Here is a 72,089-nt window from a genome sequence, read left to right on the forward strand (position 1 = left end):
TGAAAATGTGCGATTTCAATGCATTTTCGGCCTTAAAGCGGCCGTCGTTTGGCTATCGTTAATGAGATCATGAAACAAATGCACATACATATTTGTGACATGATGTACCTTGTGTGTGTGAAGTTTGAACTCGATCAATCCAGGCATGTCTCAGATACGGATCCAGAACTGAATTCTTTAAAACAAAATGGCCGCCAGTCGGCCATTTCAAACCCGATCCCCCCAAAAAAATGACGTGCATCAAGTTCCTATTATGTTTAATGTATGTACCAAGTTTGAACAAAATCCGTCCATGCATAACTGAGATCCGGGTCCGGAATGGTGAAAATGTGCGATTTTGATGCATTTTCGGCCTTAAAATGGCCGCTATTCGGCTATCGTTAATCGGATCATGAAAAAAATGCATGTGCATATGTCCCATATAATGTGTGATGTATGAGTGAAGTTTGAACTTAATCGGTCCATGCATGTCCGAGATACAGGTGATCACGGACGGACGGACGGACGGACGGACGCACACAGGGCAAACCATAAGTCCCCATTTTCGGACTACGTCCGAACGGGGACTAAAAAAATACAGAATGCAACTGACAAATAATTGTGTATCTGTAATGTTATAATAAAATATTTTCGAATCATTTGGGAATTCTGGAGATATCAAGATAAAAGATTTGTTCACACGCTTACACATACAAACAGCATGTGGGTGGACACTCATACTTTTTACAGAAACATGTCAGGAAGATCAAGACTTAATAAAGTCTTAAATTTAGATTATATCGGTAGTACTTATATATGTCTAGTTAACTTGAATTTGTTCCTGAGAATCAGAGATAACTAATGTATTAATATTTTATTTCCACCATAATTTATCACATGAATAAAGAGGGTGGGCAAGGGGGGTAGCTGGTACAGTTTTACGGGAAATAAAAAGGGCTTTTTACAAATTACAAGGAAAAAAAAGAAGTTTTTACAGTGATAATTTAATTTTGCAGTGAATTGTGTCATCTAGTCGTTTCGAAAATGTAATTTCCCTGGATTATTCTTTACAACTTTTTTATTTGGATGTAAATTCTTGTACGTACCGAGAAAAATGACACATTTTTACAGTGTCCGAAAAAAATATTAGATTGATTATGTTGTACGTCTAGCATGTGATTACAGAATTACGAAATTTAATTTTTCAATATACGTTGTACGAACAAAAAAATATTGCAATTACGTTGAACGAAAATAACCCTTGCCCCCCCCCTTAATAATGCTATAAAGGTGAAACACATTATTTTAGCAAATATCCTAATTTAGTTACGATATTTCTAATGTGTCAATATGGTTGTACTACATATGGGTGTAGGTACCAGTACATCAAGGACAGGGTAAAGTTAGCTAAATTTCTTTCAAATAATTTTACAGTAGTTTATAAAAATTACACATTGATAACAGGATAATGTAGAACACATGACAAGTCCATCAGTTGAAATCTAATTAGTGAATATTAAAAAATGTGTTTTCTTGAGCCACATATGGATTAGTAAATAATAACGCACTACTGTAATCGCTCAATTCAGATAGGAAGTACATCACCAATAGTGGTGTACCGGTACTGTATTTGCTCTATTAGAATAACATTTCCAATAGTGACACATGTAGTGTATTTAATCAGAGGTACATTACTTGGGGTTTGCAACTCGCATAGTACTGTATGGTGACATCATGTCAAGATCCCATTCAAGTCTCTTCTCGTAGATAGCGAGACTGAGGCTACGACCTTCTGACATGACGCATATCAATGTTCAAGGTTTGTAATGAAAAAAATAAACTTTTCTTGTCACTATCATAGTGAAAAATGTAATACATCGAAAATGTACAGAAAATATACTAGTAGTTCTCGTAATCCGTCATATCGTGGGCAGCTATTTTGATCCACCTGGACATCCCAGTATCCTAGTTACCTCGGGCATGCGCATTCGCATTTTTTCTGAGTTGGAACGTTTATGCGAGAGCGAGATTGTGACGGGATCTTGGTATCATGTCACCGTAGTTACAAACCCCAAGTAATGTACCTCTGATTTAATCTACTAGATGCACATCTCCATTTTGTGCAAGTTCATGAATTTGGCAGATAAAATAAAAGTTCTATTGTTATTTTACATGCTCACTTGGATTTAATTTGGCTAATTTTACTTATCAGCCAAAATTTTAAATCAGTACTGTATTTGCTCTATTAGAAGCACATCCCTTATAGGAGTACATGTGAACGAAATTATTGGTTCTTTTGTGCTGAAATATCAATAAAATAAATTTATTTTTGATTTTCATAGTAACAAATCAACCAGGATGTGTGACCTTTGAAGGTCAATTTTCAATTTCAAATGATTATCAATGATCATTAACATAAGAAATTGTCATTCTATTCATAATATGGTGTTCATTTGAAGTAATGCTGGCAATAAGCAAATAGCAAAGTGGTACATAAACCAAAACAGGTAATTGTCAACTTTGTAGTTTTCATCTCTGGGTTTACTTTTTGTGCATTGATGGTTGGCTGAGCTCATCACATACCGTATTTGCTCTATCAGAAGCGCATCACCGATGAAAGCATATATTAATAAAAATTAACATTTATTTTACACTGAATCAATAAAATATTACTTGTAATTACCATAGAAATACCACAGCAGAGCAAAGACTGTTTATTTGCATATTTTGTCAGCTTAGAAACTACTTCAAACAGTTCACCTACAGAGGGCGGTATATTAGTTAGCTAATTAGTTTGCGGGCATTTGTCTGAATGAAATTTTGTGAAAGCCACAGAGTCTAGAAGAGCAAAATTATAACGATCACTGTTCTAAAACTTCACAATCTACTTGCAACAATTTGCAAATCAAGGTCAAGGTGTTCTGTGGAGAACTACTTAATAGAACAAACTGATTACACACAGATAGTGCTAAGACCTTCTCAATGAATTTAGTTTTGAACCAGAACTTCCCGCTCCATCACCAACAGCATTACATGCCAGCCCAATAGGGAGCGCCATACCAGCTTCTATTGCTTTCTTCATTCTTAATGCTTGCTCATGATATTTCACTGCACTTGGGAAGTCTTTGTTTTTCTCGCAAACATTGGCCAAGTTTGTTAACAGTTTAGCCAAGTCTTCATTATTGTATGCTGCATAATTGGAATACATTTCCTTCCACATATTTAGAGCTTCATAGAGGTACAACTGTGACTTCCCATAGTTTTCCAATTTGAACCACGCCTCACCGAGATATCCAAGGGTGATGGCCACATTTTCATTTGCATTTTTTTTCCCATAGAGGTCTCTTTCCAATTGTAATCGTTGATCGAGCATTGATATTGCTTCATGGTATTGTTCAATTTCCAGAAGATAATGACTTTCTTCCCTGGCAGCTGTAATGTCACCTGAATAAATCAAGAGAGAGGAACTGATTAGAATATCAATAATATGCATCTTATTCATGTGATTCCCTTGAACACCATAATGTTTGCAACCTTTTGCACACTTTCATGTATTTTTCTATAATTTTTTGTTAATTATGAACCAGATAAACATAATATTACAAACTACATCCATGATTGAAACTTTCTTGTGTTCTTGCTAGTTATTTTTGTGTATAGACTTGGATCTGATCCCGGCTAATCATGCACTGCTGGATTTGTATGATTATAAGTAATCTTAAAAAAAATTAATATACCGGTAGTCAAACCTGTGATAGTGACCATCTTTAAAATTATCACCAGCCACAGTGACCTTTTTTGAGGGGGCATTTACATGTACAGATAACCTGTATATAAGGACCACCTGTCTAAAGTGACATGTGGCTGCCATTTGGCAACAGTTCAGTCAAATAAATCTGTGTAAAAAGTCAAAATGACTAGGTAGGGAGATTTTATCTCCACATCCCATGGAAGTGAACATGAACTAAAAATACCATTTTGCACACAAATTTGACAAAATAAATAAAACAATGTCACTGTATTTAACACTAGCATGATTTGAAAACGGAAAGAAAACTACATAATGGTCTACTACAGATATCTAATAAGTGATTTTTCATTCAGTGCGAGATTTCACGTTATGCAAGAAAGACGCGATTCGAACATCTGGTTTGAGTGAAATTTACACAATATGTAGAAAAAAATACATAACAAAATTGAATTTAGTTGAATCTGGAAAAACAAGCTGTTTGAGTTTATGTAACCCCCAAAGTTTTAGGATGAAGTCAACGACAACAACAACATTCACTTTCCTCTCATATACCTTGACCGTCATCTACAATGATATGGACAAAATAAAAACAAATAAAAACAGCTAATCATAGTGTCTCAAATTTTTTTTTGACAATTTGGTCCTAAATCTAGAAATGAATTAATTAATATTTATGTCAAGTTATTTAATATGATACAAATTCATGATACTGATGTAAGCATGTCTATTTCTTGTGAATGCGTTTAATAAAAGATTAATATGCAGGTTGTAAATTTGTGTGTCAATGTGTGCATTTCTATGATACAAGGACATGTGGTAAAAACATTACGCCCTAAATGCATATTGTTGCACTAATTAATGTGACCTCTGAAAGGCATCACAATTAATTACGATCAAACAAATAATTCTGTTTTGAAGGTTTTCAAACCCCTATCAAGACTTAGAACAATACATATTAATGACCATGCATGCAAAAAGCTGTATCTATATAATGACCAATAAGGAAGCAGACAAGAGAAAAATGTCACACATAAGCTAATCACTTGTTATCCTAAAAAAAAAACACACTTTAATTCCATAATCTGATGATTTCTGGTTTGTTTAGATATTTATTTCATATTATATTTATTTAGCTATTTATTTACTCTAAGCTCAGAGTACAAATGGATGAGGTTTTATGGTTATTTTCTTAAATATTTATAAATGACACTTCAAAACTATTCGACAAACTCAGGGTTACTAAAAAAGTAACCATGACTACCAGATAGCGACAAGTAAATTGGTGCATTGAACAGATGAACATACTTTTGGGGCTAATCTGCACTGGCTCGGAAGGTTGTAAATGATTAGCTAGTTTGAATTTCTAATTTGCATAACATTACTGAGAATGAACGTGCATTCAACGCCACAAGTCTTTTGTTTTTTTAGCCAATCAGAATTCATCTTCCGAGCCAGTGCAGATCAGCAGTACTTTTGAAATGACCTCATGATTCACTCAGCAATCATCCTCATGCATAGAGAGGGCACTATAAATAATCACCCAAACAGGGAATCATAATCACATGTCATTGGAATTTTAATCTTCATTTATAAACATTTACAATAAATATCTATGAGAGTAGTTAATAATTTATTTAATCGGTATGTAATTATATTTCACATATAATAATGTACATTGAAAATAGTGTAATTAATTTTAGGGTTATACCATTTAAACATGGGGAGAAATCGGGAACACATTATATATGAATGTATAGTAGTATTTAATAGTATGGAGCTAAATTTGTAGACAACAACATATTCTAAAATAAATGAATTTAAAAGGTTTGTTTGTATAATCTATAGTAGCAGTAACCCACAGCAAAGTAATTACCTTCCAGAGCAGTCCTTTTTATCTTCTCTGCGTCGCCGCTTTCATCATCTTTATGTCCTTCCTGTGACCTCTCACCCGCCGTGTATCGAGTGTCTTTTGTTTGTACACACCCCATCTCATATCATCGACATCTATTTAAAAAACAAAACAAAGGACAGGTCAAACAATGACACAAAATGACGAAATATGGTTCGATAATCGTGTCTTAAATTGCACCTACCAGAATCAGCACAGATTCATGAACTATTTGTAGTGTTTACATCTTGTATAGCACAAAAGATATAGTCGACACATTCGTAAATTCGTAAGAACAACACGCACACCTCAAACCAGGGCTCAAACATCAACAAACGAGGTCATACTAGTAAAAAATGTTCTTCCTGGGTCAGCGCGCATGTCTATTTTATTCTCCTACAATGGCGTCGCCCATTGCAGTTGTTCGTGTTTGGAGTGTTTTCAACTTGTCTGCCTACTTTTAGCGAAAATGACCGCGTTGGCTGTTGTGTTGGGAGGAGGAATTAGTGGTTTATCGTCTGCATATTACCTGGCGAGATCACAGGCTCTCAGGTTTGGGAAGGTACTTTGCGAAAAATTCAAGAGGGGTGTGTCTTATTTTTAGCACCGTCCCTCAACACATGGATGTACTAAGATGTACATGTACATCCATGCTCAACACAATGATGATGTGATGACGAGGTTCTAGCCAATTTGTGTACCGCAGAATGTCTACATGATACACCCTGGTATTCCCACAGACGCTGGATATTCCCGAAGTAAATAAAATAACCCGGGTTCATAATACTAAGTGTAGTACAATTTCCAGAATATAACCAGCTATATCCCCAGTGTGGCTCTTTTCCTTGATAGATTAACTTCCAGATCAGGAGATGTTCTCCTTGTCAATATTGGAAATTGTTAAAATGTTCAACAACAACAAAAATGGTGCTTGAAGGATTAATGCAATAATAACTGTGATTTTTAATATTTTCACGGTTAAATACAATGTATAACCAATTAAAGATGACAAAATGTCACCAAAATATTGTTTTATACACAATTGCATGGATTATACACAATGATACATCACATGATTAGTGATGTGAAAACTAACGGTCATGGACTTGCCATCATTTAAAACGGTCATAGAAAATTATGACCCACACTATTATGGGAAGTAACACATAAAATCATCAGTAAGAGGTTGTCAGAGAGAGGTATATGACATGATTTTGCCTAGGGTTCTTGTCATCTTGTTCACTTGACAAAACTGGATAGATGCCGCCCTCTTACATGTGATTTAATGTACAACGTTAATATATAGCATATATACTATGCTTTCAGTGTTTATATTTTGCTGATCACCATTACAAATTTTATATCAATTACACAGGAAATGTTTTTGTTAAAAAATAAAAATCAGAGAAAAAAGATTAATAGTTACAGCTACTGTCATTTTAATGCAATCACTGTCAAGACAATCAAGATGTTCACATCCCAATTATATTTTGATAAAAGATTGTTTCAATGAGTCATGTAGAAACTTGCACTGAGTTTAATAAGTGCACTGTATGTTCCAACATGTTCCCTCAAGAAATCAATTGATGATATTCCTGGCAGTGGAAATGTAAGGTTTACACTATAATTGTTTATGGAAATGAATTCTCATTAAGTTGATATTCTCTATCTCAATCACACGTATCCATCTCTGCTTACAAGACAACAGAATCACTGTGCGATTACTTATTCTGACAGGTGGTTGTTGTTGAAAGTAGTCATCGCACTGGTGGTTGGGTAAATACAACCGTTTCTGAAGATGGAGCTATATTTGAACATGGTCCACGCAGCTTGAGGACAGCAGGAGCTGTCGGAAAGAATACTTTAGAACTAGTAAGTATTAAGAATGTTACTTTAACCATGATTATGGTGGGAAACAAATTGCATTTTAACAGTAATTTTTTTTTTTTAGTGAATTACAGTGCTAATCCATAAGCTGAGTAACTAGTACAAGGAATCATAGTGATTTTTCAGTACTTGTTAATGGTAAAAAAAAAAACGTGTTTGAAATTTGTGTTTGTTCAACTTACAATTTTAGAAAAATGTGTGGTACAATACTGCTTACAGTGAAATGCAGTGGTTTATTTAAAATGTGGATGAAGGCTAATTAACATTTTACTTATTAGCTGCCTACTTTTCTAAATATGTGTAAAAGAATACAATTGATCTGCCTACTTAACTTGCTTGATTGAGAATCCATGATAACATTGTAAAGCATACACTACTTATTTGCTTCATGCATGATAATCATATGAGAGTATGGTATTTGCTTTTCCATTCTGTTTTTACATATCTCATTCCACCAATCAGGAAGAGTGTTTAGTTTGATATCACTAAATGAATGAGCTCTCAGAATCAGTGTGCCCTCTGATTTTATAGGCATCTTAAGTCAATGGAATCAAGTTCAGTCAGCTTTTTGAATGCTGGAGTGGTTGGTCTTTGTGATTGTATAGGTGACTTGAGTCACAAACACAAATGTTGTGGCCTCTGATTTGTTTTTACATTTATTTTGTTAATAAAATGTCAATTCATTCTATCAAATTATATAAATATATATAATACATGTAGTAAGATGTTTTTCAAGATCACTATATCTATGCAAGTGTCTCGGTCCGATGCTAGGAGGCAACGTATGTTACGTCCTAACGCCAGGAAATGACAAGAATCAACAAACAAACAAACAAAATCACTTTCAAAATATAAATTTATTTGTTCTGTGCATACAATGGTATCACTGGATTGTACAGTATGCCCAGCATCCACAAGTATTTACTGTAAACAAAAATTATCTCACATGTGAAAATTACTTGCAATGCAGGGTTTTATCTAGAAAAAAACTGCAAGAGGGAGCACTGTAATTCAGCGGCGCCACCAAGTGGGGAGATAGGGTTCTCCCTACCAGGGTGTGGAGGTTTTGATAATTCTAAGTTAAAATGGAGCATTGTATAGCTTCCTTGGGGCCAAAATTACTATCGGACAAGTCACAGTTGAAGACTGTGTCCATATGTGATCTCTGGTCAATCAGAATTTCATGATTGCCAGAGGATCTGCTTCCCAGGGTAAGGGGGCGCATGGCCATAGCATGAGGGCGCTGCGCCCCTGTTCCCTTATTTAAAAAAATGCCTGCAAAGAAATTCTATCAAAAATACATTCACTATGGGTCAAATACAGTACTTTCCTCATATATCAAGTAATCATAAATATAAATACTCCAACTGCATGTGACTAGACTATAAATATAAATACAAATACAGTGAATACACACATTAATCTATAGAATCTGGAATGTGCTCATAATACTACCAGAATTCCCATCATATTCAATTAGTTACAAAATGAGGCCCAGCATTCAGAAAACTTGTATATAATCAGGATAGCAAATATAGTCGCAGAATCAAATTTAAAAATCTTTTTTAAACTTTCATAGGTTGCTGAACTGGGGTTGGCCGACCAAGTTGTTCCAGTACTTAGCCACCATGCAGCAGCAAATAAGAGGTTTATCTATGCTAGGAATCAGATGCACCAATTACCATCTGGTTTGAAGTCTGTTCTATTCACTCAAGCACCTTTCACTAAATCGTTTATATCATACATAATGAAAGAGCCATTTGTAAAAACAGAAATTGAAGAAGACGAGAGTGTTCATGATTTTATTAGAAAACGACTAGGGAATGAGGTAAACAAGTTATTTAAGAATGAATCAAACATGTGGGTTTGGAATTTGGTGAGTGAATAGATTTGGGATAAGGTAAGCAAGTGGGGGGATGAGGTGAGTGAGAGGGTTGGGAATTAGGTGAATGGGTTGGAAATTAGGTGAATGAGAGGGTTGGGAATTAGGTGAATGTTTGGGTTCGGAATTAGGTGAGTGTGTGGGTTGGAAATGAGGTATGCAAGTTGGTTGGGAAGAAAGGAGTGAGTCGGTTGGGAATTAGGTGAGTGAGAGGGTTGCAAGTTAGGTGAATGGGTTGGTAATGAGGTGAATGGGTGGGTTGGTAATTAAGTGAGTGTGGGTTGGAAATTAGGTATGCAAGTTGGTTGGGAAGAAGGGAGTGAGTCGGTTGGGAATTAGGTGAGTGAGAGGGTTGCAAGTTAGGTGAATGGGTTGGTAATGAGGTGAATGAGTGGGTTGGTAATTAGGTGAATGAGAGGGTTGGGGGTTAGGTGAATGAGAGGGTTGGGGGTTAGGTGAGTGAGTGAGTGAGAGGGTTTTGAATTAGGTGAATGGATTGGGCATTATGTGAATGAGAGGGTTGTGAATTAGGTGAGTGAGTGGGTTGGGAATTAGGTGAATGAGAGGGTTGGGTGTTAGGTGAGTGAGTGAGTGAGAGGGTTTTGAATTAGGTGAATGGATTGGGCATTAGGTGAATGAGAGGGTTGTGAATTAGGTGAGTGAGTGGGTTGGGAATTAGGTGAATGAGAGGGTTGGGGGTTAGGTGAGTGAGTGAGTGAGTGAGAGGGTTGTGAATTAGGTGAGTGAGAGGGTTTGGGAATTAGGTGAATGAGAGGGTTGTGAATTAGGTGGATGGGTTGGTAATAAGGTGAATGGGTGAGTTGGGGATTAGGTGAGTGTGTGGTTTGGAAATGAGGTATGCAAGTTGGTTGTGAAGAAGGTGAGTGAGTTGGTTGGGAATTAGGTGAATGAGAGGGTTGGAAGTTAGGTGAATGGGTTGGTATTTTGGTGAATGGATGGGTTGGGGATTAGGTGAGTGTGTGGTTTGGAAATGAGGTATGCAAGTTGGTTGGGAATTAGGTGAATGGGTTGGGAATTAGGTGAATGATAGGGTTGCAAGTTAGGCGAATGGGTTGGTAATTTGGTGAAATTAGGTATGCAAGGTAATTTGGTGGAAATGAGGTATGCAAGGTGGTTGGGAAGAAGGTGAGTGAGTCAGTTGGCAATTAGGTAAGCAAGTGACTTGAGAATTAGTTAAGCAGACACCCTAGCAAATTGTACCTATGTTTGAAAAAATCACTATTTACAGTAAAAATTGTTAACCTCTGTTTGATATATGTTGCCCATATACCCAAATTTCATGATATTTGAAGGTCAAATACTTGGGTCAGTCTATCATCTGGAAGTAACAAGGTAAACTTCATACATAATGATCTTAATTGTCTCCGAAAAATGTTTTGATGAAATATCATTACAACTCCTTTGATTAAACAAAATTACCAGCAACATTATTATAATGGGTTTTTGAATTTTACAGAAAAAGTAATCCTAAATACATGTCATGCATTATTTGTTTTTACCTCAAAAACAAATACCTTTTTATATGTTTTTATTCTTAAACATGTGTACCAGCTGTTCCTCCGAGTTGCCCTCCCCTCCCCTCCCCTCCCCCAGGGTAAGTAAGTGAGTGTCACAATTGCCTACTTAGTGCATGTAGGTTAGAGATTCTAGCTGTTGACAGTTAAAGCGAGAGGGTCGTCACCTGCGTATGCGCAGGAATTGAGTCCCAAGAGATGATAACAACACACGCTAAAAGTGCAAAAGTTCATGGGTAGTCGCTTGTTTGTAAACAATGACATGCTATGGCCATCTGATGCATGCGCAGGTGACGACTCCCCTGTTTTAAACAATCAAATTTGGATGAAATACCTGGTAATGGGAAATAAAACATTGTCTTAATTTCAGATAGCTGATTATGTGATGGATCCTCTATGTATTGGTATTTTTGCTGGTGATGCTCGAAAGTTGAGTGCTAAATCTTGTTTTCCCGCAATATTTGATCCAGCAAGGCAACGTGGCTCATTAATTAAAGGACTCTTCCTACAAGGAAAAGGTAATTAACATCTAATTACAAGTTTTGAATTTGCCGCATTCTTGTTTCAGACTAAAACTCCACTTCATAAATTAAACTCCCTAAATTGATTCATTGAATATCTTCATGAATTGAAAGTGATGATATTATTTTCAAAACTCACTCCGTGACAATAATAGATTGTTGAAATGTTGTTTTATTCAGAAGCCAAGTCTGAGAGCAACTGTGCATTAGTGAAGCAAGCCAAGAAAGAGAGATGGCCAGTATGGACATTGCAGGGAGGACTGCAGACACTGACAGACAAACTAACTGACACTCTCATGACACAGCATGGTGTTGAGATTATCAAACAAAACCAGTGTAAACAATTAGAGTTTACAGATAATAATACAATTAAGGTAATATACTATAGTTGCGCTCATGCACAGCTCTTTAGCATGGGCTTAAGAGGTAAAAAATGTTAGTCCAAAATGTTAGAAAATATGCATGAATGGGCTTTGAAACTCTTGGCATGGCATTGATACGCAGATCACTGCAAACCAACCGATCTGACACATACCATGCGTGGAACTATTGGAAAAGTGGTTGGAACTATTTTCTTATTGTGTCAACACAATGCTTAGCGCAGACTAACAAAGTGTGTGTGAATGCTTAGCACAGGCTAACAAAGTGTGTGTGAATGCTTAGCACAGGCTAACAAAGTGTGTGTGAATGCTTAGCACAGGCTAACAAAGTGTGTGTGAATGCTTAGCACAGGCTAACAAAGTGTGTGTGAATGCTTAGCACAGGCTAACAAAGTGTGTGTGAATGCTTAGCACAGGCTAACAAAGTGTGTGTGAATGCTTAGCACAGGCTAACAAAGTGTGTGTGAATGCTTAGCACAGGCTAACAAAGTGTGTGTGAATGCTTAGCACAGGCTAACAAAGTGTGTGTGAATGCTTAGCACAGGCTAACAAAGTGTGTGTGAATGCTTAGCACAGGCTATGTGCCCAAACGCTATTGTATTTCATTTTCATTTGGAAGATCTATTATTATAATCATATTAAGTATTCATTTTGGTATGCCATTTGTGACATGACAATCAATGCAATCACATCTAGGGACATTGTTCTTGAAAAAAAAAATGAACTGACCATCGTATTCTGTACTACTTCCTATTATTCTGCCACTCTTTGGTATTGATTTTTTAACTGTAGAGGTAATATGTATTCCTTGCTAGTTACTGTATTTGGTAATCATAGTTGAAATATTTGTATATTTCTAACAAGTTTTGGCATACCTTATCTATGCTAGCAGTTATTTCCTCCTGTGTGTGAATGTAATCTGAACTAGCCAGCCAGTATACATAATTTACTTAAATCTTAACCCGTACTTAGTACATTCTGAACATGATTTATGAGTTTATTATTGGAAATAAAAAGTATGTATGAAAGCAGTACGGGGAATGTAGCAGTGTAGCAGAGGTTGATATCAACTTGTTATGCCTGAGTGCATTTTTTGTGTTTTTTTCGCGATTATTAACTATACATCAAATTATACATCCTGCAGTACACCTTCACATGGCTGAGACTGCCCAATTATAAATACTGTTTCCACCAATCAAAATGAAGCATTCAACATTACTGTGTTATTTCTTCTACACAGGTTACAACCAAAGACAACTGCTACACAGCAGACCATGTCATCAGTGCAGTACCTGCTACAGGTAAGTATACATACCCTGAATTATTTTGTAAAGGTCTTTGATATGTGTCCATGCAAGTAGAATATTTGACTGGTATTTTCATTTCATTTGATTCCTGTTTTTGGTTTTTCCTACAGTTTTATCGGGATTACTTCCTTCTAACCATAATATTTTATCAAAGCTTTTACAAGAAATTCAACAAGTGTCAGTTGCTGTCATAAATCTGGAATTTGAAGGCAATGTATTACCAACAGATGTAAATATAATAATAAATCTCATTCAAATCAGTAAATCAATAAATATTTCATTTCACATATAACTTCAGTACCATATAACACAATGGACCAATCAGAACTCACCTTTTATACTCATACTATTGTTGTGTATTCTAATTTCTGATTTGTTGTTTGCCTGCAGCTATGTGGTCTGATGGCATGTAGTCAATCTGTACAAGAATACTATTCCATTAATTCTGTAATATCTCATTTTCATATGTTTTCATTTTACCAAAATTCATTGATCTGATTTTTTGATAACTTTGGACCAAATAAACATAATTTTATATTGGTTTTAATGACAATGTTAAAAAAATTTTTAACAAATATTTATATGGATTTCATTTTGTGAAAGATAAAAAAAGTGGACTTTAACATCCATTACAGTGAACTATAAGCTGTACGTTTGATTACAGTGAAATTAAAGCTGTTCATTTCAAACATATTTATAATTGAAAAATACCGCTTTCATCGTCTATCATTCAAATATAGAGATTGGCTCAATATTATTTACGCCCATAATGCACAGCCAAGCTTTCATGTGACATAGCTCTATATACATGTAGCTACTATATTGCTACTACATATTCAAAATGAGGCACTTGGTGATTGGATAATATCAAACTGAATCATTAATATTACTATAAAATCTATATTTGAAACCGTGGTTTCTATTAAAATGGTATAATGCAACGGAGTGGATGCGGCTTCTATTAGAGCATCTACACATATGAGAAAAGGTGAAATTAGGGTCACAATTGTTAAAAAATAATGGTTCCGACTTCTATTAGGGATGCGGCTTCTAATGCAGATTTTACGGTAATAAGAACGAATAATGATGTCTCATTACCATTCCTGGATTGGTTAATTTAAATTCTAACTTTCATTTTTATTTATAAAATATTATATTTATAAAAAGTTTTAATGACCTCACCTTTCTGTGAACTGCTTTTAAAATCTGCATTTTTGACAATAAATTATTGTTTTTGAAAAATTTTGGGTTTGGTCTATGAGCAAAAATATTTACATTAAAATCAGTGTTAATACATCGCCTACTGAAAACCTCTATGGACATACAAACTTATAGGAAACAAGGGCATTGACAGGTGATGTTGTTAAAATATGTTTTTAACTTTCAAAATGTATCAGGTTTCTAAAATTAGTTATATTAATATAGAATACTGTGAAATACTTTATTTTAGCTGGAATTAATTTTCTCTGAAAAGACATTTTGGGTGATTTTTTTCACGTTAAATGTGAAATGTAGGAAAAAAGGTATATTTGCTGGATTTTATTTTCACTGAATCATTCCTTCAGCAAAAATTAATTCCAAGCGAAAATAAAGTATTTTACAGTACATGTACTTTATTTTTGCTTGGAATTGATTTTCGCTATTTTCGCGAATATACCTTTTTACCTATATTTTACATTCAACTTGTCAAAAATCATTGAAAATATTTTACATACAAAACACCCAAAAAGTCTATTGAGCGAAAATTAAGTCCAGCTAAAATAAAGTATTTACAGTACTGCAATTACCATAAAATCTCTATTAAAAGCTGCATCCCTAATATAAGTCAAACCCATTCTTTTTGAACAATTGAGAACCAAACATTCACCACGTCTCATATATGTAGATGCTCTAATAGAAGCCGCATCCCCTTTGTTGCATTGTATCATTTCAATAGAAACCGCAGGTTCTAATACAGAGTTTACAGTACACAAAGAGTAATTTGCATAGTATTCTGCTTTTACTTGATTTCAGGGTTTTGGTTATCTAATTCCGTCTTGGGAGAAGAGCAAACTACTTGGTGTTATATATGATTCGTGTACATTCCCACAACACAATAGACCTGGTAGTCCAACGACACGACTCACAGTAAGTCTCATTGTTGAGATCCCTCTATGGCAGCAATAAGAAATGTTCGCCGCACACTTTGTTTGTTCAATGTTTGCTCAATATTAACGAGATTTTGTTATCTGCACCAGAATGTTCGACAACATAGTCACTTTAATTCAAAAATGAAATATGTTTTTTTTTTTTTCAAATTTGGTCAGACATAGCAGATAAGGACTATCATTACACAGCATCATCAGTAGGTTATTCAACCAATCAAAAGATATGACACACATCAGAGAAAGTAAATGCTCTTCTGTGAAAGTAAATTCAAACTACTGTAAAAGGATTAATTATTCACTGGGTTTTAATTTTGCTTATTTCGCTAAGTGGAAAATGCGCTAAATTAAAAGCCAGTATATAAATTTAGCATAGAACACATTATCTAAATGATAAAACAGTGAATTTAAAATCCACTGAATATGCATGAAATGGTGAATCAGCAAAATTTAAACCCAGTGAAAATTAGTCATTTTACAGTAATTCAAATAATTCTGCCATTTCAAATAATATTAATGCTTATGTTGCAGTGCATGATGGGAGGTCATTGGTTCGAAGACAACTTTGGTGACCCTGCAATTGCTGATCCCGAACATCTCCTGGCGGTCGCCATGGAAAGCTTAAAAAAACAAATCAATATTGAGGCTAAGCCTACACGGTCCATTGTTAACATACACAAAGATGCTATACCACAGTACCGTGTTGGACACTTCAAAATAGTTGGTAAGAAGAAGAACCCTGTGTGCAAATGAAGTAGAAGGGTAGACAAAATGTGTATTATGTTTTAATGAACAATATTTGAGTTTAGTCTAGAAAAATGAACACTTTATTCATTCAACTTGAGGAGTTTTTGTTGATTTTGTTAAAACCCAGTGAAAACTAGTCATTTTACCTTAGATGGTAAACCCCCTATACTAAGAATCTTCCTGTAAACAGAAAGTTCATGCTATTCTTTGGTTTCACTCATTGTAATTAGTATGCTGTGATTTTTTCACATGTTTTGAGTATAGGAACCGAACACATACCCTTAATAACTATGAATGTTACATGCCTAGCATATGAGCAGAAAGTATTGTTTTTTGGTGTCTGATCATGGGAATCAAAGATTTTCTTGTTGCTGGCCAGATATGCTAGTTGTGTACCATATATTGAGTCAGTATCTCCTCTGAAAGCTTGTAATCGGTAGTTTAGTCAATAAGCATTCTGTTATGTTGTTTTTGTTCTTTTTGCAGACAAAATAAACAAATATCTTGATCATCATAACATGCCATTAGATGTCATAGGATCATCTTTCTGTGGAGTCAGTGTCAATGATTGTATCTACAATGGCAGGAGAACTGCTGAGAAGCTATTGACGTAATGTTTTTACCATCATTGTTAAGTTTCACCACCTTGCACAAACTAATGTGAAAATCATTCTGTTGTTTACATCTGCAGTGATTAACATTTTTATTCAAATTATATACTGGTAAATTTATAAATTTTGTTTTAACTTTTTCATTGCCATTACTTAATCAATAAACTGTAGTATTTTGAGTACATTATAATATAGTTGTAATTATTGATATTAGTTTTTCAAATTAGAATTTCATTTTCTGTAACTTACCCGGTATGTAGGAAGAGATTCGTCTGTTGTCATAAATCTTGTCATTCTTGTAAGTGTTTTACACTAATATGAATATTTTTCTCAGACTGGGTCATATTATTAATTTAATTCACCATTAAGTGGGTGGTAGCGCTACATTTAAGTATTCAATACTAGTAGACAAAAAAAATCTTACAGAGTTAGTCTTTTTATTAATGGTGTGGAACTAATAAGATAACAGTGGTCTTTTTTTGAAAATTTTTTTTTTAATTTAAAATACCTCAAGATAATACTTTCTAGATAATATGAGATTATTACGAGGATACCTCAAAGTATGCATGAAAGCAGTACAGCGAGAGTATTGAATGACACACAGCAGAAGTCGATGCGACAGCGTACTGTCTCAGTGCATACTTTGAGGTATCCTCGTAATAACCTTATTATTATACATCTTTCCCTTCCAAGGATACATCATGAAATCTAAAAAGTTTAGAACAGAATCAGCGAACTTCTTTGTGTGGAGTCTGGTCAAACCCTGGTGGCAGCTATTTTTGTTTTTATCATTAAAGGATGCTTGCGTGCATAATCTTTCCCTATTTGGTAGGATGAAAATACCCCGTAAAACACTGCAAACTTATGGCGTTACAGTGACAGATGTATAATAATATGTTATAGGTGCTATGCATGTTGACTTCACAGGATGTCACTATTGTCTAATAATTTCGCAATACAGACAAATTGATAATTGTCAAATTTTTGAAATATTGAGGGGACTTGAATGCAATGTGTTTTTTCATGTTAATGGGATAACCATGGTACAGGGATATATAGTTTTAATTTTCTACTCAATTAAAGAATAAATATGTATTTATATCATCATGTTAGTTTTTGCATGAAAAAATGCAAAATTATTAATGAATCCCACCGGTATCTGATGTGGTGAGCAATTGTGATGTATTTCATTAAGTTGTGCAAATGTGAGGTTTTGTTTTAACTCCGCTGTCATCTTGATTGTCCATTGGTGTCTGTGTCAACTTTTGACTATTTTAACTTCTTCTTGAAAACTACAAGTCTGAATGCTTTGATACTTGGTATATATACCTTGGGTAGACCTCTCTTGGATTCATTCATTTCATGATGATATCATTAATTCTGTGATTTAGGTGAATATTTTTTTGTAAAAAAAAATGATTTTTTTGACTACTTGTTGAAAACAGCAAATTCGATTGTTTTGATGTTATACATAAAAGTACTTCAGGTGGACCTTTCTCTTCACTTCTCTATTTGAAATGTGCAGAGGAGCAATCTCAGTCGAGATGTTGCTTGTTGTACACACCTTTTATGTATTTTGTGAAAACATTTAAGTGTGCAAATGGGTCATCCAGGGTTATCAACCTGTTTATGACATATTGACCAAGAAGTGGTACCCATTTGACGACAGATTATATATTATGTACTTTTGATTAGCTGAATCAATGTCTGCTGCAGTTGCTCATTAATTTTATATAACCTAATAGTCGAGGAGATTGTCACCATGGTCACCATTCTGATAATATGATTAATAATATTTGACTAGTCAGGTGTTTGCCATACTTTGCCACCAATGGTCAATGAGGCACAATCTTGTAAACACTTCGACTTGACTATTAAAAACGTAGTGAGATGTGCGTTATAGGAAAGGCCCGTTCTCGTGTATTGAGACCCCCTTCCAAAATTGGAGTGTGTTTACCTGTATTCAAGCAATTTAGTTACAACATAAAAAGGCTTTTTGAATCTTATTTATTGTATGCTGCAGAACATCTGAACCACAAATTCAGATGATATCTCACTCAACTCTATACGGACTGCGTTTAAAGCGCTACGGTCGTCACGCAACGCAGCGTTTTCAAATTTAGTGTAAACAATGTATTTACACGCGTTGTATATGTCACTTTGGGTCTCATATCGAACACGGCGGTGCGACGACTAGCAGACTGCTTTAAGCAAGCTGCCCAAATAAACACGACAGTTTGTATGTAGAGATTCATTTAATAAGAGCATTCCTTCATCGCCAATGTACCCTATGATTTGTTTAAGTGTACATTCAGTCACATAGTGTAGCCACTCTGATTGCCGTGTAAGATTCATAAGATAAGATAATTTCTTGCATGAACGAGCTGAGAACTGTTACTCTCCGGCCATCAATCTTTGTATTAACAAACCGTTAATGGAATACGTCAAAAACGTCGCTTCCACGTAATTAACCGTCTGTATATATGAAAGAGTGATAGTCTGTTCGAAAGATTACTTCCATAATTCCCCCAGACACAAGTCAGAGATCACACAAAACTTCAATGGAAATGTTGATAATTGGAGAAAGCCGCCCTTTTCATTAATTGCTTTGTATCACCGCATCTCAAAAAGTAATGGTTTGTCTAATGTCGTTCACCTCCCGTATACCAGCAGGTAGCAACAAATACTAAATGACACACAGCTTTGGCATTGTCTGTATTTCTAGTTGAACGGTATGCTGGTAAACCAAATATTGTTTTCAATGAAAACAAATTCCCTTCTTAAATGCTTTACTCTGCAGTACGTCTTTCTAAACGGTATTCGCTCCAGGACCTATACTGTTAAGCCATATTTCCTAGCAACACTTGGAGATAGGATATCCGGGTACGTTGGATGTTATCAGTGACGTCACTAAATGATCCATTTTATTTAAATTTCATCCGTTTCTACTTACCTACTAGCGATATATATGTTAATAAATTAATAAATATGTCCAATGTTGATTGGCTACGAAAACAAACTGTGTTAACGGGGCTGTAAAGGTTGTTTGATCGCAAACACCCTCCATATCCTAGATTTATGACTCGATAATTGTAAAAATCACTTTATTGTAAAAATAGTTTCAAATAACCGACATTATCTGGAGTCAGTAAAGTTTCCTGCAAATATTAGAAAACTCATTGTTACCAATATTTTGATATTTATTATTCAGAATATTGTGTAATAATGTGTGGCTAATGGTTTTGTGAAATATGATTGCGGTCAGTGACTCATAAAGCTACCGACCGCGACAAGGACAGTACTGTGGTTGCATGTGGTTGGATAAATGTACTTGTCATATAATAGTTCCTGTACAGGGGTAATGATATCCCATCGTTTACCTACATAGTTGAACCCCAGCAGACTTCTTTGACTCGCAATCGTTAATTCCTAATCACGTTTTTCGTCTTTACAGTAAATAACGGATTCAAAGTTGTTGTTTTTTAAATTATCCGAACGCATGCGCGGTGGCACGTCCCAAATTCACCATTAGTCTGATGTGAGTTGCGGCGGTAAGTGTAGCAGTGCAGTCTCGTACACGACGATCTTCATTCGACAGGTGAGTACCTAGTATGCGTTGACAGGCGTACTGTCCATGCTCACGTTCACAATATAATTTCATGTTCGAGTACTGATTCACTATCGGTACAGCCATTATCAAAATGCCAATTCGCGTGTGATGTGCCGAATAATTCTCATTTCAAGAAATCGCGTATAATTTGCAGACAGCAGAAACTGCTTATTTATTTATTATATTTCTTTATGAATCAGCTTGTATGGTGTCTAATTAAGATTATTTCGACATTGCTATCATTTAGGGGACGTGGATGCGCACTTGTCAAAGTTTATTTCAATTACTGTGCAAACATTGCACTGTGTTATTTTCAGGTGAAATGACAAGATGAATACATATGATGTCATACCGTATAGGCATCACGCGTATCAGCGGCGTATATTCATGAATTCTATAGGTGCACGTGTTAGTTGGCTAAAAATACATTACCAATATTTCCGGTTTTTGATTTAGACGCAAACACGTTCATATTTTAGGCTTATGCATGATTCGACAATCAATAAGTCAAAGATCACCAATTTGAAATTGTAAAACATGTTTAATCAAATTACCTGCATTTCAAGGAGTAAATATTAATAATAATATTAGCTGAATATATTTGAATACTCATTCATGCTCATATTTAGGCATTTATTCTCTCAAACACGGTGAAATATTTCACGGACAAAGTTTGATTTTCATACACTACGAAAGGGCGTACTGTATATGGCACTTCAACTCAATTAGCTGATGACTTGCGCTGTAGAGATACCAGGTTCGACCCTTAGTTTTTACGGTCAGCTGAGGTAACGCCTCGTTGCCCCTTCTATACAAAATAATACTTCAAAGTCGTGTGAACCAAATGTGCGTACGTGATGACATTATGGTAATATTTGTACAATATATGATACTGTCCGTAAATACAGTCAGTCGATGGAAGTTAATTGCGAACTATGGCCGACAAATGTGGTGATCGACGTAGAGTAAAGCTACTTTGCGGATGCCCAATTTAAGTACAGTAAAATACTGTAGTTTCGCTAGAGGAATGATTCAATAAAATCTAGCGAATATACTTTTTTTCTTATACTTTACATTCCATACAAAATACCCAAAAAGACTTTTCAGCGAAAATTAATTCCAGCTAAAATAAAGATGTATTTGTCTATGGTGCTGGTACAGGGACAATTATATCCCATCGTTTACTTACAGAGTTGAACACCAACAGGCCAGTTTTTCTGCAATTCTTGAATTTATTCGACCTGAAATCGTGAATTGTTATATAAAAATAATCTTTGGTCTCAGAAAGTAACAGGTTGTTTTTTATTGTCAACACGCATGCGCGTTATGACTTTGCTTATTGACGATTCTGAGTTGTCCATGGCGTAACAGTGTAGGTTTATGCATGCTCTTCGTCATACAGGTAGATATCACTGATACGAGATTTGATATGTATGTTGCCATTCAAAATACAGTGTCATGGTCGAGTACCGAAACAATCAAAATTCATGATGAATTCCCAGACGAATAAGCCAAGCAAACCAGTAGTGCACTAAACAAATGCTTTCCGACTTAAATGAATTAATGTCTACTTATTTCATCTATTTAAGAATAGGTTTGTATATGATCAAATTAGAATTTCGACGCTAGAACAGATATGACATAGTAGTGAAATGACTGGGTTCATTGTCCGTTGTATCCTCTCTTTCCTCCCTGTCGAAAACTAGTACGTATTTGTAACATGTGATACTATGGCTTGGGGTATGTAATTGTAATATCCGTGATTCTTAATGGATTTTTCTCAGTATGCATTCGACATCTGTGTGAAAGGTCGCGTGCCTGTCACGAAACACCATTCGCACAACTTTAAGAATTGCATTCATGTACTATCATTCATACCCCCACTGGCAGGACGTGGTTGTATTTTCACGAATATCATTTCAACTCAGAATAGCTCCGTAGTAAGTTCATCGATCGTAGTCGGTCTTGTAGTTCACTATACATATTATGGGAACTCACCAAGGATATGAAGGTATTGTCTTTTTTTATAACTATAAAACTTTTTTAAAGGTTGTTTGTTGTTGTTGTGTTTTTTTCAATCTTTGTGCCAGGCGACATTTCCGGACATTGAAGTTACTGCCACTCCTGACTTTGTGTGTACTAGGTGCTAATTGCAACAGAACGTACAACCAGTCCCCAAAACCTAATATTTTCAAGTTTATGAAATTCTAAGTTCGATAAAAAAAGAACTTTGATATGATGTTTGGTATCATTTCCACAAATCCGGGTGAAATGTTAAATCCAAGGAATTCAATCAATGAACACTATACACTATATGTTATTTATAATGTAATCGTAACCAGGAACTATTTGGTTTGAATTCTTATATATTACATCAGATTTTTCAGTTGCAAATTACGTTATGTTCAAATTTTCATTGCACGAAACTTAAAATTTGCAAATACAAATACAACACCAGTCATGTGTTACCATAAACAGGGGAATATTGTATTAATACTAGTACTGAAGATGTCATCTATGGCAATTTGATTAAAGTAACCGCCGACTGACCTCTCCTAACATGCATTGTGTAAGTTGGCTTCTTTCGCGATGCTCGTAGGTGTGTTTTATAATATTTAACAGTGTTTAAAAATGTACAAATGCTGGTCCAAAAATACCCTGAATATATATAGTCCATAAATAATCTAAATTAAAAAAAAAAAAAAACTTTACCACAAACATGGTGACGGCAAAGAGTAAAAGCGGACATGAAACCAAACTAATTCCGATTCCTGTAATCTGATTTTCATTCAGAGTTCGCTTCACGCAGGGATATCAGTTTCTGTTTTAGCTTCAAATTGTCGTTTTTGAGGTTACGTAGAGTTCGACCAATTTATTTTTTCTTGATTGTAGGACAGACAATTCAATATAATATAACCGACTATCTGTAATAATTCTGAAAAAAAACTTGCTATCTACACAAAGCAATTGAGACTACACCATGTATAGCAATGGCTACATCGAATCATAACACCTTCCTCAGAGTTGTACTTGTTTTTCAAGATTCATTTTTCTTCATATTCTGTTTTATTTCGTTTTCTGCAACTTCCAAGAGGACAACTACTTGTTGAGTGTTCGACAGGGTTGAGCGGTCGAATATAACTGTTTGTATTAGACGAGAACACGGTTTTGTAAAAGTATTTTACAAGTGCGCTGATCACGTTTATAACAAGCTACTTTAACGATGGTGCTTTATATCGACTCTTTTAGCACGATTGTTTAAAACCGTTCCAATATGGTGGCACACACTCGTAATGGACTCCAGACATGAGTTTGGAAAATATTAACTCTATGTCGGCGACATACACCTACGTACTTGTTGTATGCAGTGTGTTCACTTTGTCCAGTACTTTAGTTTGATTTGTTTCACGGCATGTACTCTCAATTTTGGTGAACTTCATACACATCGATATAATTTCCTGTAGTCATGGTAATTTCCAGTGCGGTAATTTGAATTGATTAGTCAGATTGATGATGAGACTGATGGCGGCAACGACGAACAACACAGAATTTGTTTTAGAAAATGCTACATAATACAATAATTTGAACACCGTATTTTTTCTTGATCAGCGAAAACACCAGTGTTAACTCTAAGGGTATGTGAGGTATAATAACTTGCTAGAGTAATTGAATTGTACAAACCGTGAATAAGTAAAGCTCACAAGTCTAGCCCTGGTGTCACGTGAAACGCCCTCTTATGTATATATATTAGTTAATAGTTTTCTCGTCTATACTGTCGGTTCAATCCAATATATTTAATTACAGTGTTGTATTTCGTTTCCTGTGTCAGTATGATGGACAAAATTTACCAACTCCTCTTATAGTTAGCGGAAACAAATATTTCAAGAAGGCTTGTGTGACCTGTAAAATATCTATTCTTAGCTCAATATTGTAACTAAATCTACTGCACTGATATTTTGTCCAAGTAAAGGCGATGACAAAATATGTACGTTTGACTAAATGAAATGTATGCAGATATTAAACTTTATAGGAAAATTAAGCATAGTATCATTTATTTGAAAGAAATCAACAATAAGCTGGTCGTCGAACATGTGTGTAATATCGACAGTTTTATTGTATTCAAATCTAGTCTTTTTTTCGGAATAATGCTGAAACTTTAAATTTCAAACACATATTTTGACATGTTTGCTTCTCTGGGCGTTTGAACGCTAATCACTCGGTGGTAATCTTCATGGACTGGATACGGCTATTGAGGCCCGAGGTCACGTGCCCTCGCCCGAACTTGCGAGGGCGAGTAAGCCGTACGACCGAGTATCCAGTGAATAAAGGTTTTATCATACACCTTATAAGTGTAATTACAATTGTACGCGTCGTAACCTCAAACACACGGCGTAATTTAGAATGGCGAGTTTTGTTTTGTTTGATGAAAGCTGGACCGGGCGTGATACGGTAAATTATTGCCCCGGTGTGAGGGCGCACTTCCCATAGCTTTACGAGGCCGGGCAATATGAGGCATATGATAAAACAACTTTCTTAACATGTATACGGTTTGTCCAACTCGGCGACAAAAAGTCTAGCTTTTATGATTGTCGATTTTATTTGATTTAATTGACAATTTCACATTATTTCGGTACATTGGCTGTACATTTATCAACAAGTTTTGTTGAAATTTATATAAACAATTCTAGTATCGAAGTACTGTGGCAACGACAAGAAGCAATCCTAATGAACATTATTTAGCGTAAGATTCTAAATCAAATCTTGTGTCATTGGTGTAAGAGTGTTGCAATAAAATGATTACTTCTAATTGTACAACTTGAATCAATATAATTTTTAGAAATGTACGCCTTCTTGTTCTGTATACTGCCCTCAACGGTGACTTTGTGTTCAGCTAATAAGGCGCCCTCGCAGCCAACATGAAAGAACGAATCTAGTAAAAAATTTGTTTTTTTTTTACAATTTCAGAATATTTATTTTGTTACTGATTTGAAGATGGCGTCACCGATATCAGTTGTCAAAGGATCTAGCTCCGCCAATTGTCATAATCCACTTGGTGAATGCAACAACAATACGGACAAATGTCAAAGTACTTTTCAATTGGTCGAATCGTTCGGGCGCTCCAGACTGAGTAACCCACATGGAGTTACACTGTCTTACAACGGAGATATCGTCGTAGCTGACAGAGGCAACCATAGCGTGCAGTTTTTCACTTGGTCCTGCTATTACATGACATGCGTTCATATGGTAGACGGGGGACCTACCGACATCTGTGCTATGAGGTACCAGCGTTTTTGCGTCACCGATGCAAATAACGGAGTCGTCCGTATTATCACCCAGGACGGTCGGCTAGTGAGAAAAATTGGAGAAGGCATACTAATCAGACCGATCGGAATCGCCACTCTTTCTGATAATATCTTTGTCGTTGATTCGGATAACCACTGCGTGCTGAATTTCTCTAAACTGGGAAGAGTGATTAAGAAGATTGGTAGCTATGGCAACGGTGATGCACAGTTTTGTCATCCATCGTTTATCGCCGTCAACGGAAAAGGAGAGTTGATTGTTTCGGATAGCGGGAACAGCAGAGTTATCGTCGTCTCGCAGAATGGGGAATGCATCTTTAGTATCGATGGGAAATCCGGCGAAGATGTACAGTTTCGAAATCCGCGCGGGGTTGCAGTTGATTTCCATGACAACATATACGTCGCCAGTGATCATCGAGTTCTAATGTTCTCTCCTAGAGGGCGCTTCCTGTGCCTTGTCGTCGATGATGCGTCTCTCGAGGCTCCAACGGGTTTGGAAGTTACGAAGAGAAATCCATGTGAAATAGTTGTGTCTGATTCGTCAAACAATTGTATACGTGTCTATACGGGATACTGCCAGAAAGACCAATATTGAGGAGGTCGTGAGGCGAAGCTATGCTTTGTTTGATTGCCACACGTGACCACATTCCAAGAACACATACCCACACACAACAAACACAGTGCATATTCAAATCATGCAGAACAATTGGAATGATCCGGTTACTAGTAGACGATAAGTCAAGCTCTCTTGCGAACACGAGTTCAAAAGCGGGGGAGGCGTCACCTGCGCATACGTCAGATGGCCATAGCGTGTAATTGTTTACAAACAAGCGTCTACCCATGAGCCTTTGCGTTTTTAGCGTGTGTTGTATCGTCGCTTGGGACTCAATTCCCGCGCGCGCGCAGATCACGACTCTCCCGCTTAAATTTTATCACCCCTACCACGATAGCCATGTGTACACCGAGTAGCACTTAGTGCCTGTGCTAGTATATGAGAAATCCAGTACGCTTGGATACGTACGGTCTAATATGGGTTGACTGTGACTGTGAATTAATTCAAAGTTGTATTGTCGGCATACTTAGTTGAAAGCCTTTTAAATTTTCGATTTATATTGATTTCTTATTTTCACTTCAATAAACCCTATCATATCATTGCTGTTTCAAATTCTGCCTCGGGTGAGCCCTAAAACAATTAACCTAAGTATGAAATACATAATATGTTCTATAGTGAAATATTAGTTATATAAATTAAATGGGAAGAAACTTAATTGCCACTCAAGAGACAACTCATAGGACTATTGCCGTCTCAGACTAATCTAAATGCAAAATGCTTCACATCGAATATTGATTTTTTGTTAGATTTATAGTCAATCTTCGGTTGTCGAACAAAGTATTCCCTGTGCTATCTGGTGACTTGGTAACACCCTAAGATATTGAAACTTAATCACAACTGATCAATGGAACTACTCGGTAATGTTCAGCTTTTGGTAAAAAAAATGCTCATTACTGACATATTTGTTATATAATGCATATTAATTCGCATGCCAAAGATTCAAACAAAAATACCGACAATGCAATTTTGACAAATTTATTTTGCGTTCTACGTTGCACAGACACAAATATGTGAATTAAAAATGACGAACGAACTCCACATGAACTACGCACATTGTGTTCTAATGTAACATATTCTACTATAATTAGAAATATTTCCATTTATAATTAGTTAAATCTAAATCGTTTGTTGATAAGCTAGTTGGAAATTGTATCAATTTACTGGGGTCACTCAGAATGTAGTTGGAAAGGGGTGTATTTCTAACCGTTTATTAAATATAAAACAAGAATATCAAATCCTTAGATTTGAAATTTTAGCAAACACAATCTAGTTTTAAAATATCAGAATGGCGCATTTAGAGTGGGTTCTCAGCTTTGCCCAACTCAGCTCTAATATTGTCAGTCCCTGTGCCAATGTATTTTGGCTTTCATCTACTTTGATGATATTGTTCACTACTTGTTATAAAAAATAAGATAACAAAATCGTCCATTTATTTTTAAATGTAACGTAATCCAAGTAATTATCTTTCTGTGTGAATATTTCCTGCTTTTCAAGTTTTTACATTTCGTCTTTGAGAATGTAATTGTAGTTCTAGACATCTATCCTATATATGTACCTACATAAAATGATACAGAAACAGGAAACATAATAGTGGGATACAGTAAGAATCGATATATTCGGTTCTAACTCTTTGATATTCTATTTGTTTGAAAATACAATGATTAATCACTACTTCTGGGTATCAATTGTAATTCGCCACTTCAAAGTGACATCAATCCTTTTTCGATAATATAATATACTACTGTAAATAGTACTGTAAAAGGATTAATTATTCACTGTGTTTTAATTTTGCTTATTTCGCTGACTGGAAATGCGGTAAATTAAAACCCAATGAATATGTAAAATTTAGCATAGAACACATTATCTAAATGATAAAACCGTGAATTTAAAACCCACTGAATATGCAAATTAGTGAAATTTAAACCCAGTGAATATTAGTCATTTTACAATAATTTGCACAATTACGAACAATCACTTTCTATCTATTGTAACTATGAAGTTATTATCAGGTAAAATAAAAGCCATGCTAAGTGTCATGAATAATACTAGTCCAATGTTAATAGATATTTCATGAATATTGTCATTAAAGACATGGGTTAATTATCAGAAAATGATGCGTCTTTTTTTACACTTGTAACGTATTGTATCGTATATGTAAATTACTTCCGTATTATTTACTCGCAATGTTATATTTCGTTTCAATGCGATAGGATAATGGGTACTGACTTGTCATGAGATTGGGGTAGCAGTCACACGTAAAAAAGGTGGGTTGTATTCGAGGTGTAGTGTGGTGTGGTGGGGTGAGGTGTTGTGCAGTGCGGTGTGGTGGGGTGGGGTGGGGTGTGGTGTGTTGTGGTTTAGTGTTGTGTAGTGTAGTGTAGTGTAGTGTAGTGTAGTGTAGTGTAGTGTAGCGTAGCGTGGCGTAGCGTAGTTTGTCATGAGATTGGGGTAGCAGTCACACGTAACAAAGGTGGGATGTATTCGAGGTGTAGTGTGGTGTGTTGTGGTGGGGTGGGTATTGTGCAGTGTGGTGTGGTGGGGTGGGGCGTGGTGTGCTGTGGTGTAGTGTAGTGTAGTGTAGCGTGGCGTGGCGTGGCGTAGTGTAGTGTAGTGTAGTGTAATGTAGTGTACTGCAGCGTTGTGTAGTGTAGCGTAGCGTAGTGTAGGGTAGTGTAACGTAGTGTAGTGTAGTGCAGTTTAATGCAGTGCAGTGAAAAAATCAAAGAATTGCATGCGTTGCCTAATACACCTTGACATTTTAAGGTATAATGTTCCAGCAAGATGCTGCCACATATATTACTGTCGAGAAGCAGGTTTCTGGTGCGAAACCGTGTTTGTGGACGATGCGCTTTAATGTTCTAGTATAGATGGCGCTATAAAGCATTAAAAGTCGTCATAATCTCTCATCAAGTCTGGTTGATATGCACGTACATATGGCAGTGTATAGTGCGCATGTCTCACCAAAGGTTAGCATATATCATACGCCCTGACAACATATCACGTGACACTGTCTGTAAATATGTCGCTGATTAGACTCGAGACAAAGAACTTCTATCAATAGTTCATCGTGGTGTGTGTCTCCCATCAACCCGGCTAACGACACTCCTCAAGTTAGCGTTTCAGATTGTTTTCAACAAAAAGAAACCGGCTGTTCGAATGATAATCAGTGAAACTCGCTAATTTTAAGGACGTGCTTCTGCAGATAGTCGTCTACATCACGTAGAAGGTAATACGATACTCAAATACTTTGTGATTGAATATTACATAGTTCAGAGAGCGGCGACAGTGTTGTATATTATATCATGAAATACATGGTTGAATTGATGGAAAGAACGGACATTAATGGCGAGACAAATGAGACAGAAACGTGTATGAATGTGTATTATATCGACACGATTAAACGCTAACAACGAGGCATATATGTATTACGTTATAGCTCATGCGAAAAATTACATTTTCAAACGTTCTCGCCGGATGGCCAAGGAATAAAATGCTAAAACCTAGCCGAAGCGGTGTAGTGTTATACAAAGCAAAACATTGAAGCTAAAAAATAAACAACTTTATATGACGATTGAATTTATAGGCGTCTCCTTTCCCGCACCCAACTCTTAAAAAACGGTGACATAAATATATGTGTTTATTTTCGATGTGACGTGTTGGAACCGCCATGTTTTTTGATACATTTGAAGCACCTTGCAAACTAACCTATCAGCTGATGTCAGGGTAAAGTCCGTTTAACTAGACCAAACAAGGACACATTGCTGATAGAACCCAGACATGATATTATAAGTTTCACACTACAATTATAATTTGTATTAAGACGCGGTGTCACGTGGACATGTAACCCTCTATGTTTTGAATACAGCTTTTTGCAAGAGATGGCATGCATGTACTTTCAACTATTTTATTTCACATGATATTAGAATGAATAAGCTTAGATATGTCCAACTGGTTTTGAAATGCGAATCACAAATGATGAACAATGTACTGCAACATGAACTATGTGCATTGTGTTCTAATTTCACTGCATAGTATTCTTAGACTATTATTATCTGTAGACATAGTTTGATTTAGTTAATCACTTCCACTGGAATTTGTAGCAAGGTAGAAACCACTCAGAATGTAATTCTATCTAGTTTGAAATACATATTTGTAAGGGCTTATTTCAAAATATTTTACTTAATTTGACAGAAACAGAATAAACAAACCTTAGATATATCATGGAGCTCTTTTTTTTACCTCCATGGATATATTAATGGCATTTAGCGAAATGAAGTTGAAATGGCGGACTGATACATTTAAAAGTGAGTGAGTCGTCAGCTTGGTCAACTTTTGTAACATTGCCAATACCCATGTAGTTGAATCATTTTTAGGGCTTTGAATTTTATTGTTTTTAATTTTTAAATAGTTTGGATACTTGATTAATTAGCTCAATATTCAAATTACCCCTGTTTTTCAACAATTTAGATGGCAATTTAGGTGTAGTATGAGACCTGTAGATGACTGTAATAAATATGTAACCAAGTGTAACTATATGTAACTATAAGTAACCAGATGTAACTATATATAACGAGTTGTATTTACACGTAACTAAATGTAACTACAGTATATATAACGAATTGTGACTATATGTAACCATTTGTAACTGTACATCATGTGTGTTGACTATATTTAACCAGATGTAACCATATATAACATGATATAACTACATGCAACCAGTTGTAACTATATAAAGCCAATTATAACTATATGTCAGCAATTGTAATTACACGTAATCATAGCCAGTTGTAACAAACTGAAGCTTAAAGTGTAATTAAGACATTGCACGTTTACTATTGATGTTTTATAGCATTTGTCTACGATCATCGAATGATTGGTGATTGGCTATTTTCATTCGATGGGCGATAATAATCGTTCTACTCTACACTGAGAAGAAGGACACACTGGTTCCGCCCAACCTTAATACTGCATGTATTTGTTTGCGTGTTGATCTACACAGTATATACACAGTTTCTGGGTTGTATATTCGACCAATAACGGTGAAGCATATTTTCCCATCGTTTTCTTGGATATGTAGGAAGAAAAGTCTGCAAAACCTGATACAGAGTCAGTTTGGAGTTTTATCCGAAACATCTTCCCGTGTGCATTGACGTTAATATCAACGAGTGAGACACAGTAATTTAGAAATAAATCTGGCGAAGGTGGTAAGACAGCTGTCGAATCAGAATAACAATGCAGAGAGAAAATAATTATATGAAGGGTGAGGCGCTTGGGTAAACGTTGGAACACAATCTTGAAACGAATTTCAATAAAAACACTGGGTTTGGGTCAATGTAAAAATCAGTCTCTTTTGTCTTCGTGAGTATAGGAATTGTCTTCAATTTGAACACTGTATACTCCATTTGGTTTCAACCCCTTTATTTATATACTGTATAACACCCTCTATTTCGATTAAGCATGCCAATGTCGTTGAAAATAACAACTTCGACTGCTCTTGTCCGTCAATAAGGGTTGAGTGGTTGAGTATTTGTTATAGACAGATAATCAGATAAATTATAATAATATTAATTTGTTATCGGCGTATATTGACGTCACAAAATCATTTCGTCAATAGAGGGCGCGATATATCTGATTCAGTGAATGAATGTTGTGACAGTAAGGGGAAGGACTCTCGTACCACGCACTCTCGCGATATCACGAATCGTATACACTTCATGATTTATATTTATATTTCTGCATCCAAATAAATCATAATGGTTATAGTTTTGGTCTAGGGGTCGGGAAAGTAGTTTGTGAAGTTGATGACTTGGTGCAAAGAGACAACTCTGTAATATAGAATTGTAGAATGGTGGCCTGTGGGGGGAAAAAACTACTTTTTGGCCGAATACTTGATTTTTTTAAAATTTTAACAACCATGGAATGAATATGAGACATGTTTTAGGAGTCGGCTGGATTCAACAATGTTACCGCGGCAATTCAGAACGAAAACTGTATTCCATAGCGCATAAAAGTTAATGGATTCAAAAATTACGGTTTTTCATTAATAGCCATCAATTGCATTTATTTCGACATGCAATCATTTAGAATATAATACATATTTTCGCCTGAGGTCGATATCAAGAATTTTCACCCCAAGTGGCTGTTATTGGCCGCAGCAAAAAGCTGAGATCCGAGTCAATAACAGTCACTTTAAGATGATAATTTGTTATATAGACCGAAGCCAAAGACAGTGACTGTTTTATCAGCCAGTAAGAACATCTCCACAGTAAAACAACTGAAACTATGAGCTAAAATGATTTTTTTTTCGAGGTAAAATCGTAATTAGGTGTCAGTAGATAACTGCAATCGAAAGTGCCCCACATGAATCGTAAATATTTGTCGTCTGCAACAATCTTAGTGCCCGGATGTTATGACATCATAGGCAAAATGACAAGAATTACCCTGAGAGAGCCAATATCAATATTTAACAAACGAATATGTGACGTTGTTTTGACCAATAACATTTGCTGTTCCTGCGCTACTTATAAGAAAGATGCCTGAGATATGGGGCAGATAAATCCCAGCTAGAGCCTGAGAATGAGGGCTGTATAAGTAGTGTTAGTAATATCAAAGGGGAAGGACCCTCGTACCCCGCACTCTTGCGATATCACGACTCGCATATACTATGATTTATATTTATATTTCTGCATCCAAATAAATCATAATGGTTATGGTTTTGGTTTAGGGTCGGGAAAGTAGACTTGGTGCAAAGCGGCGGTCTTGGTGATGATTCATTCTGGATTAATATATGTTCCGAATCAAAGCTAAGCGATGTAGAACTAGGCGCAAAACACGGCTAGCAAATGAAAATCGAGAACAACATCAAATGAAAAATCGAAAAAAAAAACAAGATTTAAAATCAGTTGACAATTTTCACATGTTACGTAACAATGTGGGTGTGCTGGGAAGGGTGCATTGAGGTAAGTTTCACGTGATCTACATAGGGTAGATTTAATTAAAATATTAACTTTTTTATGTATTTTAATTCTACATTAATACACTATTAACTCCGGATGTAAACATAGGTACCAGTACTCGATATACCAATAACATCAATGTCCTTAACGGGAAGGGATGATCAGAAGGGCTGGAACGAGTCTGCATGACTCATCTGTAAAACAGTAGATAGCAATCCGATTAAAATAAGATCCTAGTTTGGGCTTTATTTTTTTGCTCATTTTGTAAATATTATTTTAATTATTTATGTTTAACATACACTTTCTTTATTTATTCTATTTCGATTATTATTTATTTGCTGGTATTTTATTTTCATAATGCACCGTTCCTGAAATCCAAGTTTAGAAAATGAAAGAACGGAGATTCAATCAGACGTGGGTGACAAAAGTTCACATTAACGCTCAAAGACTTCAAATCAAACAGCAAATGTCTCAGAATTGAAGCGAAATCAACCACACCAAAAAAGTTGACTCGGCCAATAGAGTACTCGCTGTAACTCTCTTATACCGGTTTCGCAATAAAAACACAGCAACAAGTGTGAAGCTTGGTTGGTCATGTACTTCCAGGGAACATATTTTTGCAAAATAATAAATGGGTTACGAATAATATTTGACCTCGCGCATTAATACATTTTATATTTATGGCCGGCATTTAACCTATAAATACCTCTGCTCGTGTCCAAACTCAGAATTGCCTACCGAGCCTGTGTAAAGAAATCATGTATGAATGGGTGAGTGTTTCTCTCAAAAATCTATGTGCGTGGAGCGGGAGCCGGGTATACAAAACAAAGCCCGTTGACCATTCTGACCTGGAGCCTGCATATATATAGATGTTATTCAGATTGATTCGGGTCAGTAGTCTGTATGTTATGTAATACAAAGGGTTGGGATTGTATCGCTTGTGACACGTGCATATTGCGTAATCGGATGCGAGTCGCGTGGTTAGGTGACAAGATAAATATGGTCAATTGGAATCCTTCAATTTCGACATCATTTCTGTGGACAATTTAATTAATAGAGTGATGTGTCCATTGCACTGTATTTGGTTAAACATTAAACAGTTGTAATCTGAACTACCCATACAACATGCATTACTCAAATATTTGTTTTAATATATGGCGTATTTTCGTTGTTATGTTTCATACTTTAAATTTTGATATGGTCATTGTATGATCCCCCATTTGTCTTGTTTTGACAATTTCAATGTGTTGTGTTGTTGTAAGTGATCTTAGTGGGTGTACCTATGGTTACTAGTCGTGCTGTAGTCGTTCACTGAATCGTAGACTCAATATTTCAAGGTAAAGATGTCGGAAACTCTAGAAGATGTTATGATAACTTCACGAATTCACTGGAAGGTCTAATCCAATTGTGTATGTACTTATGTGGATTTGTTTTTCGTGCCCGAATGTTTCCACAGTGACCCGCTCCTACATAAATATGCCTCGTCGCTAGTCATCGAAACGATGTTAGCAAGATAAATACGTAACGTCTTACCGAGTCAGGGCGTAGTCTAATTATTCAGAATTTCAATTGACCGTGACGTCGATCCTTCTCGGTCATGTTGTGACTATCACACATATTTGAACAATTACAATAAAATATCATATAGCAGAACAGAAAAACTCCATAAATATGTCAAAATTAGTCTGAGTTGTCCAGGTGCAATAGCTACCATGCATGCAATAATATGCATTTCGTGTGCAAAGGAACTGCTGTACTTATAAAACCCGTTCATGACAAAACAGCAGGTCTATGCATAATAACTTTACATTTTTCACGTAGACTTCGGGGTTTTCTATTGCATAAAATCCGAGAAAAGCCTGGTAATACTTATGATGTGTTTTGAATGGTATATTTAACATTATGTTTTACAGGAACGGTCTGTGTAACTAAGACATGTGGCACGAGTAACGTTAATCTAGATATAAATTATAAATTATTTCACAATTACTTAATAATACAAATAATATTATTGGGACGTGATATCCTTGAACTTAATGAATCAAATTTAGCTGCAAAAACTATGTGGCCCAACTGTCAAATAGAAATTAAAATAACGATAGTCTTTTAAATCTACATAGATTTTATATACATAGTTTCTATGCAATGTGCTGTCTATAAAACACAGTATTGTTGGCATAGTAAGGGTCTGTACCGGTATATAAGACACCCATACACACACATACACACATATATATAGTGGCATAAAAGACATTTAACACACTTGGACAAGCATATAACCTTGACGATTGTAAGGGTTATGGTACAAGTGCCTACCGTTAATTCAAGTGACTTCACTTTGTTACAATTGTGCATGTCTTGGTATTAGGTTTAGGGTTATGGTTTAGTACACCTACATATTCCCTTATGTTAACATCAAATTCTAATTAAATTACATCAAATTTAAGTCAGTTTAATTCAACTAAATTTAAATTAATTTAACTAGATACAGTCTACTTGACCTGTAATAAAACCGCAGTGGCAATTCAATCGAGTTTAAATTACATTTCTATCTGAAGTTGCAATTTATTTTAGTGTAATAAACTTCAATTATATTGAATTTAATGTAATTTAAATGAATTATAGCTTCACTGTTCATGTACGAACTGTGTGTAATTGTATGTGGTGGAGTATGTTAAATGTTTGTGAAAACTGCATGGCCATAGTGGAAACTTTTATCCTGCCTGACATAAATACCCTACCAAATCAAATAAAATGAAAAATATATCGCAATAGTGTTTGTATTCATACTAATATATTTTTTTATTTGTTTGATTACGATTACGTCAAGTTCAATACCCCCTGGCAACCAATTTTAACATCTGTAATATCAACATCATCACCATGACCGTTACATATACTCTATAACTGGTGATTTTACGGCGTTTTGTTCACGTTAGAAATGCAATATTTGAGAATACTAATACGAGTAATTCATGCTGTCTGATGTTTTGCATAACATCAATAGCACAGTTAGTAATAAATAACCAAGAATGAATTTGTTTGCCTGACCTTCGACCCCAAAGTCATCGACCGCACCTGGTCGTTTTAATATACTGCCTGCTTGAATACGACGCCATCCAAACACAATATTTCAAGGACCTATTCACCACCTATCCAGCCAATTTCCACTACAAATTGTTAGGTTGAGGAAAAATTCAAAGGAAAAGCTCGATACTGTAAAGGGGGTAATTATTCACTGAGTTTTAATTTAGCTTATTTCGCTGACTGGAAAGAGCGCTAAATTAAAACCCAGTAAATATGTAAAATTTAGCATAGAACACATTATCTAAATGACGAAACCGTGAATTTAAAACCCACTGAATATGCCTGAAATGGTAAATCAGTGAAATTTAAACCCAGTGAAAATTAGTCATTTTACAGTATTTATGACAATTAATAAAAAAAAAAACGCACGGTGTTAATTTTAGAAAATAAATTGCAGAAACAACATTGTATTGCTGTAGCATATTCTTCCTTTGACATACAGAAACCAATTTGGAAAATTATTAAGTGCTTTAGTTTTTTCTTTCAGATCATGGGAACTACGATGTCTGGTAAAGTTAACCACAAGGATCTGGACGACAGATTCCTACAATGTCCGATATGCCTTGAACGATTCGTCAAACCAAAAATACTGCCTTGTTTTCACTCGTTCTGTGAGTCCTGCCTCGCTTCCGATGCCGCACGTCGGAAAAAGCCGAAGTGTCCATTATGTCGGAAATTCTTCATGATACCGCGAGGGGGCGTGCAAGTTTTAGCTGATAACCACCTGTTGAACAACATACTGGACTTAGTGAAACGCTCTGAAAACAAGTACAGCGGGAAGATGTGTGAAAGTTGCTGCAAGTACCCGATCGCTTCCTACTGTGTCGAATGCGGCCAGGCTTTCTGTGTGGCATGCACGCGCAGTCATGGGAAGATACGTGTTACTCGGAATCACAAACTTATGTCCATGGACGAATACGAAATCATGGTCAGCTCAGAATCGCCTTTTCTGAAACCAATTATCTGCCCCAGCCACGAAGGCAACCAACTTAAGCTTTACTGTCAGACTTGTCAGATACCGATATGTCTAGAATGTTCAGTGTACGAGCATTCCAAACCAGACCACGTACACGTGGAACTGGAAGAGGCGGCGATCGTGACAAAATCGAAAGTTGACGGTTTGAAAACATCACTGCACCAGGAAATAGGCAAGATTGACAAAACCGTGACAATACTGGCAGAAATGATCAAAGAACTTGACGAAGCTAGTGAAAATGCAGAACAGCAGATTGGGGATCAGTTTAATAACATACGCACCCAGTTAGAAGAACAAGAGAGAAATTTGCACGAAGAGCTAGAAAAAGAATTCGAGAGCAGAACTGAAACGTTGAAAAGGAAAATAGAAAAATTAAAGTCACTAAAAATTAACTACGATAGCTGTAAGAAATATGCCGAAGACTTGTTAAAGCAGAGTAACGAAGTTGGATTACTTTGTTTAGAGAAGCAGCTAGATGAACGGGTAAAACAGTTTCCGGATTATGATATCGAAACAATACCTGTGCCAATCTGTCTGAGATTCGAAAAAAGCAAAAGTTTTGAGAAGAAGCTAGTAAAAGATAAAGTTGGGAAACTAGTTACTGTTGACAGTATTAAGAAAAAAGAGAAGTCGATTATGAAAAAACCCACATTTGAAAAAGTAGCTACAATCGGTAGCAAAGGAGACGAGGATGGACAGTTCAATTATCCAGACGGGGTGGCGCTGTCTCCTACAGGACTACTGGTCGTTGCCGATACAGGAAATGGACGAATACAGATTATGCAGCTCGATGGCAGATACATTAAGAAATTTGATATTCCGGAAATGGAAGAAGAAATTGTTCCCATGGCGATTGAAGTTTTGAGCAAAGATGAATTGATGGTCTCCGACTTTGCAAACAAGACGGTCATAGTGTGTGATACTAATGGACGTGTGAAAATGGTTCTTTGGGATGAAGATCATTTGCAACGACCATGTGGGATTTTACACTCTGAAAAAAAGGGAATGTTTTATGTATCAGACGTCAGTTTGAATATCATCCAAACTTTCTCTCGATACGGAACTTTTCGTGGCACCATGGCAACAGAGGGAGACAAAGATGGCGAAGTAAGTCGTCCGTGTTTTCTAGCGCGGAACAGCAAAGGCCATATTATCGCTGCGGATAACCAGAATCATCGAATACAGATCTACGACAGCGACGGGAAATTTCTTCGAAAGTTCGGGAATCATGGGGAAAGTGATGGCGAGTTCTTCCACCCGAGGGGAGTTGCTGTCGACAAGCATGACAATATATATGTGACAAGTGACGATCGTGTTCAGATGTTCACATCAGAGGGAGCGTTCTTGTGTCGAGTTGACACGCATGACAAAGGAGACGAGCTGAATGTACCAAGAGGGGTTGCCGTGACGACCAGTGAACCATATCGTGTATTCGTTTCTGATAGTCAAAACCACCGTGTCGTTGTATATCAAATGAAAGCCTAGATAACAACATGGGATATACGCATGCGCACATCCTATTGAGATGATGTAATCATGGGAGGATTTGTGTACCTGAATCTGGCAAGCGGCCACAAATGCAACATTGAGATCGCACTTTTCCCATACATTGGCTCAAGTGATATACACGTACTTAAGACGAGGGTGTAACGCAGTATTTTACACGAATGCAACGTGTAAATATACGACAATGTCGTTTTGAGAATTATGTTTTCTATTTCATTATGACTTTGGTGGGGAAAACAACAGAAAGACTGCTTCTGAATATTGTCATAAGAAAAAACACACACCTAACATGCCTCTTTAACATAATTATTTATCAGTTTGCCAGTGCTCTAAACAAACAGGGGGATGGAAGCCGTTTTTTAGATATAGATAGCTTTGGCTATTTTGTAAAAAAGTTATTCGATTCTGCATGTACACATTGTTGTGTATTATGTGTATCGCAAATAGCTGAAGCATCAAACGATATTATTTGATGCATGCACGAAATAATAATCTACACAAATGCGCATGTGCTGTAAAATGATAATACGTACCAGTAATTTGAATGACATGCGCAGTTGTGTAATAAATTACTTCATAAAACTACAATTAATTTGTGACAACGATATGTAGACAGATGTGTGTAGATTGTGAAGCAATTTCTTAATAAAACAAACGAACATCAGTCAGCCTAATAACAGTCTATAACGGAAACAAATAGTATTGAATTGTGTCGTACGTCCTTGAAAATCTCGTTCGTAAATATTATCTCGCGGCCTTGCTGATAATATCGGTTTATATCCCAGCAAGTAGATAGACGTGATTTCCTATTTATAGTATGAAGGTCATACACATTAAGATATTTGTTAGAGGGCGCTGTAATTTAACCCTTCTGTTGTTCGGCGTATATATATTAATACTGGCGAAGAATTGTTAGCATTGTTCGCACATGTTTATAGTATTTAATATCATTTGATTGTGTCAGCTGCTAGTTCTATATCGATATTAGTCTTGTAATAACTATAGAAGAGACTTGAACTTTCACATCATATTTCAATACAAATATTGATTTGACCTTAGATCTGTCAGGGACAAACTATTAATCATTTAGTTGGTGTTGTGACACGTGATTCAAACATTTTAAGAGATAAACTGTTATTTAAATACGCTCTTAATTCCACAGACAGATGGAATTTAATAGTGACGCAATGACGGATAACATAGTGTCTTTGCTGAGTTTGGACCTCCTCTGCAGATATGTAGACAATTATATTTGATGCTATCAAGAATAGAAAAACTGATGAGCAATGTAGTGCATATGTGATAGTGTTTTAACAGATATTTGCTGTTTTTACTTAGTAATTTATGATCTTATTTTGGATATTTCGAGGTGCTAATTTATGATGTGCGATTTATTTTCTCTTTAATTTCCATCGTTAAAAATAAAACAAAATATGTATGTATGTGTCTGTTTAATTTATGTGTTAATCGTTTACTCTACTTCGACAATTTTTGGACAGTGGGCGCATACCAATTATACTATTCACGCACCACCAACGGCAACTTTTTGTAATCATGATTACATGTCGTTTGGTGGCGCTGTTTTCAGAATAATCTGCTAACTATCATGTAGGTCATCCATTGGAAATACCATTTCCCGTTCACTGCGAGGTCTCGCGTTATGCGTGAAAACAGGCGTAAAAACGAGACAAAGTTGGGTGTTCCACGATCAATAATGACACATTTGAAGAAGGTAAATTTTGAAAAAAGTAAAGGTATCTCAACACCAAATTCCCATCTGAAAGATCCCGTTATTCGGTATTTTGACATTGAGATATAAAAAAAATCAATTTGAGTTCAAAATCAAATCATTCGTTTTTGCGACAAAACTCGATCCGTGCCTTTCCCACAATACGCGAGATCTTGCAGTGAAATGTTAGTTGTAAAACTGTAAGTGTGGAATACACAAAATAGACATGACGTAAACATTAGGTCACGACGTTCATGTCTGCTCACATACTTCCTTGCGTACCCGTGTACAGACCTTGACTGACAGAGATGGTTGGCTCAAATATTTTATGAAAATAGAAAACCAACAAACTGATATTGGAATTGAATCTTTAAAATTTACAGTGGTTATAATACACCATTTTTGAAACACAAGTAATTATATTTGTTCAAATCACAGAATTGCTAGAATAATATCGAAAATTGAAGTTCGGTGAAATATTCCACATTCGAGCTTCATTAAAAACGTTTCGATACATATGGATCTTCTTCAGATTCGCACACTGATCCTCGCACTCTCCGTGCTGCTATAAAGTTGGTATTGTTTACTTTTTGACAATTTTACACAATATTATAAACATAAAATAATTAAACGCACATATTCATAACCAAATATAATATATACCAAACGTGTACATATACTGTAAAACATGTCTTTTTTGCGAGCATGTCTTTTTCGCGAATTTAGTCAGAGAACTGATTCGCTAATTCAAGATGACTAAATGACTTTATTATCAATTCAAAATGGCCGCCAAACAAAGAAATCAACAATGACAAGAGAGATTCGCTAAATCAACATTTCGCTATTACGTCATTTTACCACAATTTGCTAAAATTGCATGCCGCTTTTTCAACATGTTTTATATATACGTGTAAAAACGTTGTTTCGTTTGTATGTTTCATATCTTTCACGGCGACGGTACTTCTAGACATCTGCTGATCATATTATCCGGTGATTTTTCGTATGACTGTATTAAATCATGTAATATTAATCTAATTCAGACTTTACAGAAAAACGAAATTAGTAGGCAATATCTGTGACGTTATATAAAATATGTCTGATACAAATACAAAGTTGACTAGTATAGAAGTAAAACATGTTATTGCGCCAGTGCTGGTCGGCACACGCAATTAATTTATACATAATTGACATTAGCAAAACCAAGTTCGATGTTTGTAGCATGCTCACCAGCGACGCTCCCCCATCTTATGACTGGTGAATGGTCGTTCTCGTGAACAAAATATAGTTTAAATCCGTGTGCGTCCAAGAGTTCTGTCAACATTCTGTACACGCGCAACACTGTCTCTGGGTCTGCGTCGAATCGATGGGGTATCGCCCATATGTGGAATTCAAAAACGACGCTTTTAAACTGTTTTATAATCCCACTTTCTAAAATTTGTGGAAAGACTTTCATTTCGTGTGATTCGATGTCAATCTTCAAAACATCTACAACATCCTACAATTAACAAGAATATATCCAGTCAATGTATCTTAGTGTCTTTCGCTTGCTTTGACGTTAAATGGGGGGAGGGGGTGAAATGAATTTACCTGGAAATAAAGATTTAAATTACCACGTGATAATGTCAAGCTATGACGTCATGAAAATCTCTAATTCTGATAGCTTATTTATAATAAGTATTTGAATACTTACATATATGTGGCCAAGCATATTCTTGATAGATTTCAGTGTTCTGCATTTCCAAGGTGCACCATTAGTAACTGTCATATTATCGACGTCATCATGCCATAGCCCCATATTATAAAACCACACATTCTCGCAATGCATGTGATCTTCCATTCCGATACTAGATACAAATATAGAACTGAATTAGTGTTTCTCTATAATATAATCTTTATCACCCATTCTAGGTATATGTTAGCATAGCGGCTCTGGATGGCAAATGGTAGGGCCAAAACAAGACAAGTGATGGAAGTAACATGTGTTTCTCGAGTATATAGGCTGACAAATGACGTAACACGAGGGATGTGACGACACATAGCAACGGCCATTGCTAGTGCATATTTTATCAGATTATATTGTTTCGAATTTAACAATCATAACGATTTGGTACTCACGTTGGATCAAATGAATAAACTTTACATCCATACTTGGCCATGGCTTCATCAAAACTCCATGCATGTCCTATGCTGTGATAAATGAATTGAAACCACACATCATTAACACGGTCATATGCAATCTGACTAAAATCAGTTAATTTTAGAGGGGGTAATTATTTCAATTTTAGTTTGTGATTTTTTTTTCAATTATTTACGTATTTTATTTTGTTTTGTAATTGTCTGGCTGCAAAAACCCAAAATCCTAGTGGACAACCTCTTTGGAAGATCTCATCATTCAACTCTCGCAATTTACAACGAACAATCAGAGAAGGCATTGTATAAAGCCATGGCTAGACGTCGAATACAATAATCCGTATATACAAGGTCTTCTCTGACTGGCTGATTAATATAATTATTTGAAATCTCACGAACACAATCTTCTATAGAGATTATTCAGATCTTTGGGCGTTTGCAATCAGAAATTTAAAGAATAGAATTGAGAAAATAAATTTGAAAAAAATATGACTAAAAAATCCAAATAAAACATGTATAACTAAAAGAATAAAAAAGAAGCAAAACCCAATAAAATCTGATTCCACATTTGCTCTAGAACCAGGGTCTTTGAGACTTCTACGTACACTGGCACAGTCGGGGCGATTAATTTGTTTTTTGTAGTTAAAATAAAATAAAAAAAATCGCGAAATGGAGGTGTTAGCGCGAAATCATCCCAACTGGTTTATTCTGCAGGAAATTCATTGCTATTAAATATTCATGAATATCCACAGGTTGGCGCGGAAACACGTGCAAAATGAGGTGAACATGGTAAAGGTCACACTGCAGACATAACATGGCGGCACGTTGAAATTCGAGTTTGTCGTAGTCGTCCTTTCTAATTCATCACAATTTGTAAAAAAGTAACTCGTACTATTCATATAATTAAAACAAAACCGGCTGCTACAACCAGCCGACGTCGTCTCGGTCAGAGATCAGTTGCAGAGACGTTGTGATTGGCTTAGATGATTGTCAATTAGAACATCATTAACATAATTACCCGTTGAAAAATTGACGAGTTCCTGCAGTGTCGATAGAGGGCCATGCAGAATAAACCAGTCGGGGTGATTTCACAGTTACAGGGGATTTCGCGCTCACACCTTTATTTCGCGATTTTTTGTATGTTATTTGAACTACAAAAACAAATTGATGCGCCAGTCTAACTTCTACGGTAATCTATAGGGTTCTTGTTTGTTATACTGCCCTCAACGATACTTGTTACTAGTATTTTACTTTTGGCGTCGGAAACTGAGTCACAGTAGCAAACGACTGGGACGTAATCATTGCCAGCTAATGCCCATAAACGTAAAATAATAAATGTAAAGAATAATGTTTACAGAATGTATTGTACTTTCTTTAGTACTGATGAAGTACGTCACATCACGTGACGTGTGAATACATTTGCATGTCTAATAAGATGTAAAATAAACGCATAGCATAAACGATCGGTTGTGATATTATTTATAACCCGGGCAGTGATGCTATGCGTTTATTTTAGAAGTATCGACTGCAGATAGCGTACATCTCTTTATATTCAAATAAACCAATTGCTTACCCCACTGAGTACACCAAACAGTTACTTGGGTCGATATTCACATCCATACACACGGTCCATCCACCGTTTAAATGAATCCCTCGGCCCATACGCTTTTTAACTTTACAGTCGTATTGCTTTGTTGTGATGTAATTCATTAGTAACGCCCATGCATGGTCAAGATCCAGATCTTCATCGTCAGTACTGGGGAGAGATTTCGTTGACACCAATCTTTCCGTATGTTGTACTTGGTCTGATTTCTGATTCTAATCGGAAACAAAATTTTTATTTCAATATTATTATGACAGTCATTACAGCGAAGATTCACAAGCAGTACAAGCTGGGCTCAATATTGCTCTTAGCACGTCGCTTAGCGCCCTCTTTCGTCCGTGATTTTTGGTGAGCAGTTTGCCGCAGTTTTTTTTTTTTTTTTTTTTTTTTTTTTTTTTTTTTTTTTTTCAATACCAGTGGATTTTATGACGTCATTGCAGCAGATTATTCGCGATAATGTATTACATTATTGAGCATCAAGGCCCTGTCCCACGAATATGAATACAATGTTGATTTCGAAAACGAATAAACTATTGAAAAAGAAGAGAAAAAAAAGAAATATGGATTTTTACTATTTTAATTTGAAACCTGGAAAAACAAATCGGTTCATTCGTTTGTTGGTTTTGTAGTGAATTACATAGTATGCGATACCTTCTTCGATTATTATATTTTCTGAATCAAAGATTCACTTCCACTTCACCCCCGCCAGCTTACTACGTCACCTGCATACATGGAATGATGTTTTGAATGCCGAAAAGGTTTGCAGACAACTCGTGTATGTAACGGTGCTGTAAACGACAGCTCAATACATTCCTAACCAACATTTTAGTGTGGGATATATTTGCATACTAAAATACTCAAATATTATAACTGTTATGTTCCAATAGTCTGTGATTATATGCCACACATAGTATGGACTACGATGGGTAACATCTCATCATTCACTTTGATATGAGAAATATGATTTGAGTACATATAAAATATTCTCTAAGTTGTATTACTAGTACTTTAAGTGCTAATACAACGCTCGCTACCCCGATGTCCAAAATCACTTATCATAGTTCATATATCTGATCTTAAAATAAATATTTTAATAACAAATTTTAATAACAATCAAAGTTGCTGTCTACTACCAAATATTTATTGCATTTCACAACGAGGCTCATTATTAGCCCTCATTTACATAAAAGTATTCCCTTGGTAACGTCACCAGAGGAACATTGATACACAACATATCGGTGTGCTGTAGAATACAATATTGTCTGAGAGGTTCCCTGTGTACTCCTCAGTACATGTCGAAATATTTGAACTTTATATTTCCCAAGTTTACACAGACTGATCATTTGATTCGTGTAGGTTCACATATACGCGTCATATATGTGCGTGGAGGAATGCGTGAAAATTTATAGCGTTCACCAACCAAAACAATATACCGCGGCACAACTGTATGAGAACCACGGAGACTTATATCACAGTGGTGGATTGAAAACTGTTAAGGTGGTTGATCGTATAGGCTTGATATTCTGACGTTTACAGTATGGATTTACTTCATGCTAATGTTCAGGAAACCCGGTCAGTAATATATGGTCACTAAACGACTTTTTCGCACAAAGTACAGGTCAAACAACACACAGGTCAAACATCACACAGGTCAAACATCACACAGGTCAAACATCCATTTACCTGTTCTCATCGCATGGTTCATAAAATCATATGGATACTTGGTTGTCACAAATTATTTTGAAGATTAATATTATACGTACCAGTAATTCAATTATCATTTGCATAGTTCAATAATCATTGAACCATGACGAATACTGCAAAAACAACGTATTTAAAGGGCGGTAGTCGTCGTGTAGCGTCCTGTTCGATATGGGATTCACATCGACGTATACAACGCGTGTAAAATACATTGTTTATTTACGTGAAATTCGAACACGCGCTGCGCGACGACCACCGCGCTTTAATTGAACTAGTGTCTGTCCCAGATATATCTGACCATGACACAAGCAACTCTTCAATGTATCCATGAATTATGAAGACTTCAACATGAATTTAAAAAAATGAGAAAAAAATGGATCTCAATGTGGGAATGATTAGTTTTAACCGGTTGTCCGTGCTGCACATGACAGTGGATTCATTGGATTACATTAACCATGGCGACGAGCACAGATGTACGAATAACTGCAATGGCAGACTTATGTGTGTTTGCGCATGCGTTACCAGGTTATTGCCGCAAAATTAAAACAAAAAAAAAAACAAAAAAACGATTTTTATAGCGTTTGTGACTAAATGAAATCTCGAAACAAAAATAGCGAATAAATATTTTTTTTTGTTTGGACATGTCCAGAATAACGTGTTGAAAATCGAAAGTTTTTTTTATAGCATGGTATAGTCCGCGTGGTAATTTGGTGGAGACCAACTTGAATATCACCCACTTCGAAAACACAGCCCATTTTACGAGCTAATGATCACACATACGCTGCTAACATGTTATGGATTGCTTATGAATACCAGTACTGATACAAACGTGAATTTTTCGAAGTATAAACAATACGACATCACGTACTAGACCACACAATATGGAAGTAACCTTTCACAAGACCCGATGAAGCAATGATGTCAACATTATCATACATCACTGTGCAAGTTAACACTGATGACAGTTTCATTAAAAATGACCTGGACATGGTTTTGCGAACAGTTTATCAAACTTGCACCCTCCCGACTGGTAGCCATTCACCGAATCCTGAGCACTGCGAGCCAGACAAGCAAACAGTATGTATTCCTGTCAGTTTTCACAGCATACCAACCACGCAATCTGCATGATGTGAGTACACATGCTGACTAGTAAACAGCCGCCCAAACGCGCAAAATGTTCCCCGTTCTCTCACCAACATTTATTTTGCCCGCTCAATTGTGTACACAGAAATGAAACTGCCATCCCAAATTCGAAAAATCTTCCCGCCCACTAAACTATAAAATATTTCCCCGCCCGCTAAACCTCACTCGAACAGTTTTTTTTTTACACGAACAGCTTCGTTGACTGCTTCGGTAGTATACTGCATATTCGGTTGAAATTTATTACACGGAATTTTGATCAGAATTCCCTTCGAATACTGCTTTATATACAAACAAGGAAGGATCGTAAACTATATATGTTGAGTTACTGCAGGCTGAATTCTCCTGTCACGTGCAACACATAGCAGTGTGAGTATTTATTCATGCTGATGGAGGTAATCGTCAGATACTATATCGCAGGGCTTGTGGTCTGTGTGGCAGATATTACTAGTATATCTACTTTAATGATGTATTGTGGCGATAGCATATCTTATTACTACGGGGGTGACAGATCTTTGGAGGGTCAGTGGGTGTTTCGGAATGTGTTATTCTAGTACTTGTATATAAATGTGAAAATTGAAATTTACATAAATATATCATGCGCAAAAATGAAAAATAAAAAACGTTAGGTATTAATTTGAAGCGGCAACCCTGGAAAGGCCGACATTCGTGTTATTAAGTTCGATCAAGCGAAACAGTTGTAAGCTGCTTATCGATCTTGACACGCGATGATAATTTTGAGATTATATTCAAAGTTCAATAATATTTATTTAAATTTATTCATTCGTTCCACTGCCGAGTACTAGTAAAAACCAAACTGACATTTATAAATTAAAGCGGGAGGGTCGTCACTTGCGCACGCGCGGGAATTGGGTAGACGCTTGTCTGTAAACAATGACTCGCTGTGACCATCTGACGCATGCGCAGGTGGCGACTCCTCCGCTTTAAGAAACAGACATGATTTGAAGAAAAAAACATTGTCTGTCACGGAGTTAGGTTTATAGAAAACCATCACGTGTCTGGGTTTACAAATTATGCTCGTTTCAGTAACGTATTTTCTTTTCTTCTGTGGCTGATTTTTCAACTTTCGTTATCGAGGTTTTATCTTTACTCTTTTATACGCAACATTGCATTGTTTAGTAACCCCCACCAACGACCGGAATGCTGCACCCCTAACCGCACGGTTATTGAGTTTTACTGCGTAAAGTAACGCCCCCTATAATCTTTTATTTCCCATTGTTACAACTGAAGTGGAACTCAGTTATCTGTGTTCAATGGCAATGCTCCCACGGATAGCAACACTATTGAGAGGCATGCAGTGTTCACCTACCTGATGTCTAATATAATCTAGCGTATCTTTATATTCTAAAAACAAAATAATAAGATATTATGAGTCGCGCCCTCTGACAGGGTAGAGTTTCTGTGATGTCATAGTGGTGTAGGTGGGTGAAAGCAATGTCGTTCAAACCGACAACTGTGATTGGTTGTTTAGTCGTTTGGCATTTTGAATATATATTACAGATCAATGAAGACGCCGTGGACTAGTTCATTCAAACATATACTAGAAAGGGAAACTTACTAGGAACAATGTTATGTCAGGATATATTGAGGTGTAAAATAAAGATCAGAGTGACGTCACGATTGGTGTGATAAAACCAGAGTGGCGCGATTATATGCAATCGTTGATGTTGTCATTTAAAATAAACCGGGAGACACTCAGAAACATTTACAGCAACATATTGAATCGTTAATGTAAACCCGCGCTCTTTCTTGAGCGAAGGCCCATGAGCCGTGAAATCATGTGATAGATACCATTGTTCTTGCTGCTTGTAATGGTAACATGTCTCTCGTTAGACTTAAGCTCTATACACTGCGCATTTTCGAATTTCGTGAAAACAGTGTACATTTAACGGTCTTTAGCATGTTGTCATCCAATTGGTTAAGTTTTCTGATAATAGGATTAATATCATTCCATGGTTTTACACCCAGGGACTTTCGCTAAATAAATTGAATTGTGTTATGTTATTACCAGGTACGTAGCCACCGTATCGTACACGTATCTATAATTCCAGCACAATATACACCGCGTCGAGTGAAGAGAACTTGTTTTACAAACCAATACTGTAAATGACTGAGGGCATTTTGTTTTGGTCCAAATTGTATTTACCGTAGACTACATTTGAAGTCTGGCATTGCATGTAAACGGTGCTGTTACCAAGACAACAGTAGTTTATTTGATTCACTAGTTGTTTCTCGCATTACAAAATCCAACATTTTCATCGATCGAAGTAACGTGACGTCATTATATATGTTGATGCCCCAGCGGGCCCATACGAGTTGTACATATCCATACCAATTGGGTATTACTGTGGAATACTTTATTTTCGCTGAAGGGATGATTCTGTGAAAATAAAATCCAGCGAATACACTTTTTCCTGTATTTCAACATTCAACTCATAAAAATCAGTGAAAATAAAGTCCATACAAAACACCCAACAAGCCTTTTCAGTGAAAATTAATTCCAGCTGAAATAAAGTATTTCACAGTAAGTCATATAAATCTCAAAGGTTCAGTCTGTTCCCCGTAAATAAATATACTTTTTTAATACTACGTACCTCTGAACACAACAACTAGGAGCAATAACGGGATAGTTAGAAGGCAGGCGATGATAACGTGTTTGGCGTGAAACATTTTTTCGACGAGTGTCAATTATAAATCGGATATCACAGCACATCTGGTACACAACAGCTATATTTTAATCACATTCAATAACGATACCATTCATTATGTGTTGTAACCTGCGATATATCGTCAACGATACAATTGTAATAACTAAATTATAGATAATAATTTGTTTTAATTCCTAGTTTGACTACTAGTAGATTACACTTCCTAAAACGACTTGTTATTTGATATTACCAAAATAATAGTATGTTACACCAAAAATATCGTTTAAATTAAGTGTACAAATTTAATTAATTAATTTCATTACTTGGGATTTGTTGTGGATTATTGTGTCATCGGTTGGGGGTTTATTTTCGCTGAAACCACATTAGTCTGATGTAATGTTGTATTCGATTTAACTTGTGGTGAGGTGCGTGTCAAGAATTGGCACAAGCATTTTCATTAAATAATAATTTAAAATAATTACAATAATAATGGATTATTAATAATCTCCACTCCAGGCCACACGTGCTTCATACAAGAAAATGAATGCCTTACATGTATTATATAACAAAATAAATAAATAAATAAATAAATAAATAAATAAATAAATAAATAAATAAATAAGTAAGTAAATAAATAAATAAATAAATAAATAAATAAATAAATAAATAAATAAATAAATAAATAAACCCCCAAGAATGGGCTGAAATTGTTCAAAAAATATGTAGGAGTCATACAATAAATTATATGATATCACGTGATTATCGAACACTGCGCCCACTGAACCCTGTGATGTAATTATACAACCACGTAGCAGCCACTGTCAGCCAAGTTTTGCAAGTGTGTTCACGTATTTTTTGCAAATTTAATACGCATACAAAGTATGAATCGGAGTGTAGATTTCAGTAGAAACCAAAGAATCATATATTTATTGTGCTACATGTACAGCTATGAACTCCTATGTTGCATGTAAATGTACATGTATTAGTACATGTGATTTTTGTTTTGTTAGTCGTTAAATTTGAAATCATAGAAATTTTTTATCAAACATAAGCATTTAACGAACGGCACCTTCTCTTCACCGACCTACAAAGTAAATCTCGTCTACATTAAAGCGGGAGGGTCGTCACCAGCGCACGCGCGGGAATTGGGTCCCAAGCGACGATAACAACACACGCTAAAAACGCAAAGACTCATGGGTAGACGCTTGTTTGTAAACAATGACACGCTATGTCCATCTGACGCATGCGCAGGTGACGACTCCTCCGCTTTAAGGTCATTGTTAGAAAAGTATGCATTTTTATTTATTTTATTTGGGGGGGGGGGTAGGCTCGTCCGAATTTTAACCACGTTCAAAAGCTCACTGGTTTAAATTATATCCAGTATGTGCTATAATGTAACTGATATCGGTGAATGCTTACAAAAACTGATTATATGACAGTCAGGAGTAAATGTGTTTACAATACACAAGTTTGTTGTATCTCGTGTGTCCTAATATAATTCAATTTGCTACGCTAAAGCGTTACATATTGAGTGTTGTTTTGCTTTATTTTGTTACTTCTGGGATACGCTCGTGAGAAAGTTGAAGGCGGTCACACGTGTGTCACATGACATGACCAGCTATGTCACCAACTAACTCGAAGACTCCGTGATGGTCAGACAACAGACAGGATTACGTTTACCCCATATGCTTCTTCTCGGGACCCCCGGTAGTAGAGAGGGACCCATATTTTAATACAATAAAGGATTCCATTGTTAATAAAAATACAAAACATATAATTGTTAATTTCTCGTCGTTTCCACATTGGGACTAGCTACACAAAAATGCCAGCACAACTCTCTGGACCAGAATCTGCGATTTCAACGACAAATACAACAATATAAACACGCATTACACCATGGAAGGCAATAGGAGCTTCTATGATGACACGTAAGGATGAGGTCGATGATTAGTAAGTTATTATGCGTAGTCCAAACTTAGACCGATTTATCCTCAGATAATATTAACTACCACACAGAGTTATACATCATTGAACTGAAGGAAGAAGTGAAAAGTTAGATTGTCCTTGTATTGTGGTTTTCCCGGGCCGATGGTGCATCTCGTTATACCCTGTTTTATGTAATAAGTCTTCTAAGTAGGGAACTAATCTCACAATTGTTCACCTTAATGAGATGCACTCTGGGTAGTGTTCTACAATGTACTGGTTATTCAAAAAACCGAAGGTCTATGTGTCAATCAATAAGTAGTTGCGTCACAGTTCCTCTTTCCGAAGGTCTATGTGTCAATCAATAATTAGTTGCGTCACAGTTCCTCTTTCCGAAGGTCTATGTGTCAATCAATAATTAGTTGCGTCACAGTTCCTCTTGCCGAAGGTCTATGTGTCAATCAATAATTTGTTGCGTCACAGTTCCTCTTGCCGAAGGTCTATGTGTCAATCAATAATTAGTTGCGTCACAGTTCCTCTTGCCGAAGGTCTATGTGTCAATCAATAATTAGTTGCGTCACAGTTCCTCTTGCCGAAGGTCTATGTGTCAATCAATAATTAGTTGCGTCACAGTTCCTCTTGCCGAAGGTCTATGTGTCAATCAATAATTAGATGCGTCACAGTTCCTCTTGCCGAAGGTCTATGTGTCAATCAATAATTAGTTGCGTCACAGTTCCTCTTGCCGAAGGTCTATATGTCAATCAATAATTAGTTGCGTCACAGTTCCTCTTGCTGAAGGTCTATGTGTCAATCAATAAGTAGTTGCGTCACAGTTCCTCTTGCCAAAGGTCTATGTGTCAATCAATAAGTAGTTGCGTCACAGTTCCTCTTGCCAAAGGTCTATGTGTCAATCAATAATTAGTTGCGTCACAGTTCCTCTTTCCCAAGGTCTATGTGTCAATCAATAATTAGTTGCGTCACAGTTCCTCTTGCCGAAGGTCTATGTGTCAATCAATAATTAGTTGCGTCACAGTTCCTCTTGCCGAAGGTCTATGTGTCAATCAATAATTAGTTGCGTCACAGTTCCTCTTGCCGAAGGTCTATGTGTCTATCAATAATTAGTTGCGTCACAGTTCCTCTTGCCGAAGGTCTATGTGTCAATCAATAATTAGTTGCGTCACAGTTCCTCTTGCCGAAGGTCTATATGTCAATCAATAATTAGTTGCGTCACAGTTCCTCTTGCCGAAGGTCTATGTGTCAATCAATAATTAGTTGCGTCACAGTTCCTCTTGCCGAAGGTCTATGTGTCAATCAATAATTAGTTGCGTCACAGTTCCTCTTGCCGAAGGTCTATGTGTCAATCAATAATTAGTTGCGTCACAGTTCCTCTTGCCGAAGGTCTGTGTGTCAATCAATAATTAGTTGCGTCACAGTTCCTCTTGCCGAAGGTCTATGTGTCAATCAATAATTAGTTGCGTCACAGTTCCTCTTGCCGAAGGTCTATGTGTCAATCAATAATTACTTGTGTCACAGTTCCTCTTGCCGAAGGTCTATGTGTCAATCAATAATTAGATGCGTCACAGTTCCTCTTGCCGAAGGTCTATGTGTCAATCAATAATTAGTTGCGTCACAGTTCCTCTTGCCGAAGGTCTATGTGTCAATCAATAATTAATTGCGTCACAGTTCCTCTTGCTGAAGGTCTATGTGTCAATCAATAAGTAGTTGCGTCACAGTTCCTCTTGCCAAAGGTCTATGTGTCAATCAATAATTAGTTGCGTCACAGTTCCTCTTTCCCAAGGTCTATGTGTCAATCAATAATTAGTTGCGTCACAGTTCCTCTTGCCGAAGGTCTATGTGTCAATCAATAATTAGTTGCGTCACAGTTCCTCTTGCCGAAGGTCTATGTGTCAATCAATAATTAGTTGCGTCACAGTTCCTCTTGCCGAAGGTCTATGTGTCAATCAATAATTAGTTGCGTCACAGTTCCTCTTGCCGAAGGTCTATGTGTCAATCAATAATTAGTTGCGTCACAGTTCCTCTTGCCGAAGGTCTATGTGTCTATCAATAATTAGTTGCGTCACAGTTCCTCTTGCCGAAGGTCTATGTGTCAATCAATAATTAGTTGCGTCACAGTTCCTCTTGCCGAAGGTCTATATGTCAATCAATAATTAGTTGCGTCACAGTTCCTCTTGCCGAAGGTCTATGTGTCAATCAATAATTAGTTGCGTCACAGTTCCTCTTGCCGAAGGTCTATGTGTCAATCAATAATTAGTTGCGTCACAGTTCCTCTTGCCGAAGGTCTATGTGTCAATCAATAATTAGTTGCGTCACAGTTCCTCTTGCCGAAGGTCTGTGTGTCAATCAATAATTAGTTGCGTCACAGTTCCTCTTGCCGAAGGTCTATGTGTCAATCAATAATTAGTTGCGTCACAGTTCCTCTTGCCGAAGGTCTATGTGTCAATCAATAATTACTTGTGTCACAGTTCCTCTTGCCGAAGGTCTATGTGTCAATCAATAATTAGATGCGTCACAGTTCCTCTTGCCGAAGGTCTATGTGTCAATCAATAATTAGTTGCGTCACAGTTCCTCTTGCCGAAGGTCTATGTGTCAATCAATAATTAATTGCGTCACAGTTCCTCTTGCTGAAGGTCTATGTGTCAATCAATAAGTAGTTGCGTCACAGTTCCTCTTGCCAAAGGTCTATGTGTCAATCAATAATTAGTTGCGTCACAGTTCCTCTTTCCCAAGGTCTATGTGTCAATCAATAATTAGTTGCGTCACAGTTCCTCTTGCCGAAGGTCTATGTGTCAATCAATAATTAGTTGCGTCACAGTTCCTCTTGCCGAAGGTCTATGTGTCAATCAATAATTAGTTGCGTCACAGTTCCTCTTGCCGAAGGTCTATGTGTCAATCAATAATTAGTTGCGTCACAGTTCCTCTTGCCGAAGGTCTATGTGTCAATCAATAATTAGTTGCGTCACAGTTCCTCTTGCCGAAGGTCTATGTGTCAATCAATAATTAGTTGCGTCACAGTTCCTCTTGCCGAAGGTCTGTGTGTCAATCAATAATTAGTTGCGTCACAGTTCCTCTTGCCGAAGGTCTATGTGTCAATCAATAATTAGTTGCGTCACAGTTCCTCTTGCCGAAGGTCTATGTGTCAATCAATAATTACTTGTGTCACAGTTCCTCTTGCCGATGGTCTACGTGTCAATCAATAATTAGTTGTGTCACAGTTCCTCTTGCCAAAGGTCTATGTGTCAATCAATAATTAGTTGCTTCACAGTTCCTCTTGCCGAAGGTCTATGTGTCAATCAATAATTAGTTGCGTCACAGTTCCTCTTGCCGAAGGTCTGTGTGTCAATCAATAATTAGTTGCGTCACAGTTCCTCTTGCCGAAGGTCTATGTGTCAATCAATAATTAGCTGCGTCACAGTTCCTCTTGCGGAAGGTCTCTGTGTCAATCAATAATTAGTTGCGTCACAGTTCCTCTTGCCGAAGGTCTATGTGTCAATCAATAATTAGTTGCGTCACAGTCCATCTACCCATCCGTTACTGCATCTCCATGAGGTGTCACTTGGTGGCGACATACTCACCAACCATACGTGTGGAATTCTGAGTTCACTGCATGATTGGTGAAGGCATAGTCCAGTTTTGTTTCTATGGTGAAGATGAAATACAAACTAATGTCACGCACTTGATTGTTTGATTACATTATAACTCGGGGTTCAAGTTTAACGATATTCAATCGGAGATAATATCGATTTTCAACTACATGTATATATCGTGAAATGCCTCATAAATCCATCTGAAATGTAAAATATACCCACTCTTGCCATTGACTATACTAGTAACCCAAAATATAAGCATGGTTACTCATGCTCAAGAAAGACATCCATGGCGGGGATGTATTCAAGTGAGCGGCGCCTGCAAGTCCGAGATATGCCGACTTTCCATGTAACTAGGACATTATAGGCAATACAAATGTAAGGTTTTGTTGTCCGATAACCTCTCCCACCCAGTACATTGAAACCTTTTCAAACTTCCATAATGCACACGGCCGTGTTATTGACACCACCGTATTGGGATTAACGTTGGGTTCGCTCTGCTGTGAATGCTTGACATTTGACCTCTTTGTATGGGGAACAGCTTTTTCACAGAGTTCCCACGTACGGAAGGCAGTGCATCGTAGTTGTAATGTGTACGGTCTCGGGACTGGGAACGATCGTCTTCTAGGATGGATACGTTTGGGGAAAACGCCCACAGACGTTTTGTCCAGGTTACTGTCGTTTATCGAGAATACGACAGATATAGTGCAGTCAATCGGAAGAATAATTAAGCCGTTGTATTGGAAGTGAACACGTAAGTACACTATCATTTATTTGGTTATGTTCCATGTTAACAATGACATCAAGTACCGGATTATATCGTTGAAGACGGATATCTCCGTGCTCTATAACGTACAGCAATGTAGGCATATATCTGCGTGATTCGGACTTGAATAATATAACGCCATTACTTATTACTGGGACAAAACGTTGGCATGTGAGTCGCCCTATACCACAATGGCTGACCTATTTGATGCCGTTGTTAGCCTAGTACGCGATTTGCATATCAATGGCTGGTCGATTGTGCGGATTCGTTTTCACATCCACCCTCACAATAGATCTATGGTTTCCAGTTCGTAGACGTTATTTTGCTACTTCAAGGGTTTGTGTATTTTGTTTGGCTTCGTATCATTAGTTTAATACAGACCCAGCACACTTCGTATAGCCATAGCGCATGGCCACGGTTCCAGACCATTGCGAACGTGGGTAAACTACGTTTTCCATTACGTCGCTTGTCGTTTCCCGAAACACAACCAGCAACAAGCGATCGCCAACTATCCATAATACCACACTCCCGGATAGAGGGACTGTGATAATACATATGTTTACTCCACTAATGAATAAATTCAACCCACACCTTAATAGCGTTTGCAATCCGAATAGTTATCTCACATACGTGTGTTTGAAAACAAATCCGTATGTTATTTTTGCTTATTGACTTCGAAGTCCAACATACACAGCATTAAATAATTATCGCCGCTAGCCATAAACACAGTATAATGGATGGTGCTGTGTTGTTTCTGTCACCAGCTTTACACAAATGGCGCTAACGACTTTATACACCCGAGTCTTTCACTAAGAGAGCCAACCTCGACACTGAACATCCAAACAATGGTATCACTTGCACTGTTTGTGATTGGGGCGGGAAGTCTGCTGCATTCGCTAAAACAACCTCCGGGTGTTGTGAAACTTTTCACATCTTGTTTGAATCTATAAGCTTTAAGTGGGCGTTTTTTTGTGAGCATTTTCAATCTTAGTTCCAATAGGCTCCGTAGTGTCAATGAATTTATTGTCGATATTCGATCTATCGTCTCTATCTATACGTCGCATCATCTTTTTTTACCTCCATGGTCGCATGAATTAGAGGATCGATAATTCGCTCCAGTCAGTATCAACATTAAACGTTTCTCATATAGCAACGCGCTTTACAAATAGTCATGGTAACTGCCATAGGTGTATACGTGTTCGTACACATAAGTATAACCATGGAAATACACGATTTGTAGTTCCATGGTATAACTAATGTATGTCTTGATAATTTAATCAACGCCTTATGTTCAGTTGTATGGCTTCATCAATGTCCATTAAATGGATCACCGTGACGTAGTTGTTTTTTTGGCATTTCGCCGTGAAAGCACTTAACTGTGGAACTCAAATCTGCGAATGAAATTTTTCAAGAGTCTGAAGAAAAATTCTCAGTACGTAAAATGTATATGAATCAGTATAGTTTTATTTGTTTGTGAATGGAACCACAGTTGCCATCAGTTATCGCGTCCATACTCCAACCAGCTGGTTTCACTGTAAGGGGCCGTGTGTGTATCCGGCCTTGGATCCAATTAGTGCGGTTAACTGATGTATTTTGTTTTTAATTGCATTAAATAATCATGATATAGCAGACATCCTTGGAAGGGACCGTGATGTCACTACAAATTATAAAGTTCATGGTATGACAAATTGCCCATGCTTATTCGAGTGGATTTTTTCGAAAACACACGAGATCTTACATATATATTGTTGTTTCGATAGATAGATGGCTTTGAGCTGGATGGGCAGCAGGCTAGGTGGACGCCTGATTTGGTTGATAAATAAACATTATGCTTTATCGGTTAATGTCAAGACTGGCGAAATAATTAGGGTTATCCTGGAGATATGATAATTGACTTCATCCATGGTTTTATACTTATCCCTTGCCTGAATGCCGGAGTCGTGAATTCACGTTTCAACAGCTGGTTCTTACCTAAAACGAAACGAAATTACACTGGCTTGCCCCTTAATTACACACGGCACGGCACGGATACAAGAGACGAAACGGTTCGACCTCCGTTTCGGTTCAGAACTAATTATTTGAGATCACACTTTCCTCATGCATCGATAATGTGTTCTCTGACGTCACATGTCCCGAGGTCACGCGAAAATGATGTAATGTGAAACCGGTCGCGTGTGTTTGGGGGTTTGGTCAAACAAATAGCATGTAAACAGGGAATATTTCAGTTCATCAATTTAATATTGGAATCTCAATGTAAACCAAACTAGTGAGTTTCGTACGTCTGTTGTCAAGTTTCTTCCGATATGAACATATAAGCTCAGATGATGGACACAAGCTTTGGGAAATTACATTTTTTTTCACCGGGAACTAAATTCTAGGGATATGCAAGTTTAAGCACTACAGACATAGCATTGCGTAGTGTTTAATATTGGTCCCACCGCCCACGTAGTTAGACGCACGCAGCGTATACAATATATATACAGTGGCCCCTCGCTAAGTCGCGGGTGTCGGGATCCAAGCAAAAACCGCGACTTAACTTGGTTTCACCTCTTCTTGACACGGTCGATCGCTGTGAGTTTATGGCGTACGAACAAGCTGGATAGCTTTCGCTTTGACACGCTCAATCGAGAAATAGAAATCAGATAATGAATTCAACTCATTGTAGCGAGTTTTTTAAAGGTATACCAAAATGGGACCGGCCGAGAAGTACGTACGGACACTACTCGACACCCCTGTTGACACCTTGAATAAGGCTGCCATCACCCAATGCATCTCAGCAATTGACGGACAGTAGGTGTTAAGTTGTCTCTTTAACGGTTAGTTAAAAACACTATGCCACGAAACATTAGTCTTTGTACTTCAAAACTGCTGTCAAAACTCAATAGAAATTTTGGGAGCCATCCAAGTACCCGCGACTTAGCCGAATCGCGACTTACCGAGGCGCGACTTAGAGAGGGGTCACTGTATGTACCACGGGGTGAGACTACACACAGGGTCGATTGGTGAACAATATTTATTTTCATCAACTAAAAGTTTGTTGAATCGAAGTCAACATGCATGTCAGTCTCGCCTTATAATTGAGAACAATCCATAACCACCCTTTTGTGCTTACCGTGCAACATGGTCGGTGTATATTTTGTGACACGAATATTCGTATATCCTGAATCCTGCGTTTATACATGTTCAGTGGTCACCATGACAGACGCCGTTTCTATGGATTGTTATTTTGAGTTGCCGATATGTACACGTGGACCAAAATCTGAACTTACGTAGACAACGTGGACCATGGTGGTATTAATCGAATAGTTCCGAGCCTTTCTCTCTTACTACGAAGTTATTTTATAAAAACTGAATTTGTATCTCCATGGCAACTCAGCCGACATACCCACAATAATGTCTCAGAATACATGCACTAACTTGCAATACACGCCTATTTGTGTTCGATAAACTGCTACGATTTTACGCCGGCTAAGCGGGACATTTTTGTTTCTGTTTATATCCATGGCTATATCACCATGGTGAGGCATTTTGTAGATATTAATTATAGAGGGCGCACTCAGCATTGAAATGTACTGCGTAGCGCCATGCATGCTCGTAGCGAAATACGGTGATATTTTCACCTAAAATTTCATATCACAACATTCTCGAAACGTTAACGAATATCTGTGCTAATAACTTATAATATCATCTTAAGAGACATTATTGAATTATAATACTCCCTTGCGTTTTTAATTTATGGTACGTTCCAAAATCTCAATCGACATGCGTATTTGCGCAGTTTATTATTTCATATTGTGCGCAAGTATCTAACACACAAACTAAACCTATTTCAAAGTCGCCCTTATTGTAAATAGTGTGGCATTAACATTCCTTTTTTGTTTTATTCCAGTCATGGCGTCGTCAAGTTTCTCAAGAGAACAGCTCGATGAGAGATTTCTTCAGTGTCCCATATGCTTAGATCGATTCCGTAAACCGAAAATACTTCCATGTTTTCATTCCTTCTGTCGAGAATGTTTGGTGTCTATTTCCAAGAGCGGAAAGAACACCGTTACCTGCCCATTGGACAGACGTCTCCACAAATTGCCCCCGAATGGTATAAATGGCCTCCCGGATAGTTATTTTTTGAATGACTTAATGGATTTTATCGACTGGGGAGGAGAGGATGCCATTACTGAGGAACGCCAGGGAAAAATGTGCGAAGGTGGCTGTGAGAGGGGCGCGCGTGTCTATTGCGTCGAATGTGGACAATTTTTGTGTGATATCTGCTCAAACTCGCACAAAAATCTCAAAGCCACAAAAACACATAAGCAATTTACAGTCGAGGAATACGAAGCAACATTTCAAACTAAATCGCCATTTGTAAGACCAATTGTATGCCCGGTGCATGACGGGAACCAAATCAAGCTCTACTGTGGGACGTGCAAGATTCCAATTTGTCTCGAATGTGCTGTATACCAGCACGTTCAACCCGCGCATGCGCATATCCCTCTTCAAGAAGCACTAACGAAACGTCGATCGGCATTGTGGTCGGCAAAGAAAAGCATGACTAGAAAGCTTAGCAAAGTCAAAGGAGACATTAAAGAAGTTGACAAACTCTCGCGAGAAATTGACCGAGAGTTGCAGCACGCGGAACGAGATGTGAGGTCCACAACACGTCACCTGGTTGAACTTTTGCGGCGAAATGAAGAGTCTCTTATACGGCAACTCCGAGAGAAACACTCCGACGAAAGTCAGGAGGTCTTGATGCGAAAGGAGAATATGGAGATGCTGTCGACAAAAATAGAAAAATCGTGTTCTTTCGCAGAAGTGATGCTAAACCAGAGTAATGATATTGGCTTCCTCTGCTTGGAAAAACAGGCTGAAGAAAAAATGCGAGAACTGTTAGAAGAAAGGGCCGAGGTACCTGAACAGGTGTCAATAAAATTCACCAAAAATAACAAGTTCCCCAACTGCCTGACAACGGATAAAATAGGCGTCGTATCGACGAGCAGAGATTCACAGACAACTTTCAGATTTCGTTTGGCATTGACAATTACGGAAATCGAGCCGACATTTCGACGACGGCTATCGCTGATTATGAAGGATAGAACTAGTTGGAAACACAAACTAACGTTCCCACGTGGCGTGACCATCACCTGTGAGGGCGATATCATTGTGGTGAGCAGTGACGACCAGCGCGTGTTCGTCTTTGACAACAACGGACGCTGTAAGAACCAATTTACGGCAAACAGTCGAATGTGGAATGCACCGTTCAAGCCCTATGACGTCGCAGCGACAGAGAAAGGCGAATTTATTGTTACCGAGAGAACTAATCGCTGTTTAATCAGCTTTCGACGAGATGGAACACCAACTCCATTTCATTTTGGCGAGAGTGGATTAACTAAACCACTGGGTATCGTCGTCGATGTTCGTCGCCGCGTGCATGTCGTGGACGTTCCATCAGGACAGCCCGATGGAGCATCATCGGCGATCAGCTGTTTCACACATTACGGGACCAAAGCAGGCAGCTTCCGTTACAAAGAGAGAAATTCCCCTGATATGTTACCACAGTCGGCGAAGTTCATTGCCGTGAACAGCAAGAACCACATCATCCTGCCAGACTACAACGGTCACAAAGTTATCGTATACAACTCCAGAGGGCGTTTCCTGTACCAGTTCGGGTCAGAAGGTCAAGGAGACGGCAAATTCGAACATCCGTCAGGAGTCGCCATTGACAAAGACGACAACATCTTCATCACAAGTAACCACCGCGTACAGATGTTCACGTCTCGCGGTGCTTTCATCTGCCGCGTGGATGGGATAGAAGACGAGGTCAATAAGCCACGGGGAGTTGCAGTGTCAAACACGGATTCCACCTTCAAAGTTGTTGTCGCCGATGCAGGAAATGATTGTGTACGGGTGTATGAGAGCCAGAAATGAACATATCGACAAATGGGTGAATTTCCGGTTCCGGTCTAATGGTTGTTAGCCTCGGACATCACGAATATGCAGTTTTATGCTGAGATACTGCAGGCATACAAAAACATTTGAAAGTGTAATGGACATGCATAGTTACATTCCGCGACATTTCCGAAGAGCCCTCGGTATAAGGTATAAGATCAAACCTTTCCTATCGGAGTCGACATTTGCACAGCAATAAGATAACTACAAATTCGTCAATTGTGAATTGCCTGATAATCACCGCGACGAACGTGCACTTGAACAAAATATTTACAAGCATTGAAAATTGTTTTCAATAGAATCGATTTCTGGTCTCTTCCTCGCTGCGTATACGGTTATACTGTTCTCAACGGTATTTGCCGCTAGACTACGGGACACAAAATCGCCGCAATCGTAGTGGAACGACAAGAGACAAAGACCGACTCTGTGTATGCAGGTGAACGCATCATTGTTTATCATTAACGCGTTTCAGTCGAAAACTTAAATATGAGATTCGAATGAATCACTACAATATCAATATATGTCTTAGAAAGTTTTCATTTTATACTGTAAATTATTAAAACAACGATGCTGCGCAAAAACTGTCGACATTCTGGTCAAACTTGGAAAGCTCATCAAGTTTACAGACATTGTCATGCATTGGTAATCAATAGAGAAACTTTCTAGAGAGATACTTTATTCGGAGTTACGTCATTGTTTTGTTTGGTGCGATCTGATTTAGTGGTAATTGCAATGCAGTCACACCAACATACACTAGGATGCATATATATGTCTAGTGCAGTTGTAGTGGTGTTGTTATTTAAAAGCAACATTTTTTTTTACAATTGTCTTTGGTGAGGAACACGATTATCAGTAGCGATGGGCGTGTTGACATGCATGCATGCATGCATGCATACATACATACATACATAGCGAAATGCTTGTACTTTAAACTGAATTAGACCAAGCATCACAAACACCTGTATTGACGTGTTTTTGTTTGTTCGTTACGAAGGTCAAATCAGCTGACCAATCCTCAAAGCTAACAACAGAGGAAAATGGACATGTGACTCGGACATACTATGAAAGCTAATAAGAATGCTACTATAAAACCTATGTATCACCCGAAAGCTTAAATATAGGAAAATACGCTGGTGTAAGCAGTTATCGCCATGTGCATTCCTCACCATTCCGCAACTGAAAATCCATCGTTATACATTGTCTGTCGTAGCTAACACAACGTTACGAACATCCTGTAAGTTAGCAGTCATTCGCAGTCAACATTTCAATGTTGAAAACTGTGTTTTCAATAGTCGGAATGGAAATTTGGAAATGGGTATCCACACTTTCGAGTTGCAGTGATTGAAATCACTTAAGGATACCATGGCTTCTACAAAACACTTCACTCACTTGGCCGAAAAAATAATAATAACAAAATAACACAAATGCAAAATTAGCCGTCAGATGATCCACCAGACAAACTTTGGATTGACAAATGCTTTACCGTGTTCGACTATATCTAAGCCTTCAGATGATGTATAGGCTGTTATAATTACATGCTTATTAATTTCAGAGAATGTCTAAATTACACATGATTTTTTAAATGGCTTTTCCTCTGTTGCTATATGTACCTTAACGTAATTGTTCAATTATGAAACTTTTTTTGTTAGCTTCATAGTTGGGCGACGTCTAAAACAGTTATTCGAATATGTGCTTATACTTCGTGATACACATATGTCTAACCAGATAAGCCATTTGTACTGTAATTATACAGAAAAATATACATAAATTTGCATACAGATTTGTAACGTGTCCTTCTTTCGCACCAAATACGGAGTACGAACATATCTAGTATTAGAAACGTTTCCAAGGTTGCTAATTTTTCGTATAAAAGAGAGTTGATTCGTTTTCTATCATCACGACCATTCAGTTTTAAGCAACATAGATGCATCGACAAGATAGACTAGATCGTTAACGATTATGTATAGTTATACTACTCGTTGCCCCTTACCCACTGTTCTAAGTATGCTGTTTACTTTCGTTAGAGGGCAGTTTTCGTTTAAACTCCTAGTCCATATTGACAAGAATGCTTTTGCTTTATTAGAATACTTATTTCTCGTCTGCATGTATTAGAAAATCACGTTTTTCTTTGTTCTAAACAGTTCAGTTTTACCACTTTTATTTTTTCTAAACAACACCTCAGATTCGAAGCAGTGATGCATAGTCACTGCTGAATGGGCGAAGTAGGAGGTTTGAGATCGAACATCTTGTATTCTTACCAGATTGCGGTCAAAAAATAGTCTTTTAATTAACGCATGTTAAACAACATCCAATTAAACGCACTGGCTGGCATTACTAGACATCTTTATGATGCGAAATGTACTAATGCACGCATGTGTGTCGTTTCTGGTCACAACACATCACACATCGAGGCAATACATCATGGGAGTGTCACCATGGCCTTATCACACCATAATTACGGAATTATTCTACATACTCTATGCTATCTTCGGGGGCGGACATCCGGGCATTTTCACCGCCTGGCAACCCGCGGCGGTGAAAACAAAGGCCCAAAACTCGCAGAAAACAGTACTTTGGGATGATTGTTGAGACTCCTCTGACCAGTGCAACAAGATTAGCCCTACGTGTGAAACATATATAAATTTGGTTGTTCGGGATTACTTCAAAGTCGAGTTTGTGTTGTTTTCTCGAATTTTCACCGGCTCGACCGGCGTTCCACAGCAGCGCGCACAGAGCCCATAGAAATACATGGTACAGCGGTGCGCGTCTTAGCAACGTGGAACGTCTGTGACGTAGCTCCGCCCCCGAGGATATACTAGTGTATCTTAGAGATGAGTTTATATATAGTACATCAGGTCATTAGTCGCCTTGCATCATTTCTGATCATTGCAATGCCATACCATTATCACACTGGCTTGACATGAATTTTTGGCGTGTTGACTCATCGTCCTTGAATAGAGACTCGACGACCCCAGAGGATTTACTCGAATCAATGCCCTAATAGAAACCGGTTTTTACCTTGCCCGTACCATCAAAGATGGAAGGGAAAGGTATATTAAAGGAAAAATGTTGTCCGGCGTTGTCGTCGTCGTCGTCGTCGTCGTTGTCGTCGTCGTTAATAATTGTTATTGTGTGCATGATAACTTTACTAATTCTATTCCAAACTTCATCAAACTTGGTCACCTTGTTCATCAGTATAAAGTCTTCCCTGAGTTTGAACAACAGATGTCCTGTATGAAAATATCATGCAAAAATTGAGAAAAACTGATAAAATATTTTGACTGTTTCTACTTGACTGATCACTGGTGATACACATCAAAGGTCACTGATCTCAGTGGAAATATGCATTGTTGTATGTGTTCAATGAAGCAAATGATTTATCTTGTAATAATATCCTTGGTAATGTATCTCAGAATCCCTTACTGGGTTTCAAAACCAACTCATGGAGAGATTGCACAGTCTGATACACATTTGCAAACCTACCAATAAATCTTTACAGAAAACAAGATGTCAGAAAATCAATATAAGCACTCCTATGAACTGGGTGCCAAACTTTGATCAAGATCTGAAGCTAATAGAAAATCTGTTTAGTTCAAAGTTATCAAATCAAAAACATGCATTACATAAAAAATACATAAAAAGCAAAACATTTCATCCACATTTTAAAAAGAAAATTGTTCTAAAATATATGTATTCTGTATTTGACAAACAGTTCATTCGACAAATAAAAACTCACAGGAGTATGTTTCAGCTATTAGAACAGAATGATAGAGTTTTTATAATACTAGTTTAAAAACTCACTTCAAACAAAGATTGCAGTGTTTGAAGATGTAGGTTCTCAGGAGGCAACAGTACTGTTGACTTCTCCCTCCACTGGACACCAACTAACTATTTAAGTTGATTTGCATACAAAGCAGAGCTTGCAACATGATAGCTATTCATAAAGGGTGTTTTTTTTTACTTTTCATATAATACAGTAGTCACAGAATGAGGCAGTTCATATTTGTCTCAGTGAATCATTAATTTTTGACAGACACTTGTACAAAATACTTGGACAAAAGCCAGCTAAGATTTTCTGTTATCTTGCATGTTTTATGAATCTATTCACGTCTAAATGCAGCACTTTTTTTTTGCAATGAGGCATTTTTTGTTTTTATACTAAAATATCTGAATTACTTTGAATAAAGTAGACTGATTCCCCACTGTTAGTTCAACTCCAAAACTTTTTTTGTATTCAAAATTAATTATGACAATGTATATTTATATTGAAACAAACTATATTAAAGGGAATTATATTATATAACAAAGGGCAAGGTCACCAGAGTTTCACCAGAACTATGTTTTAACCGGTTGTCGGGAGACTGTACTCCATTCAACCAAAGGACACACGCGCGTTTAAAGAGGATAGATTTGCCAGAAATAAAATCACTGTAACGCTTTGAAAGCATGGCACAATCTACCCTACACTGTTAAGCATAGTATCGACATCTGCCTTTGTCTATTGACTTCCGGACGCGGGTGTATGCCACTAGCTAGAAGTAATGATTAATCGCGTTTCATTAGTTTACGTTGAACAACACAAAAACAACTCATCACGATGTTAAATGAAGCGCCGTTTTATGACATCAACAATTGGAACTACCGGTACATTATACTATGTGGTACCAATAGTAACATGTATTCCAACAGAAAAAGGACCGTTCTGGGTTCCTACGTTTCTCAAGCAATTTTATTTTATCAAATTCATTGGTTAACAAGATTTAATAAAAATCTAACTTTTTGACGTTTTCCACTGAACAAGAACATTACTTCTAACCTCTCTTGTCATACGTGATACATGTGTGCAAGTTGTTTTGGTCGTACCCGCCAAACACACAGACCCAGGGAACGACAAGTGTCCAAGGAAATATGCCGTTTCAATTGCCATAATTAATCTCAACATCCGTGATCGTTTGATCTAACCATGGAGGTATCTGCTTATACCTCCTCCATCTAACGTAGATCGTGTTTATCGTTTTTTTATTAAGACATGGAGGTTTAAACAGAAGGAGTCACAACTGGTTTAAGCCTATTAAATTTCCTGTTTATACCTCCATGATTAAGATGACAGACGAAGTGCGCCGAGGTAGACATCGATCTGCAATTATCTATAACAAATCCGGCTAAAATATTTCGTTTTATCTCCATCTCTCCTAAAATGTTCTCACAAATTTCTCAATGTCTCGCCATTGATTCAACTTACTTTTATTGTCGTTGTTGTTTATTTGCGTAGTGCTATTATTAGATAGGTAGCCAGAACCCAATTATACCAAAATATACTAATATGCAATTTCATTATTGAAAATGGTAGGTAAATGTAGATGATGAATCTATCGGGTGCCAAGCTAGCATTCTTGAAATGCCTCTTTCCTGCACTGGAAACGCAAGAGAAACCAGTCAGATACTATCAAATGATACAAATTGATGATATTATGTCGCATTTCTATATGTATTTCACATAGTAATAATCGACCCATGCACTGCACAGTGGAGCCAATCAACCAGTGTCCCGAGAATGACGTTATTTGCCACACCGTTTGGTGAAATTAAAAACATGTGTTGCAGTAACAAATACACATATTATCAATATCACAAATTTCAAATCACTGTGCAAAATATAAAATTATGTTGATTTGCATTTAAAACATATCACAACTTACCCAACGGGCCGACGGGGGCAAAGTAAGCAAGAAGAATTAATTTATTACCTCAATAAATATATATTTTAATATAGTACACATTATGATACAATTTCTGATTGTACATATCAGAGCCCATATTAAAAACTTGATGCAATACACATTCAAATGAATAAACTGCTGGAACAGAACAAATACATTTATTTATTTATTTATTCTGACAAATAATTGACATGAACAGGAATTTTATAATTTTTTCACATTTTTTGACTTACTTACACTCTATTAAAATAATTAAAAAAAACAATTCCATGTGTCAACAGTTCATGGCATAGAAGCTGATGTTACTCTCAAAATTAACATAGTTACGACCTTCTACATGTTATTATGTATACTGTCTATGTTTTCCTGTATTGCAATGTTGAGTGCATTATGTCTACGTTATGATATTTTTGTGCACGATGTCATTGTGACGCCACAGCAAGTAATTTCAATTCCTAAAATAATCGCCATGTCTACTGGATATCAATCCTGATACAGATAGCACAGCAATGCCCATCATAGTATTCACATGTAACAATTAGTATATTAATTTATATGTCATATATATAAAATTGATATATAAAATACTATGATTTTTAATATTTAATATTAAATATATAGTATGCAATCAGGGTTTGGTTTTTGATGACGCCATTTAACAATGTCTAGGAGTGCCGCGGCGGCACCCTACGGATTTGTCATCTTCACAAGCCTACCAACAAATATAATCAAAGAAAGCCCTCGTGTGGTGAATGTATTGGTGGCATAAAGTAAAAATAAAGAATACTATATTTACTATATTACTATACTATACTATATCTTTAATACAGATAAAGCAAACATTGTGTTTATTGCATGCAAAATGATTGAAATGTGTGTTATTTTGACCATATAACTATATAAATATAACTGCAAGCAGAGATCAGCGAGGGTTTAACAACTATTAATATTTAAAGAAATAATGTATGATGACTTGATATTTTGGTCATCTACCTTGTTAGACAACAAAATTATAGTACCAATTGCATGTTCCTATCTGCAACAGTATTTAAGATATTACAGTTATGCATATTATTGAGGTCACATGAATACATATATAGTCACCTGAAATATTAGTCATATCACTTTGATCTCAGTCAAAAAATAACCAGGTTTGCGCATTATCCCAGAACATCTATGTACCAACTATGTTTCATTACAATCTGCTGAATTGTACAATTGTTTTTAATTAATATGCAAATTAGGTCATTAATACTGCGCATTATGCTGAACATTTGTGTATTATAATTCATTGAAATCCTCTGAATGGTTCTTGAGAGAAAAATTGAAAAGGCTTAAAATTGGCTAATTAATATGCAAAATAGGACATGTATATACGCTTGACTCCAACCAAATACAGGTCTGTACATTGTCCCAGAGCATCTATGTGCCAAGTTTCATTATCAACCAATGAGTGGTTCTTTATATATATGTGGATCAATCATGGAACATGAACAGCTAATTAGCCAATAATCATGCAAATTAGGTAAGTATCATGTATGAATTTAAACCAAAACCCAATAAAATCTGCGCATCAGCCCAGAGCATCTATGCTGCGAGTTTCATCAAAAACCAACAAAAGTCGGACACATGCATACACACTAACTACAAAGACTCCCATTGCGTGTTTCGCTCACGGGAATAACAAATACAATCGATTAGTACGCACATTTTCACTTTACTGACTGTTTTGTGTCTGTTTTTCAGCTATTTTGGCAATCACGGGCATTTTTTGACATTTTTTTTATTAATTTTGCTTTTCTTATTTGTTAATTTTCCAAAGAGCCTCTACATTTTTTTAGGTAAAAAATATGCATGAACATATATTACGCACCCACTCCTTTGAGTGAGTTCTTAGTAATAATTAGCATATGAATAGCTTTGCTGTGTATCTAACTGAGTCGAGGCTGCAACACAAATCACAGGTAAGTTTTCATGTGTTCTTAGTTACATATGGACCCGACATAAACTTGACGAAGTACACATCTTTCTATTGAAAATGGGCTCTTTGTTTTTCACTCCGATATACTACTATCGGCAGGTTAAGACTGGGGACATATGCTTGATGTAAATCGCGACGAAGAACGTGCACTTTTGACATTTGCATCAAACGAATTAATGGGTATACTGTATGCCTGAGTTAATAGTCTCAATTACTGGACACAGTGGGTCAATGGACGTAACTGGGTTTTACTCACCTGTTAGCTGAATCACCAAAATGTTAAACACTAAGACATTAATTAAGCATTGAACGTTATCATTTTTTTCTTCTGAATGAACTTTTGGGGCATGCGAGTGGGTTATTACAAAAAATCTGAGACAGGTCAGATAAAATGTTACCAAACGAATGGTGTAGTTTGAACTTTGGCCGCGATCAATAACACTCCACACACAACAAGTACATACATGCCCGTGTATGTTGCCTAACCGATTAAATATCATAGCTGGAGGCATTTATAAATACTTAGGAACAATGCACATATTGTTACTGACTTTCCGTCGAGAATTGCAGTGGTTAAAGTACAAGTTATGTAAAGTGTTGTGTCAATGCACCGTGATCTGGACGTCTGACACAAACGCTGTGTCGTAGTCGTCGACTCATTGCAAATATTACAGTATAATGTAAATAGTGCAGTTTTCAGTGTAATGAACTTTCATGAAATCGAAATTAGTAGTCCGTGTTTCAACAAAAACCTTTAAATCTCACAATTATATTGTTCAAACACATATGCTGTACTGGGATATTTTAAGTATGTATAAATAAACCTTATTCATACACCTAATTATAGGCAGATATGTACTTCATTATTATTCTGCAATCATCAATTGAGTCCTCCGATGGTGGCGCGCTTGTGGAACCCGGAGTCATTCTCTATCAGAGGACATTTCCACATTTATTACGCGAACAATCTGTGTAACTTCGAATGACACATAATGCTAAAGCAACAACTACCGAGGTACCTAGAAATGAACATTCTTGTGTCTTAGTGACACGGGGCTGCAAATGTTACAAATGTATATCGTTGTTATTAATCTAACGATCGGATGATTTTTAATTCAGTTATTTCAATCCACGACCATGGCACAGAAAAAAACAGACGGTTATATAATGCTGTCCTACCAGTGGGATAGCCAGGGTAGAGTTCAACGGATACGAAGAGATTTAGAAAGCCGGGGATACAATGTATGGATGGATGTAAGCGGTGGAATGAAAGGTATGTGTACGCAGCTCGTTGTGTAGAAATGTAGAAATTCAGAAATATATGCGATAACTTTAGAATTTGTTTTGTAGTTTAGTTCGATATATCAATGCACATATTCATTATTATTTATCGTAAACATACTAAGTCGTTGAATGTAATAAAAACAATGTAAATGTAGTACTTTCCAGTAATTTATAGCGCATGCGCATATTAACCTTTGTACTGCATCTTTGTACTTTCAGAGGACATTTACGATTCGATGGCAAGTGCAGTGGAAAAGGCATCAATTGTGCTCATATGCGTATCGAGCAAGTACAAAGCATCCACAAACTGTATGATGGAGGCTAAATATGCACAGGACAACAGCAAAAAGATAATTCCTCTCATTGTCGAAAAAGGAGTTAAATTTGGTGAGTGAAAATACGCCCAGCGGACACGCGCATAGTACACCTACATTTGTTACAATTTGACAGTTCAGATTATTCAGGAGCAGTCAGTATACCGTTGACGATATACGAGTGTTATGCAATTGATCTTGATAATCTTGCTTTGTCGCAAGAGGGCGCCACTCATACATGATTGTTGTCTAATGAGTTCTTAATACATTTACGGTGTGCGTGAAGTAATGTGTCTTGTTTGCCATCTGTTTACCTTTATTTTCTAATGACTTTGGTTTTCCGAGTTTATTTGTATCTGCGTGAATATTTTGTTTTGTTCTAACTGCGGGACCTTCTACCAATAGACTTGTATTCACGTGTTCGCTGTTTCAGTATAGATGGGCCATTAGGACTCATATGCAGTGGTAAATTATACTTTGAATTGTGGAACGACAATATCTATGATACGAAGATGAATGAACTGAACGCAGAGATTAGGTCATCACACCTGACAACAAACTCTTCCGAGAAGGGTAAGTTATGTAAAAATGTTGCAATAATACATGATTACACCGTGATTGTGTCATATTACAAACTAATATCACTATAAAATGTCAAATTAAACTAAGCAAAGGATGCTCGATATGCAATGATCTAGTAATATCCTCGGGAGCGGAGCTACGTCACATACGTTCGACGTTGCTAAGACGCGCACCACTGTACCACGTATTTCTATGGGCTTTGTGCGCGCTGCTGTGGAACGCCGGTGGAGCCGGTGAAAACTCGAGAAAACAACACAAACTCAACGTTGAAGTAACAACCAAACCAGTAACAACCAGTATCCTGAACAACCAAATTCATATA

At 36.8% G+C, this 72,089-nt stretch overlaps 7 protein-coding genes across 7 annotated transcripts in view; 5 read left to right on the plus strand and 2 right to left on the minus strand.

Moving 5' to 3' along the window:
- Positions 1-2,605: 2,605 nt before the first annotated feature.
- Positions 2,606-5,959, minus strand: LOC100368466 (uncharacterized). The gene is made up of 3 exons (XM_002732987.4): positions 5,824-5,959; positions 5,604-5,734; positions 2,606-3,423 (listed from the first exon to the last, which is right to left on the minus strand). The coding sequence occupies exons 2-3, from the start codon at positions 5,716-5,718 to the stop codon at positions 2,948-2,950; spliced, it is 591 nt and encodes a 196-aa protein (XP_002733033.1). The 5' UTR covers positions 5,719-5,734; positions 5,824-5,959; the 3' UTR covers positions 2,606-2,947.
- A 44-nt stretch (positions 5,960-6,003) lies between these two features.
- LOC100369510 (protoporphyrinogen oxidase-like) lies at positions 6,004-16,822 on the plus strand. The gene is made up of 10 exons (XM_085499423.1): positions 6,004-6,180; positions 7,356-7,490; positions 9,085-9,333; positions 11,293-11,440; positions 11,624-11,817; positions 13,064-13,124; positions 13,241-13,359; positions 15,144-15,257; positions 15,806-15,998; positions 16,508-16,822. Exons 1-10 carry the CDS (start codon positions 6,088-6,090, stop codon positions 16,633-16,635), a joined length of 1,434 nt encoding a protein of 477 aa, XP_085355549.1. The 5' UTR covers positions 6,004-6,087; the 3' UTR covers positions 16,636-16,822.
- A 3,346-nt stretch (positions 16,823-20,168) lies between these two features.
- Positions 20,169-28,266, plus strand: LOC146746138 (uncharacterized). Its single transcript, XM_085499424.1, has 2 exons — positions 20,169-20,230; positions 25,208-28,266. Exon 2 carries the CDS (start codon positions 25,235-25,237, stop codon positions 26,135-26,137), a length of 903 nt encoding a protein of 300 aa, XP_085355550.1. The 5' UTR covers positions 20,169-20,230; positions 25,208-25,234; the 3' UTR covers positions 26,138-28,266.
- A 971-nt stretch (positions 28,267-29,237) lies between these two features.
- On the plus strand, positions 29,238-38,689 carry LOC100369363 (tripartite motif-containing protein 2-like). The gene is made up of 2 exons (XM_006814270.3): positions 29,238-29,381; positions 36,686-38,689. The coding sequence occupies exon 2, from the start codon at positions 36,689-36,691 to the stop codon at positions 38,657-38,659; it is 1,971 nt and encodes a 656-aa protein (XP_006814333.3). The 5' UTR covers positions 29,238-29,381; positions 36,686-36,688; the 3' UTR covers positions 38,660-38,689.
- A 2,849-nt stretch (positions 38,690-41,538) lies between these two features.
- On the minus strand, positions 41,539-42,210 carry LOC146746139 (putative methyltransferase-like protein 24). The gene is made up of 2 exons (XM_085499712.1): positions 42,100-42,210; positions 41,539-41,904 (listed from the first exon to the last, which is right to left on the minus strand). The coding sequence occupies exons 1-2, from the start codon at positions 42,202-42,204 to the stop codon at positions 41,584-41,586; spliced, it is 426 nt and encodes a 141-aa protein (XP_085355838.1). The 5' UTR covers positions 42,205-42,210; the 3' UTR covers positions 41,539-41,583.
- A 13,558-nt stretch (positions 42,211-55,768) lies between these two features.
- LOC100369218 (uncharacterized) lies at positions 55,769-62,010 on the plus strand. The gene is made up of 2 exons (XM_002732992.4): positions 55,769-55,934; positions 59,836-62,010. The coding sequence occupies exon 2, from the start codon at positions 59,838-59,840 to the stop codon at positions 61,863-61,865; it is 2,028 nt and encodes a 675-aa protein (XP_002733038.2). The 5' UTR covers positions 55,769-55,934; positions 59,836-59,837; the 3' UTR covers positions 61,866-62,010.
- Positions 62,011-69,434: 7,424 nt separating this feature from the next.
- The window catches only part of LOC100369074 (uncharacterized), a 4,182-nt gene continuing 1,527 nt past the window's right edge, over positions 69,435-72,089 (plus strand). Inside the window, exons 1-4 of the mRNA XM_085499714.1 lie at positions 69,435-69,570; positions 70,707-70,860; positions 71,091-71,258; positions 71,624-71,758. Of these exons, the coding sequence (XP_085355840.1) occupies positions 69,517-69,570; positions 70,707-70,860; positions 71,091-71,258; positions 71,624-71,758 (511 nt within the window). The 5' untranslated portion in view covers positions 69,435-69,516. The remainder of the gene's footprint in view (positions 69,571-70,706; positions 70,861-71,090; positions 71,259-71,623; positions 71,759-72,089) is intronic.

Source organism: Saccoglossus kowalevskii, chromosome 5, assembly GCF_978046115.1.
Source record: "Saccoglossus kowalevskii chromosome 5, keSacKowa6.1, whole genome shotgun sequence".
NCBI lineage: Eukaryota > Metazoa > Hemichordata > Enteropneusta > Harrimaniidae > Saccoglossus > Saccoglossus kowalevskii.

Excerpts from the sequence above, each read along its gene's own strand:
- LOC100368466 (XM_002732987.4), bottom strand. The coding sequence starts at position 5,718 with ATGGGGTGTGTACAAACAAAAGACACTCGATACACGGCGGGTGAGAGG. Across the intron at positions 3,424-5,603 it reads AAAAAGGACTGCTCTGGAAG|GTGACATTACAGCTGCCAGG; the intron begins GTAATTACTTTG and ends TGATTTATTCAG.
- LOC100369510 (XM_085499423.1), top strand. The coding sequence starts at position 6,088 with ATGACCGCGTTGGCTGTTGTGTTGGGAGGAGGAATTAGTGGTTTATCG. Across the intron at positions 15,258-15,805 it reads GTCCAACGACACGACTCACA|TGCATGATGGGAGGTCATTG; the intron begins GTAAGTCTCATT and ends CTTATGTTGCAG. Across the intron at positions 15,999-16,507 it reads TGGACACTTCAAAATAGTTG|ACAAAATAAACAAATATCTT; the intron begins GTAAGAAGAAGA and ends TTCTTTTTGCAG.
- LOC146746138 (XM_085499424.1), top strand. The coding sequence starts at position 25,235 with ATGGCGTCACCGATATCAGTTGTCAAAGGATCTAGCTCCGCCAATTGT.
- LOC100369363 (XM_006814270.3), top strand. The coding sequence starts at position 36,689 with ATGGGAACTACGATGTCTGGTAAAGTTAACCACAAGGATCTGGACGAC.
- LOC146746139 (XM_085499712.1), bottom strand. The coding sequence starts at position 42,204 with ATGGGGCTATGGCATGATGACGTCGATAATATGACAGTTACTAATGGT. Across the intron at positions 41,905-42,099 it reads ATATGCTTGGCCACATATAT|GATGTTGTAGATGTTTTGAA; the intron begins GTAAGTATTCAA and ends TGTTAATTGTAG.
- LOC100369218 (XM_002732992.4), top strand. The coding sequence starts at position 59,838 with ATGGCGTCGTCAAGTTTCTCAAGAGAACAGCTCGATGAGAGATTTCTT.